The sequence below is a fragment of the Myxine glutinosa genome, chromosome 5, assembly GCF_964187855.1.
Source record: "Myxine glutinosa chromosome 5, kmMyxGlut1.1, whole genome shotgun sequence".
Lineage (NCBI taxonomy): Eukaryota > Metazoa > Chordata > Myxini > Myxiniformes > Myxinidae > Myxine > Myxine glutinosa.
Genome location: NC_136265.1, coordinates 19,844,001 through 19,915,909, shown reverse-complemented (window position 1 = coordinate 19,915,909; position 71,909 = coordinate 19,844,001). Strand labels below are relative to the sequence as shown.

Here is a 71,909-nt window from a genome sequence, read left to right as displayed (position 1 = left end):
TCAGCCCTCGACATTGAGTTGGAGCACTGACAGGCCTTGGTTTTCGACGGTCGGAATGGCCGCCCGTCCTGAAAAGGACGTTCTATGCCTTGGTCTTGGTCTTGACCTTGGCTTGTACCTTGGCCTGCCAGCTCGATGATTGTGTGGCGACATTAGTTTCACAATTCTTGTTACTTGTAGGGAAGGCCCTGGAGAGGCTGTCGTCTTCTTCCCCAAAACCACCTGCCCCCTATACAAACCACCTTCAGAAGCCGGCCTCTTCGACGTAGGACCAGAGACGAGGGCATGGCTGCACGACACTGAGCTGGCCATCTGATGATGCACGAAAGAAGAAGAAGGGATCTCAGCAGTCAAAAGGATTGCAAGGTATATGCTAACAATAGGTAATTAATATCGAGTATTCTGCGGCCTAGTACTCGTAGGGTTAGACTACCGTACCATCTCCGACCTTGTGGTTTCGTTTTTCTCAGCGATTCGTCGAATGCGCTGAAATTATTTTTCGTTCTCTGTTTCGTACCAGTCGTTCACCCCGTACCTCCTTGTTTAATATCTGTACTCACAAAAAAAAAAACCCCCCCCCCAAAAAATATTTCTTTCCCAGGTCTTATTCGTTTATTTGTTGTTCTTTTTGTTCGTTCGTTCTTCGTTCGCGATCACGCGGTTAGAAATGTATAATCTCTCCCCTGAACAACTATTTTCTCTCATATATTATAACACCCTTTTCTTCTTTTCCTACAAAAGGATGCTTTCGTCTTGCTCACCAAATCTATTCATTCCAAAAAATATATATAATACCATCTCTTACAGTTCCTCCTTTCTACATTCCCTAAAATATCCAGAACTCCACCCCTCCTCCAGTGTCCTCAAACGTATTTTTGACTCGAAGGTCTCAAACTCATTTTGCAAAAAATGTTCGTTTCCCATGAATCGTACACTTTTCAAAATCCAATCTCACCCCTCCCCTCCAAATCCTCCCCATCACCCATCCCTTTCAAATCTCCCCCCTTGCCCCTTCCCTCCCCTCCCTCCTAAACTCCCCCCACACCCATCCCCTCCGAGACTCTCCCTCGCTCCTCCCCTCCTAGACTCCCCTCTCACCCCTCCTCCTCAAAGCATCCTCGCCGCTTCTTCCCCCTTCCAACTTTCACCTTCATCTCCCCAAACCTTCTGCCTCGCTCTTCCCCCTCCTCAAATAACACCAGTGCCTCACCCAATCTCCATCAAACCTTTTGTCCGCCCCATTCTTCCCTTTCTCCAAGCTATTCTGAAATCTCTGAAATCTGACGCACCTTCAACAGCTCTCCCTACCTCTTCCTCCTCTTCCACATCTTACCCTACCCCTCCCCCCCCCCTCCCCGTTCTGGACCCGATGATCCCCTTTCCTCTTCATTAACGGTATGGACCTCAAACATCCGGGGCCTTCGCTCAAACTTGACTGACCTCTCCATACAGGTTGCTTCTGACAAACCAGATGTGATCTGCTTAACAGAAACTTTCCTCCTTCATGATGTCTCTGATGCCTTGGTATCTCTCCCAGGTTACTCCCTCCTCCGGTATGATAGACCTGAGCCTCGTCCTGGAGGTGGGGTTGCTATCTTTAAAAAAACTCTTCCTCACTCGCCCTCCACTGCCCTCTCTCCACCTCACCCCCAGGAATACCTTTGGCTACGGCTTCCCCTTCGCTCCCACCTTTTGTTCATATGTGTGTTGTACCGTCCACCAAACAGCGATGACTCCATCTACATCTCACCGTCTGATAATATGGACCAACTTCTATCTACCCATCCCAACTCTCTCTTCCTCATATGTGGTGATTTCAATTGTCACCATGCCAGTTGGCTGGGTGTGGGTACCTCTCTCACCAGCCATGGCTCTTCAGCAAAGGACTTCTGCGACTCACTGGGACTGACACAATCTGTCAATTTCCCGACCCGGATCTCAGTCAACGGAGCATCTTCTCTTCTGGATTTGGTTATGACAAACTTCCCTGAAAATGTCTGCTGCTCTTCTTCTGCTCCAATCGGCTCATCTGATCATGTGCTTGTCAAAGTGGACATCTCTCTGACCATTCTCAGAGAGCCTCCTCAGCGTCGACGAGTCTGGCATTTCACTCAGGCCAACTGGCACGGTCTTCAAGCAGCCATCAATCATCTGGACTGGTCTCCCATCTCTACCGCCTCTGACATCAACTCATCCTGGGAATTCTTTCAAAGTAAATTGCTCTCTCTCATGCACAGATTTATACCATCTCGTCTTCAGTTGTCATACCATTCCTCCCGTCCATGGTACACGGAATCTTGTGGTGAGGCTGTTGCCCTGAAACAACTTGCTTTCGTCTCCTGGAAAGCAAATCCAACGGAAGGAAATCTCATTTCCTTTCACAAAGCCCGAAACAAGTGTGTGTCCACCCTCAGGAGAGCCAGGAAACAATATCTCACCATTCTCAAGACCGAACTCTTATCTGTCTCCCTCTTCCAAATCCTGGTGGCGTCTGGTCAAATCTGTTTCTGGTGTTTGTTCCCCCTCCATCCCCTCCCTCACCTCAAACGGCTTAACGGCTGACTCCGCACGTGAAAAAGCTGAATGCCTCAACTCTGTGTTTGCCTCTAAATCTTGTGTCCCAAACCCATCCCTCTCTGTACCCACCGTACCCAGTCGTACCCAGCTGCTCCTGGACTCTGCGTCCTTTCCTCCTGACAAGGTGGAAAAGTTTCTGTCAACCCTCGACTCTGATTCTGCAACTGGTCCTGACGGCATCAGCCCACGGGTCCTAAAATCATGTTCTTCTGCTCTTTCACTCCCTCTTTCTGTTCTCTTCACCCTCTTTTGCTCAAGGTCATCTGCCATCTGCTTGGAAATCAGCCAACATCACTGGTTTGCACAAAAAAGGTGCAAAAACACATCCCAGCAACTACAGACCAATCAGCCTTCTCCCAATTATCAGCAAAGTCATGGAATCCATCATTGCTTCAGATATTAAATCTTTCCTCTTCTCCAATGGCTTGATCTCTGATCATCAATTTGGTTTCAGACCTGGTCACTCTACTCTGGACATGCTGCTTCTGCTTTCTCAACAATGGATGGAGGTCCTCAACACCAAACAGGAAATTAGAGCTGTCTCCCTTGACATTTCACGTGCCTTCGATACGGTCTGGCACCCTGCTCTGCTCACCAAACTCTCCTCCTTTGGTATCCATGGAAATCTCCACGCATGGCTGGCGGACTTCCTCTCTGGTCGTAGTCAACGTGTGGCCCTGAATGGGTTTCTCTCATCTCCTCTTCCTGTTCAGGCTGGAGTTCCCCAAGGTAGTGTTCTGGGCCCTGTGCTTTTTCTGGTCTTCATCAATGATCTCTCTGACTCTCTTGAAAATCCTCTCTATCTCTTTGCTGACGACTCTACTCTGTCGCTCCATTCCTCATCCCTCAGATCGGCAGTCTGCAGCCTCCTCACTCTCTGCAGACCTGGACAAAATCACAGACTGGTCAAACAAATGGAACATGTCTTTCAATCCTGACAAATCTCACACTCTTACAATGTCTCTCCGAAAGGACCGACTGGACAACCCTCCCATCTACTTTCTCAACAATCCTCTCCAAGAAGTTCTGTCGCTCAAGCTTTTGGGTCTCACTATCTGCCATGATCTTTCTTGGGAAAACCACATTTCCAAGCTGGCCTCCAAAGCCAGTCGCCGACTGGGCATCCTCTGTCGTGTGAAGTCCTTCCTTGGCACACCTGAGCTCCTCACCACATACAAGGTTTTCATCCGCAGCTCAATGGAATACTGTTCCCCCCTCTGGGCTGTTGCTCCTGCCTCACACCTTGCTCGGCTTCACGCTGTTGAGGCCAAAGCTTTCAGAATCATTGGAATCTCCTGCGATGTAGTCAACACCGAGGGCCTTTCACTCACTCACCGCAGGCAGGTTGGTGGTCTTTGTCTTCTACCGACGCCTCTCCAGCCTTGCTCCCCCAGCTCTCTGTGCTCTGTCCCCCCAATATTCCTTCAGGTCGCACAAGATCTGCCTGCAACCCTCTTATGGTTAAACTGCCAAAGTCTAGGCTCTCTGCTCACCTTCACTCTTTCATTCCCCTTTTCTCCCGCCTCTGGAACAAACTCCCCCACTCCCTTCAATCCCACTCCTCCCTCCAGGTCTTTAAAACAGCTGTTCACCACCATCTCTTATCTTCCCCCATCAAAAACCTTGATCTTTTCTACCCCCGGTAATTCACCCCAGAGTCCTTGCAGTGTTCATATGTTTTATTCCTCTCCCACCTCCCCCCAAGTCCTCCCGATGTCCCTGCTCTCAAATGTTGTGTTTGTGTCCTTCCCCCTCTTCCCCCTCTCTTTTGTGTCCTTCCCCCTCTCTCCCCATCTTGTCTGCCGCTCCCCTTGTTTTTTGTGCGTCGGTTTGTCTTTTTGTGTGATTAATATTAGCTCTTTCACGAGCCTCGATCTTGTGTACACAAAAAAAAAAAAAGTGTTATTTTTGTGGGAATCGGCAGCACCCCCGAGTAGAATGCCCGGCTCGGGAGGCAATATGCCATCTGTGCTCCACCAAGGGCCATTTCGCGAAGGTCTGCAAAAAGTCCGCACGACGTACGCGAGCCCGCGCGGCCTTGAATGGGCTCATCGCAGAGCCAACGGACGGCGCACCGAGCGGAGCGCCCCGCCCGGCCTCGATCAGCGTCTCCCCTCCTCGCGGGCCCCTGGCTGCACGCTCGACCTTGATGGGGGACATCGGGCCGCCTAAACAACCGGCGCGACCATGACCTGCCGCGTCGCGATCGGCCTTGGCTGGCGTCCGGACGCCCACCTCAAACAAGCAACGCCGTACTGCTTTGGAAACTCCTCTGGATTCGCAGCGAACGCTGCGCGTGACTCGAGCGCCATCTGACGGCGGCTTTTACGAATTACACGCACTCACTCCTGCATATGAAACCGCAGATGGCAGTGAGCCAACTATGCGCTTGTCACGAGGATCCTCCACGGGTTACCCGAACGACCGGCAAACTGCAGCCGGCGTGGGAACGTCCTCTGACAGTGGTTTTTACGATTTACATGCTGCCAACTATGCCCCGGGCTGCCCGAACGACCGGAAAACTGCAGCCGGAGTGGGATCCACCCGCGAGAGGCGAACTTCTCGCGCGGACGGCACAATACCTGCCGGGTCTTCCGGCCTTGCGCAGGCCATCATTCCGCTCAAGGTCGCGGGCGTTTTTGCGCAAGCCTTGATCGACACGGGGTCTACGGATAGTTTTATCGATCAACGACTAGTGCATAAACAAGGGTGGCCGGTTCTTGGGACTACACGACGGATCTTCATGGCCTCCCAAGGACTTCGGCTGAGCACAAAAGGGGCATGTCGGCTGGAACTTGTGATAAAGGGCCGCACGTTCCCAGACGTGTATCTCATGGTATTACCTGCGTTATGTGCCGACGTTCTGTTAGGACACGATTTCCTTAAGCGACATGGACGTTTGGAAATGGACTTCGGTGGGCCGGACACGCTTGCTGTGTGCGCCCTCGCTCAGATGGACGTGGAGCCTCTCTCACTGTTCCCCAACCTGACCACTGATTGTACCCCTGTAGCCGTAAAATCGCGGCGCTACTCTCGCGCAGACGCGCAATTCATTGCGGAAGAAACGGCCCAGCTCTTAAAGGACGGTATTATAGAACCCAGTCGGTCGCCGTGGTGGGCCCAAGTCTTAGTAGTGCGAAGTGAGGCCCATCGCCGAAGCATGGTAATCGACTACTCACAGACGATTAATCGTTTTACACAGCTGGATGCCTACCCCCTACCGGGGATGGATGCACTGGTACGCCAGGTGGCCCTGTACTCTGTTTACAGCACTCTCGATCTGCGTAGTGCATATCATCAGGTCCCCATCTCTAGGGCTGATCGCGTCTATACAGCCTTTGAATCGGGTCAACGGTTGTACCAGTTCACTCGACTCCCTTTTGGGGTAACTAACGGGGTCGCTTGTTTTCAGAGGGCTAGGGATGACCTCGTTATGAAGGAGAACTTGACCGATGTCTTTGTCTATCTGGACAATCTTACGGTTTGTGGGTATGACCAGGGGCATCACGACGCTAATCTGAAACGCTTCCTCGAGGTCGCGCAGAAATATCGCCTAACCATGAATGAGGCTAAGTGTCGTTACTCTCTACGCACGGTAGATCTTCTGGGGTACACCGTGACCCATGGCTCTGTCTCTCCGGATAAGGAGCGTCTGCGACCTTTGCTCGATATGGCTCCGCCCTAGCGATCGGGTTTCACTGAAACGCGCTCTCGGGCTGTTCGCCCACTATTCGAAGTGGGTGCAAAATTTCTCCGTGAAGCTCCGCCCCCTCGTGGCCTGCGACACGTTCCCCATGGGCCCAGCCGCCATCGAGGGCCTTAAAGCCGACATCGCGGGCGCCGCTGTAGCGACAATTGACGAGAGTGCATCTTTCGTCTTGGAAAGTGATGCCTCGGATCATGCGATCGCGGCGACTCTCTCCCAAGGGGGACGCCCTGTGGCTTTCTTTTCGCGGACTCTCACCTCCGCTGAGCGGAGGCATTCGTCTGTTGAAAAGGAAGCATACGCGATCGTTGAATCGATTCGGCGATGGCGGCCGTACCTGCTCGGGTGGCGTTTCCAAATCGTCACGGACCAACAAAGCGTTGCATTCATGTACGACACCTTACATGCTCAACGCATTAAGAATGAGAAAATCACTCGCTGGCGTATCGAACTCACCGACTTCTGCTACACCATCAAATACCGCCCGGGGAAGGATAACCTGGTCGCCGATGCCTTATCAAGGCCGGCCACTTGCGCGGGGGTTGTCACTTTGGAGGGGCTGCGCGCTTTACACGGCACTATGCGTCATCCCGGGGTAGCGCGTTTCGCGCATTTTGTGCGCAGTGGTAATCTGCCGTACTCGATTGAGGACATCCGCCGGATCTGCCGTGATTGCACCATCTGTGTGGAGCTCAAACCGCGTTTTTACATCCCTCCTATGGGGACGCTGGTTAGGGCTACTAGACCGTGGGAGCGTTTGGCGATGGACTTCAAGGGGCCGCTGCCGGTGTCGAGTAACTCTCGTTATCTGCTCACTATCGTTGATGAGTATTCGCGATTCCCCTTTGCTTATACGTGCGGGGATATGTCGGCTGCCACGGTTATACGGTGCCTACAGAATTTGTTTTCTATGTTTGGGTATCCGGCCTACGTGCATACCGATCGGGGTGCGGTGTTCGTCTCAGGAGGTGAGGGGCTACTTGCTCCAGAATAATGTCGCTTCGAGCTACACCACCCCGTACCGGCCCCAGGCGAATGGGCAGATCGAACGCTTTAATGGGATTATATGGAGGGCCGTCATGCTAAGCCTCAGGACCCTCGGCCGAGGCCTCGATAAATGGGCGTGGTCGCTTCCTGCGGCTCTAAACTCGATCCGGGCTCTTAGTGCAGGCATTTTACGCAAAAAAAGGGGTCAACCTCACACTAATTGCAACAGAAGCAAACTCAACTGATTTGTGTATCCTCAATATGTCCTGAATGAGGAAAAAAAAAGTGTTAAGGAATTGCATGGGTGGAAAGTTTTGAAAAATGCATAAATATGATCCTACCCAAAAACCGATTTTTAGCCCTTTCTGCTAGATTTGTCTATGCTGTATTTTTTTCCTTGAAGCAAAAAAACATCTATATAATAATAGCGTCCGCTGATTGGACAGTCGAAGGCGACAGCAAGCCGTCCGCTGATTGGACAGTCGAAGGCGACAGCAAGCCGTCCACCGAGTGGACAATCCTGAGCATGCATTTGTGCCGGTGTCATCGATCGCGGTGTACGCTATACTAACCTCATCAGGTGGGTTTTCCATAATTTCCTCCAGCTATAATAGTTAGCTAGCTATTTATTACATTATGTTACATTGTACATATTCTGCTAACTAGTTTAAACACGCCGCGCACGCCACAACTACAGTGCTCTTTTCTGAGTTATGAACCTTCTAACATCCTCTGCACATCCCCGACTAGGATCCAGTTCCAAACATGCACGTTTTCAACCGTGTGTATTTTTTTTCCACTTTCAGGAAATGGAGGCATATGAACAGTGTGTCATTTGCAAGCAGTCTGTGGACAGAGGAGGGTCGTCAGTATCAACACTTGGAGAGAAGGGAAGTTCATCTATCAACCAGGCCAGTAAAAAAAGGGGAGACAATATTCATGCTGTACCTGGTGATAAGATACACAAAGACTGTCGCTGGACATACTTTAATCCACAACAGATAGCCAAGGACACCAGGCAACAAGAGTCAAACAAGTACAAGCAGTGAGAGTCCTACACTAAGATCGACTACAGGGAGGTTCTCTTACAGTACTGATTGCCTGTTTTGTGGCACACCAGCTCAGTTTGGAAAAAAGAGAAAGAAGCCAAGTGAAGTCAGTCAGTGTTTTCCAAGTCAGGACAATTGAATTCAAGGACACGCTTTTGGCAACATGTCGTGCACGAGGTGATGACTGGTCAGACTGTGAAGGCATGGATTCTGCATATGCATGACCTACATGCAGCAGATGCAGTCTACCACCAGACTTACAGTGTGAATTTTCGCACATACAAGCAGATACCAGTAGCGTATCAGACAAACACAGAAGACTCCAAGAGGAGGAAGGCTGGTCGGCCTGTCGTTGATGAGAGGACAGCAGCATTCTTGGAGGTTGTGAAGTATATAGAAGAAAATGATGACGAGCAGATCACCATAAATGATCTAATTGACCTCATGCAGCAGAAGCTTGCACACAGTGAACATGAACCATACGGTTACACCCATATGAAGAGGAGTCTGCAAAAACACTTCGGTGAGAAGATAATATACACCGAGATCAATGGGAAACCAAACGTGGTTACCATCAGGACAACAGCCAGGGTGGTGCTGCAAGACTACTATGAGACACAGCAGAAACAAACAAACACAGAAGATCAAGAGAAGATCAAGCTTGTGCAGGCAGCTGCAAAGCTCATCAAACAAGATATCAAAGACATTGGGTTATCCTATGAGTCTTACCCAGCTCTTGATGACATAGAATCGCAAGAGGCTGGCGTCAGATTTCTTCCAGATAGTCTTCGCGTGCTCCTGGAAGAACTATTTGCCGGGACCAAAACTCAAGCCAAAGTGGCGGCAATTGGACAAGCAATGATGCAGGCAACTAGACCAAGAGTCATGTTAGCACCGCTTCAGTTTGGGGTGGGCGTGCAACTATATCACCACTTTGCATCGCGGTTCCTCATAGATACTCATCACCTTGGGTTTTGTTGCGCATACCAGGAGGTGCACCAGTTTGAACGAAATGCAGCCAAATTCCATGGAACAAACATTCCTGACCTATCGACAGAGTTTGTCCAATATGTAGCTGACAATGTCGACCATAACATCCGCACGCTTGATGGCCTTGGTACATTCCATGGTATAGGAATGATTGCAGCCATAACCCCTGGAATTAGATCAAGGCAGCCAATCCCCAGGATCAAGGCTACTTCCTTGGATGTGGCAATGGTTGGAAGGGTACAAGTACGGTACCACAAAGACGAAAGGCACAATTTGATGGCACTGAGACCTACCAGAAGCTTGTCAACCTTCAGGTCCAGAACAGCTGTGAAAATCTTGATGTCCTGTGGAAAGCATCCGTCCTCTTTGGGTCTCCCAGACCTGCATGGTCAGGAATGATGCAGTTCGTGCATTATGGTGACCACCCTGGCAAAGCAACTGTTATGCTTCTGCCGATGATCGATCTGAATCCCAGTGATAGCACATGCATATTCTCGACCCTGACATTTGTTAGTGAGCATGCACGATGCCACAATGTCACCCCAATAATCACGTTTGATCAGCCACTCTGATGGAAGGCTCTCATGATTATCAACTCTGAGCCAATGGAAAGTGATCTGAGACGAATAGTCTTGCGTTTGGGTGGCTTCCATGCAGAAATGAGCTTCCTCGGTTGCATCGGACACTTGATGGCCTCATCTGGGCTACAAGAACTGCTGGAGTTGATCTATGCCCCAAATGCAGTAATCCACATGATGTGTGGCAAAGCTGTTGCGTGAGCAGTTCGTGCACACTCAATTGTTGATGCAGCCCTCAATGCACTGATGCTATCAAACGTGTTCGATTTCCATCTACCACAGCAATCTGGAACTCCAGACAACAGTAAGGATGGAGAGTCAGAGTCAGCCGAAGCAGCTGCAGCTGCAAGGCCACCGGATCATCAGATAACAGATGGAAGCAGAGATGCGGACCTGGAGGGAGCTTATAAGATCTATGAGAAGCTGATAAATGGGGCTATATCTGCTGAAGAAGTTTGTCAGTCTGAAGTTCTAGTGAGAATCAAAGACCGCCTTCAAAAGCACATCGAGTCCACCAAGAAGTCCTCTAGAACTTCAGCTCTCTGGGTTCAGTACATGGACATGCTGGACATCCTACGAAAATACATCAGTGCAGAACGCACTGGAAACTGGGCCTTACATCTGCAGGCTATCCAGGACATGCTACCCTATCTGGCAGCACCAGGACACAATCTTTACACCAAATCTGCCAGGGTGTACCTTCAGCAGATGCACAACCTCAAGACTGAACACCCAGAAGTCCAACAACGTTTCGAGGAAGGGTTCCACGTGATTCAGCAAAGCGATCGCCTATGGGCAGGTCTCTCACCTGACCTGGTCATTGAGCAGGTTCTGATGAGAAGTTTAAAAACCAGTGGTGGGCTCACACGAGGGCGAGGGATGACGGAGCAACAGCGTCTGTTGTGGCTGCTATCGATGCCCGCCTGTGCAGAAGTAAACCAGGCAATGGAGGGACTCACGGGGGTCAACTACAACACTGGAGAGCAGAACAAAGACATGACCAAAGCAAGGCAATCCCGTGACTGGAAGGACACACTGACAGTTCTCAGTTATCTACAGGAGCACAATCCATTCAGCAATGACCCTAGTTTCCGGAATATTGCCACTGGGGAGAATGCCCTTTCCACCGTCAACGTTGATACAGCACAGTCCGTTGGCACTGCGATACTGAAGTCCATGGATGGACTAACACCTGCTGAGTTCACCTTCAAGAGGAAGGATCAAGCTGTCACTCTCGGCATGAAGTCTTCTGTAAGGATCGATGGAGATCAAATTCAAGTTGATCCACAGCTTCTCTTCCAGAGACTGGTCATAGTGGCACAGAACAGTGATGAACTTGAGTCAGCCCTCAAATATGAGCTATGTAGCTATCCCCCAGCCCTATTTGATTCCTCTCTACTGCTTCGAGAAGCAAAGAAGCCAGCCCTCGCCGACGCCATCTGGGGTCTTATCGGGCCTCATGTTCCAGCAGATAATGTAGTTGATGGCTGCCAGTATGTCTTGGATGGTGGAGCACTTCTTCAACGCATCCCATGGTCCCATGGATCTACTTATAAAGACATATGCCACCAGTATACGGAGTATGTAACGAAGAAGTATGGCAAGGCTGTAGTGGTGTTTGATGGGTATGAAAGTAACAACACAAAGGACATGACACCACAGACGGTCAAAAGGGAAGATTGGTGCCACTGTGACATTTACAGCCGACATGATTGTCACAATGCAGAAGGAACAGTTCCTGGCCAACAGGCAGAACAAGCAGCAATTTCTTTCCATGTTAAGTGAAGAACTGCAGAAGGCAAACTGTGAGACATGCCATGCCTCAGGAGATGCTGACCTGCTGATTGTGCAGAAAGCTGTGCAGTGTGCTACCACCAACAATACTGTGCTAATGGGGGATGATACAGACCTCTTAGTCCTTCTCTGCTACCATGCAAGCCTGGACTCCCATGACCTGTTCTTTTGTTCTGAGTCAAGGAAGACAACAAAGAAGCCTCGCATTTGGAACATCAAGGCTACAAAACAACTACTTGGCCCAGACATATGTAAGCACATCTTGTTCTTACATGCAGTTCTTGGATGTGACACTACATCTCGCCTCCACGGGATCGGGAAGGGAGCTTCCCTCAAGAAATTCAAAGAAAGCGACATATTCCGAGAGCAAGCCGAGGTGTTCTATGCACATTCAGCCTCTACAGATGATGTGGCAGAAGCAGGAGAGAAAGCGATGGTGATTCTCTACAATGGAACATCAACTGACACCCTGGACTCCCTCCGATATCATCGGTTCTGTGAGAAGGTGGCATCTAGCTCTACTTACGTTCAGCCACAGGTCTTACCACCAACATCAGGAGCAGCAAAGTTTCACAGCCTGCGTGTCTACTTGCAAGTACAAGAATGGAAGGGATCTACATCTGGTACATTTACATTTTACTGTGTGCCCTGATTGCTGCTATGTTTATTCTTGTATTTTAGTATATTAATTTCAGTTAATATATTAAGTTCAATTACTGTGATGTTCTGTGTATCTTGTGTATTATTTTCACTACCTTCTGTATCATTGCTGCTGTGACAAAACCAAATTCCCTGTCTTATCTTACAGATGGACCTCGTCCTACAGAGTGGGGATGGCAGAAGTGTGTCGAGGGGTTTGTGCCAGTTCAGACAACCCTACCCCCTGCTCCTGAAAAGCTTCTGCGGGTCATCAAGTGCAACTGCCAGGCTGACTGCAGCACCCCGAGATACACATGCAAAAAGAACAATATCGAGTGCACTCCGGCATGTGGAAACTGCAGGGGATCCAGCTGCACTAACTCAATACAGATGCCCTGTGACGACGATGATGACATTGTGTAGTGTTATATGTATTCTGTACACATATTTAATTGGTTCAATCGTTTGATCAACAGTTGATCAGTTATGTGATGATGTGATCACAATAAATTCTCATCACTGATACTCTATGTGTTTTTTTTGCTTCAAGGAAAAAAAATACAGCATAGTCAAATTTAGCAGAAAGGGCGAAAAATCGGTTTTTGGGTAGGATCATATTTATGCATTTTTCAAAACTTTCCACCCATGCAATTCCTTAACACTTTTTTTTCCTCATTCAGGACATATTGAGGATACACAAATCAGTTGTTTGCTTCTGTTGCAATTAGTGTGAGGTCAAGTCACATTATTACTGGACTATCTCCTATGGACCGCCACCAACCAGACTCCTCGTGAAAGACTGTTCCACCACCCTAGAAGCTCGGGTAGTATCCAATCTTTACCCAGCTGGCTCGCTGAGCCGGGGCCGGCCTATCTCAAACGAGCGGTTCGCGCTAGCAAGTACGACCCCCTTGTTGATAAGGTGCGGGTACTCCAGGCTAATCCCGAGCATGCTCGTGTGATAACGGCTGACGGACACGAGTCTACTGTCTCCGTACGCCATCTCGCCCCTTGCGGGGACGACAGGGATATTGACGAACCAATCTACGAGTCTAAGGACTCTACCGAAGCTTCCTCTATGGAACTACTGCTGTCGCTTCCGTCGTCGCCTACTCCCTTGCCTGATGGCCCTGGGGTGCCCCCTCCGACACCCACCTCCGGCAGCTATTCCGACGCGGGGGACTCCGGGCTTGGGGACGCCGTACCCGGTAGTCTCCGAACACGAACTGGCAGGGTAGTTCGCCGCCCCGACCGCTACGGGTGGACCGACTGACGTGGATTGACGTACCCCATTCGATTATTGCTGACGCTTGCTTGCGACCTGCCTAGCAGCAGTATAGTTTTAATGGCGGGGAGAATGTAGTGAAATTATACTGAAGGTGAACCCGGGAGTGCTCGCTTATCCCTCTAAAAGGGGCGTCTATAAGACCCGGGACAACCGCGGCGCAAGGACACTCCAGCGACACTTACTGCGACATATAGTCCTGTAGTTTGAATGGTATGTACGCCCCTATATGCTGCGCTTGTTTTGTTTTGCCTATTGATACTGTAATACTTCGATTGCCCATGTAATACTCCGATTCTGATGTCTCTTGCATGAATGTATTTTACAGGATGTGACCACAGATCTAAATGATATTAAACCTACCCAAGTGTCGTGGAAGTGGTTTGGGACTCAAGACTCCAATGATCGGAAACAGGTTTTACAAAAGGTCATGACTTTATTAACTAGTTGTTCACTTCATTCAAATACTAATAACTACCGTTAACTCAATGGACCAGATAACTCTATCCGCATAGTCCCTCTTTCTCAGCCGATGTTCCTCCGCAGCGCCGTACTCGTTCATTCCATCGGGCAGGGCTTCTGAGGACAAGTGTGTTGACTCAAAGTTTGCTCTGGTTTATATGGATAAATTGGAGTTAATCCCCTGTGCGCTAAAAGTTAATCCTCCGTGTGCTGAAGCTCCTTGGTCATCCACAATCGCCCTGCTGGCACCAACTCGCTCCCCTCCTGCTGTGAGTTCCATTTACACAGTAGGAGGGTGCTCTAGCCCAGGGCTGTACAGGAGGTGGACAATGGACTCCCAGCTTTAACAGAGCGAGATACATTCCTAACATTCTTACGACCACCTATTGGTTCACTCACCAATCTCATAACTAGTTACATAGTATAAAGATTTATTCTACCACACCAAGGTACAAGTCGTGTCTGAGTTTGATTTTCACGACAGCGGGCATTTTGTTTTTTACAATTTGAAGGTTAAGACTCCAAAATTGAACCGGTTAAACAGCATTTTTGAATTCAGCACCCTCGAATTATCCTAAAAAACTTGTTTAACCACTTTTAACACGAAATGCTTCCAACATTTTATATAAGCACAAATTCTCAAATTTTTACTTGTATATGAGAGCATGTTTAAGAGTACGTTTAAGGCCTTGAAGCGAGCATTAGGCAAAAATGGCGTAATTAGAAATGCAGATTTACTCTCATATACTTCCTGGCAATTTAAGTTAACTTGAGAATCACCATGAGGGTATGGAAGGAGTGGCAAAACGCACCAGATCTACATACATAATAAATAGAAACCCACTAATTAATTTTGTACTGTGGTATACAACCCAAACATAAAACATGATGGATGGTTCAATATAATCATCATCGATCAATTAAATCCACATTACCCAGAGTGGAATACATGTGGGAACCATAGCTCAGATACACATATTGCACACATTCACAGACTGTCTTTTCCATGATCAATGGTTGGAGGGATGGATGGATGAGGAGGGATGGATAATCTCGAAGGAAGGATGGATGAGTGGGAGGAGGGATGGAGAAAGAGGGATGGAGAAGGAGAAAGAGGGATGGAGGAGGAGAAAGAGGGATGGAGGAGGAGAAAGAGGGATGGAGGAGGAGAAAGAGGGATGGAGGAGGAGAAAGAGGGATGGAGGAGGAGAAAGAGGGATGGAGGAGGAGAAAGAGGGATGGAGGAGGAGAAAGAGGGATGGAGGAGGAGAAAGAGGGATGGAGGAGGAGAAAGAGGGATGGAGGAGGAGAAAGAGGGATGGAGGAGGAGAAAGAGGGATGGAGGAGGAGAAAGAGGGATGGAGGAGGAGAAAGAGGGATGGAGGAGGAGAAAGAGGGATGGAGGAGGAGAAAGAGGGATGGAGGAGGAGAAAGAGGGATGGAGGAGGAGAAAGAGGGATGGAGGAGGAGAAAGAGGGATGGAGGAGGAGAAAGAGGGATGGAGGAGGAGAAAGAGGGATGGAGGAGGAGAAAGAGGGATGGAGGAGGAGAAAGAGGGATGGAGGAGGAGAAAGAGGGGTGGAGGAGGAGAAAGAGGGGTGGAGGAGGAGAAAGAGGGGTGGAGGAGGAGAAAGAGGGGTGGAGGAAGAGAAAGAGGGGTGGAGGAGGAGAAAGAGGGGTGGAGGAGGAGAAAGAGGGGTGGAGGAGGAGAAAGAGGGGTGGAGGAGGAGAAAGAGGGGTGGAGGAGGAGAAAGAGGGGTGGAGGAGGAGAAAGAGGGGTGGAGGAGGAGAAAGAGGGGTGGAGGAGGAGAAAGAGGGGTGGAGGAGGAGAAAGAGGGGTGGAGGAGGAGAAAGAGGGGTGGAGGAGGAGAAAGAGGGGTGGAGGAGGAGAAAGAGGGGTGGAGGAGGAGAAAGAGGGGTGGAGGAGGAGAAAGAGGGGTGGAGGAGGAGAAAGAGGGATGGAGGAGGAGAAAGAGGGATGGAGGTGGAGAAAGAGGGATGGAGGAGGAGAAAGAGGGATGGAGGAGGAGAAAGAGGGATGGAGGAGGAGAAAGAGGGATGGAGGAGGAGAAAGAGGGATGGAGGAGGAGAAAGAGGGATGGAGGAGGAGAAAGAGGGATGGAGGAGGAGAAAGAGGGATGGAGGAGGAGAAAGAGGGATGGAGGAGGAGAAAGAGGGATGGAGGAGGAGAAAGAGGGATGGAGGAGGAGAAAGAGGGATGGAGGAGGAGAAAGAGGGATGGAGGAGGAGAAAGAGGGATGGAGGAGGAGAAAGAGGGATGGAGGAGGAGAAAGAGGGATGGAGGAGGAGAAAGAGGGATGGAGGAGGAGAAAGAGGGATGGAGGAGGAGAAAGAGGGATGGAGGAGGAGAAAGAGGGATGGAGGAGGAGAAAGAGGGATGGAGGAGGAGAAAGAGGATGGAGGAGGAGAAAGAGGGATGGAGGAGGAGAAAGAGGGATGGAGGAGGAGAAAGAGGGATGGAGGAGGAGAAAGAGGGATGGAGGAGGAGAAAGAGGGATGGAGGAGGTGAAAGAGGGATGGAGGAGGTGAAAGAGGGATGGAGGAGGAGAAAGAGGGATGGAGGAGGAGAAAGAGGGATGGAGGAGGAGAAAGAGGGATGGAGGAGGAGAAAGAGGGATGGAGGAGGAGAAAGAGGGATGGAGGAGGAGAAAGAGGGATGGAGGAGGAGAAAGAGGGATGGAGGAGGAGAAAGAGGGATGGAGGAGGAGAAAGAGGGATGGAGGAGGAGAAAGAGGGATGGAGGAGGAGAAAGAGGGATGGAGGAGGAGAAAGAGGGATGGAGGAGGAGAAAGAGGGATGGAGGAGGAGAAAGAGGGATGGAGGAGGAGAAAGAGGGATGGAGGAGGAGAAAGAGGGATGGAGGAGGAGAAAGAGGGATGGAGGAGGAGAAAGAGGGATGGAGGAGGAGAAAGAGGGATGGAGGAGGAGAAAGAGGGATGGAGGAGGAGAAAGAGGGATGGAGGAGGAGAAAGAGGGATGGAGGAGGAGAAAGAGGGATGGAGGAGGAGAAAGAGGGATGGAGGAGGAGAAAGAGGGATGGAGGAGGAGAAAGAGGGATGGAGGAGGAGAAAGAGGGATGGAAGAGGAGAAAGAGGGATGGAGGAGGAGAAAGAGGGATGGAGGAGGAGAAAGAGGGATGGAGGAGGAGAAAGAGGGATGGAGGAGGAGAAAGAGAGATGGAGGAGGAGAAAGAGGGATGGAGGAGGTGAAAGAGGGATGGAGGAGGTGAAAGAGGGATGGAGGAGGAGAAAGAGGGATGGAGGAGGAGAAAGAGGGATGGAGGAGGAGAAAGAGGGATGGAGGAGGAGAAAGAGGGATGGAGGAGGAGAAAGAGGGATGGAGGAGGAGAAAGAGGGATGGAGGAGGAGAAAGAGGGATGGAGGAGGAGAAAGAGGGATGGAGGAGGAGAAAGAGGGATGGAGGAGGAGAAAGAGGGATGGAGGAGGAGAAAGAGGGATGGAGGAGGAGAAAGAGGGATGGAGGAGGAGAAAGAGGGATGGAGGAGGTGAAAGAGGGATGGAGGAGGAGAAAGAGGGATGGAGGAGGTGAAAGAGGGATGGAGGAGGTGAAAGGGATGTAGGAGGAGAAAGAGGGATGGAGGAGGAGAAAGAGGGATGGAGGAGGAGAAAGAGGGATGGAGGAGGAGAAAGAGGGATGGAGGAGGAGAAAGAGGGATGGAGGAGGAGAAAGAGGGATGGAGGAGGAGAAAGAGGGATGGAGGAGGAGAAAGAAGGATGGAGGAGGAGAAAGAAGGATGGAGGAGGAGAAAGAAGGATGGAGGAGGAGAAAGAAGGATGGAGGAGGAGAAAGAAGGATGGAGGAGGAGAAAGAAGGATGGAGGAGGAGAAAAGGATGGAGGAGAAGAGGGATGGAGGAGAAGAGGGATGGAGGAGAAGAGGGATGGAGGAGAAGAGGGATGGAGGAGGAGAAAGAAGGATGGAGGAGGAGAAAGAGGAATGGAGGAGGAGAAAGAGGAATGGAGGAGGAGAAAGAAGGAATGGAGGAGGAGAAAGAGGGGTGGAGGAGGAGAAAGAGGGGTGGAGGAGGAGAAAGAGGGGTGGAGGAGGAGAAAGAGGGGTGGAGGAGGAGAAAGAGGGGTGGAGGAGGAGAAAGAGGGGTGGAGGAGGAGAAAGAGGGGTGGAGGAGGAGAAAGAGGGGTGGAGGAGGCGAAAGAGGGGTGGAGGAGGAGAAAGAGGGGTGGAGGAGGAGAAAGAGGGGTGGAGGAGGAGAAAGAGGGGTGGAGGAGGAGAAAGAGGGGTGGAGGAGGAGAAAGAGGGATGGAGGAGGAGAAAGAGGGATGGAGGAGGAGAAAGAGGGATGGAGGAGGAGAAAGAGGGATGGAGGAGGAGAAAGAGGGATGGAGGAGGAGAAAGAGGGATGGAGGAGGAGAAAGAGGGATGGAGGAGGAGAAAGAGGGATGGAGGAGGAGAAAGAGGGATGGAGGAGGAGAAAGAGGGATGGAGGAGGAGAAAGAGGGATGGAGGAGGAAAAAGAGGGATGGAGGAGGAGAAAGAGGGATGGAGGAGGAGAAAGAGGGATGGAGGAGGAGAAAGAGGGATGGAGGAGGAGAAAGAGGGAAGGAGGAGGAGAAAGAGGGATGGAGGAGGAGAAAGAGGGATGGAGGAGGCGAAAGAGGGATGGAGGAGGAGAAAGAGGGATGGAGGAGGAGAAAGAGGGATGGAGGAGGAGAAAGAGGGATGGAGGAGAAGAAAGAGGGATGGAGGAGAAGAAAGAGGGATGGAGGAGGAGAAAGAAGGATGGAGGAGGAGAAAGAGGGATGGAGGAGGAGAAAGAAGGATGGAGGAGGAGAAAGAGGGATGGAGGAGGAGAAAGAAGGATGGAGGAGGAGAAAGAAGGATGGAGGAGGAGAAAGAAGGATGGAGGAGGAGAAAGAAGGATGGAGGAGGAGAAAGAAGGATGGAGGAGGAGAAAGAGGGATGGAGGAGGAGAAAGAAGGATGGAGGAGGAGAAAGAAGGGTGGAGGAGGAGAAAGAGGGGTGGAGGAGGAGAAAGAGGGGTGGAGGAGGAGAAAGAGGGGTGGAGGAGGAGAAAGAGGGGTGGAGGAGGAGAAAGAAGGATGGAGGAGGAGAAAGAGGGATGGAGGAGGAGAAAGAGGGATGGAGGAGGAGAAAGAGGGATGGAGGAGGAGAAAGAAGGATGGAGGAGGAGAAAGAGGGATGGAGGAGGAGAAAGAGGGATGGAGGAGGAGAAAGAGGGATGGAGGAGGAGAAAGAGGGATGGAGGAGGAGAAAGAGGGATGGAGGAGGAGAAAGAGGGATGGAGGAGGAGAAAGAGGGATGGAGGAGAAAGAGGGATGGAGGAGGAGAAAGAGGGATGGAGGAGAAGAAAGAGGGATGGAGGAGGAGAAAGAGGGATGGAGGAGGAGAAAGAGGGATGGAGGAGGAGAAAGAGGGATGGAGGAGGAGAAAGAGGGATGGAGGAGGAGAAAGAGGGATGGAGGAGGAGAAAGAGGGATGGAGGAGGAGAAAGAGGGGTGGAGGAGGAGAAAGAGGGGTGGAGGAGGAGAAAGAGGGGTGGAGGAGGAGAAAGAGGGGTGGAGGAGGAGAAAGAGGGGTGGAGGAGGAGAAAGAGGGGTGGAGGAGGAGAAAGAGGGATGGAGGAGGAGAAAGAGGGGTGGAGGAGGAGAAAGAGGGGTGGAGGAGGAGAAAGAGGGGTGGAGGAGGAGAAAGAGGGGTGGAGGAGAAAGAGGGGTGGAGGAGGAGAAAGAGGGATGGAGGAGGAGAAAGAGGGATGGAGGAGGAGAAAGAGGGGTGGAGGAGGAGAAAGAGGGGTGGAGGAGGAGAAAGAGGGGTGGAGGAGGAGAAAGAGGGGTGGAGGAGGAGAAAGAGGGGTGGAGGAGGAGAAAGAGGGGTGGAGGAGGAGAAAGAGGGGTGGAGGAGGAGAAAGAGGGGTGGAGGAGGAGAAAGAGGGGTGGAGGAGGAGAAAGAGGGGTGGAGGAGGAGAAAGAGGGGTGGAGGAGGAGAAAGAGGGGTGGAGGAGGAGAAAGAGGGGTGGAGGAGGAGAAAGAGGGATGGAGGAGGAGAAAGAGGGATGGAGGAGGAGAAAGAGGGATGGAGGAGGAGAAAGAGGGATGGAGGAGGAGAAAGAGGGATGGAGGAGGAGAAAGAGGGATGGAGGAGGAGAAAGAGGGATGGAGGAGGAGAAATAAGGATGGATGAGGAGAAAGAGGGATGGAGGAGGAGAAAGAGGGATGGAGGAGGAGAAAGAGGGATGGAGGAGGAGAAAGAGGGATGGAGGAGGAGAAAGAGGGATGGAGGAGGAGAAAGAGGGATGGAGGAGGAGAAAGAGGGATGAAGGAGGAGAAAGAGGGATGAAGGAGGTGAAAGAGGGATGAAGGAGGTGAAAGAGGGATGGAGGAGGCGAAAGAGGGATGGAGGAGGAGAAAGAGGGATGGAGGAGGAGAAAGAGGGATGGAGGAGGAGAAAGAGGGATGGAGGAGGAGAAAGAGGGATGGAGGAGGAGAAAGAGGGATGGAGGAGGAGAAAGAGGGATGGAGGAGGAGAAAGAGGGATGGAGGAGGAGAAAGTAGGATGGAGGAGGAGAAAGAGGGATGGAGGAGGAGAAAGAGGGATGGAGGAGGAGAAAGAGGGATGGAGGAGGAGAAAGAGGGATGGAGGAGGAGAAAGAGGGATGGAGGAGGAGAAAGAGGGATGGAGGAGGAGAAAGAGGGATGGAGGAGGAGAAAGAGGGATGGAGGAGGAGAAAGAGGGATGGATAATCGAGAAGGAATCATTTCGTTGGTTGCTGAACCTAATACAAGATGACCTGGATCAAGCTCCGACGATTAGCAATGCGCTGAATGTCCTCTAACAATAATAATTGTCCGTGACCCATTGATTCTATCCAAGTGCATCATTTCAATTGGATGTTGTAGATATGGGCGGAGTTTCACAGGCCAATCAGCTGTTTAGACGCACACAACGAAACGGCTGTTTGGACATGCGTTTTGCTGTGTGTGTGCATACAAAGATGTTTTTGTCAGCGTTTAAGGGTTAATATCGCTGATCTCCATACTAACCACTGATACTACACTAACTGGGTAAGGTGACTAACGTTAATTGGTCTGGTGGGCCCGAAGGCACCAGAAGTGCTCCATCCGCCATATTGCTACACCCACAACACAGAAAATCCCATTTGTGTAAATTCGAATACCTGCTTAAAGGTGCATATTTCCTCCAAAAATTCAACATTCCCACTTGATTTAATCCATTCCCGGGTTGAAAAAGGCATAAGCATTGTTATATTGTTTCTGAAATCAAAGGAGAAGAGGAATCACATTTCATCGATAAGTGGCACTCACCTGAGTAACTAACTCTTTGTGGGGACTCATGGGACACCAAAGATGGCGGACACGTAACTTCAAAAAAATCTGCTTCCCCTCCTCTCCAGAAGGATAGAAATGAGGGATCAATACTCTTCAAAAGAAAAACGACTCCCGGAAATTGAAAGTAGTTTAGGAGTCGCGGAAAGCGAGAGAACGAGGCCATTTCGTAGGGTTCGAAGCTCGTTTATTCGTACAGAAATCTCCAGCACTCTGAACACGAACGGAAGTGGGAAAGCTTTTATAAAGCCAAAACCCTCTTCGGAGGGCGTGGCTCCGACAACCGCGCGTGCGTCACGGCCAACAAACCAAAAGCCCCACAGGCTCCGTGGTTTTTCAACACTAACACAAGTGCGAAAAGTGGTTTTTCAACACTAACACAAGTGCGAAAAGTGGTTTTTCCACACTAATACAAGTTCCTTGCACGTGGATTATGACCAAACATAAGGTAACCGCGACATGCAAATAAGTTAACCGCGACATGCGAATAATGTAACCGCTACAGTAGCAAATTTTATTTTTTATTTATTTACATCAGCACTAAATGTTTATTTTCTGTAAATATATTAACCATTACTCATTGTTCACGTCTTTTCCCCCCTTAAATGTTTCTTCATTTCATTTCCATCCTTTTTTTCGTCTCCTACGATGACGACGCTCACATTTCCATCCAATAGCTATTGCTCATCCACTTTACGTCAGCAGTGAGGTAATTGGTGACGTCACCAACCGGTAAACCTATATATATTTTTTGACTTATTTTCACTTCTCCTCATTCTCCTCATTACCCCCATGCATTATCTTCGCTCTCCTTCTCACCTTCGGCTTCTTCCTTCTCCTCCTCGTCTTTCTCCTCCTCGTCGTCTTTTTCTACCAATAACTAGATGGTATTCATTGAAGACTTACCCTGCGCAGTCAACTTGGTGCGAGCCAACTCTTCTGTTTTTGAAGTTTTTTTTTCTTTGATCCAATATGGCTGCCATACCACGTGAGCGATGACATCATAAATTTATATTCTCTCATATAATTGTTGCATAGATCACGCTCAATAAATTTCAAACTGATCAGTTTCCTAAATTCCAACCCTGAAATTCCTTCGCTGAATCCTGCACCCTGGTGAGAAGTCTACACACTTGTTGTCCCTGTCGAATTATGACGTCATAATTATGGCACCAATGACGTCATCGTTAACAACATATATTCCCCATATGGAGTTCTTTGCAATGAGCCATGCTTCAATTTTTTCCATAGGGCGGTTTTGGAGATATAGAGGTGCAACGTTTTTCGGCTTTTCCAAGATGGTGCCTGTACCACATGACATATGACGTCATGATTATCATTAAAATATTCCACAGGAGGAGGCGCCCCTATGGTGAAAATTTTGTGTCAATCGGACCAGGAATTGCAGGGAAAAAAATTCATACTGATCGAATCAAGCGTTGTACTTGTTGAATTATAACGTCATAATTAAGGTGCCGATGACATCATCATTAACATATCTTATTCCCCAAGCGGAGTACTTGACAATGAGGCATGTTTCAATTTTTTCCATGAGCGGTTTCGGAGATATAGAGGTGCAACTTTTTTCGATTTTTCCAAGATGGCGCCTGTACCACGTCATCTATGACGTCATAATTATCATTAGAAAAATTTAACAGGAGGAGCCGCTCATATTCTGAAAATTTCGTGTCCATCGGACTAACAGTTGCAGAGGAATCTTTTTTTAATACTGATCAGATCAAGCTTTGTACTTGTCGAATTATGACGTCATAAGGAAGGCACCGATGACATCATCATCAACATATATTATTCCCCATGGTGAGTACTTGACAAATAGCCATGTTTCAATTTTTTCCATTGAAGCAGTTTGGGAGATATAGAGGTGCAACATTTTTTCCAAGATGGCATCCGTACCACGTGACCTATGACGTCATAATTATGAATAAATAAATTCTACAGGCGCAGGCGCTCCTATGGTAAAATTGAAAAGTCCTATATTATGTGTCAAAGAACAACCATTCGCATTTGGCTGTTAATGCTTTCTCTCCCTAGGCTTGAATAAAATGAGGTGCGGAAAATATATAAATAAATATACAAAACAACTCTGCTTCAGATTCTGTAAATGGCTGATTAGAAATCCTTTTTTATTTTGATTTGAATATCACAACATTTCCCATCACACAATCTGAAATCTTACCATAAATTTGTTTATACAATTTAAATGACAAAGGAATGGCAGGTATTTTGTTTTCCACATCAATATGTCGATTTATTCCAAGCCACAAGATAGATCTATATTATAGATGTCCAGTTGATGCACATTGTCCAGGTGTCATATTTGCGGACTCCAGGTACAATGGTTTCATTCTGAAAAAGAAGAACAGAAAACGAGAGAATAATTGACAGGTTTTAAAATCGGTTCTCATACTCGGTTTAACCGATTTTGTTTCCACCTTCAAACCGTGACGTCATTTCCTCAATGTCGATTATTTGACATATTTGTTTGCATCTCATTCTCTCAACATATTTGTTTGATGCCTGAAGATGAACCACAAATGGAGTTTGACATTTTGAAATATTACTGTGACAAGTTGACAACTGACATGACGACTCGGAAGTCTTCCTACCATGTGTGCTGCTGGAATGTCTCCTGTGAGTTTGATTATCAAGGATCCAGGACAGGCAGAGGATGGCCTAGACTCCTAGAGGTACGCCCACTCACACCTGATCCGTCTCACCTGGGTTTGAATGTCGGCCCAGCTAAGAATTGTCACCTTTGTGTTTCCCAGGCACGGTGAGGAAATGAACGTATTGTCGTGTGACTACCCTGTAGTGAACACCGCAGGGCGACACAGATGACCAAATGAGCTTTTCTCCAAGGCGTTCAATCCAAAAATGAAGGTATTATTTACACGCGAGGGAAGGAGTATGATGAACTTACCTAGACGGCTTCCACCCGACGTCTTCGCACCTGGATAAATTAACTCAAATGACACAGGATTAAAATGTACAAAAATACTGGCTTTATTAAAGAAAATGCCGATCACAAAGAATGCACGATAAAAAAAACTATGATTCCTAAACGGGACGTCCCCACTCAGACTCAATTACAACACAAGGGAAAAAATAACTGGAAAATAAATGTGTTTGTGGGGCACTTAGCTCTAATCGGCTCTTGAACCTTGTCAGGAATCGTCTTGGGCCACACGTCCTTGCACGCGAAACCGCAGGCTGCACTCCCCGTGGGCGCGAACTAGGCCTCATGCGCGGTCTGTTTACTCCTCGCTCCGTGCGCGAAATGAACAGGCCGCGTCCGCTCGGTCACTCCACCCACGCTTGTCCTCACGATCTCGTTCACCAACACCAAAGCCAGAGGATGCGAGCCAGCCTCGAGAAGACGAAGAAGAGCGATGTCAGGACACGACCATTTGTCGTCAAAGCCAGGGCTCGAGAGACAAAGAATAAGCACGGAAATCAAGCACAAGGAAAAGCCAAGAGAGAAGAGAACTCGTGAACTTCGCCGGTCATTGTTGAATCCCGAAAATCAGAGCCAGCCACGAGAAAATGTCGGGGAGACGACCGCTCGCCACCAAACCCAGAACATGCGAGGAAATCAAGAAGCAAGAAGAGAAAATCGTGGCGTCTCAAGGAATGTCCTTCGCTAAAGAGGAAGAAAATGTCGGCCAGAATGCTCCTTTATAGTCAAGGCTCTGATGTCATCCTACGACATTTCCACAATCCCATAGTTCCTTCTTACCAGTCTTGTGCGCCAATCAATCCCGGACCAATCACTGCTCTTCGGGGCGTGGCCCCACGGACCTTTTGTGCCTTGTGTGCTCACCAGGTCGATGTTATCCGCGTTAATACTCAATGTCCTGTTTCCGGTTGGTTTTAATTTAGTGTCATAAATGGGTAATTTCTTACAATGTGTGTGTGTTGCTGGTGTCATAAGGAACAGAGGGAAAAAAACAGAGGCCATTACATACAGGGGATTAATTACCTATAATCCCCCACTAATTAACATACCCCACGCCTCGTGATGGGAACGAAGACACGCTCTTCCAGGACATACAGTCTACACAAATTTCCTACTTATTACATGGGGTTTCTTCTTCTTCACGACAGTCAGAGCACACCACCTATGCAATTCCACCTGGACTAAAGTATTGCCTACCCCCTACAAACATAACATTATGCACTGTCCATCGGTTGGATGTAAAGCCAGATGTCCAATATGTACGCATTACTTGGTGGACATTAACGATCCCTTGGTGTCTTTTGTGAAGAGTAAGTGAGTTATCTCCTGCACCCTGAATAACTCACAAATTTCTGCTCTAATCTACAGGGGGCACTGCACCAGCGATATGTCCATGCTCCGATTAGTTAATGCGAAACAGGTACCCACGTGATGCTCACAAAATAACGGAGGAATAGAGGATCTGAGGCCAACCTATCAAACTGGTGCACTGGAGGGAAGAGGTTGCATCATGGAGAATACCACCGTTGTAGATGAGATGACGTCAAAGTTACTGACACGTGATATCTCACAAACAAAACAGGACATGATGTGTCGGGTCCCCTGGCTCAAAACTCACATCATCCCAGTTTCTCTGATCTATCTTAACAAGGTTGATTGCTCTCATTTGGGAAAGGTGTTCAATTATTATTGATCCTATTGATGGATTATCCTCATCATCAAAACGATGAAATAAATATTTTACTGAAATAATTAATGAGGAAGATGCACGACTTTACTCACCAAGATGATGATGGTGATCCCTCTTGGGCTTCCGAGTTGGATGCTGCACAGACCAATGACAATCCTTTGTCATTAAATGGATGACCTCAAGAACAAGTCATCAAATTAAAATCTGATCAACACGGGCAAAAGTTCTCAAAGCAAAACAAGAAAGCAATCAGGGATTGCAGACGCTCGCCAGGACGTGTTTTTAGAGGTTTTTTAAAAAGCCTTTGTGTTAAAACAAATATGACGGCCGAACCACGTGACCGATGACGTCATCTTTTTTTTTCTCCACCAATGTGTCACTAGATGACGAGCAAGAAATTTCATCTTGATCGATGAAGTTTTGTACTTGTCGAATTATGACGTCATAATGGAGGCACATATGACATCATCATTTACATATTTTATTTCCCATGGAGAGTTCTTTACAATGAGCCATGTCTCAATCATTTCGATGCAGCTCTTATGGAGATAGAGGTGCATATTTTCCGCTTTTTCCAAGATGGCGCCTCTACCACGTGACTTATGAAGTCATCATTATCATTAAAAAAATTCTAGAGGTGGAGTTGCACCTATGGTGAAAAATTCCTGTCAATCAGACCAACGGTTGCAGAGAAAATCATATTTATTCTGTGCGGACAAACAGACAGACAAACGGACTCCAATGCAATAACCTCTCCGCGGATGAGGGTAACTAGTTTCGCTAATTTCGTTTAAAGTTATTAATATCAAGGGAGGTCTTGCTATTTACCAAATTTGGGGTTAAAGTAATGTCGGCGAAGATGAATGAAGATAATTCTCAGCTTAAATTTCCTGATCTCATCAACAATAGAGAGTTCATAGAACACATCACTCCATGCTGTCTTTAAAAAATAAGGTTGGGGGCGGAGCCTACTAGCAGCAAATCTGATTGGTCGTGATGATGTAAATGGCCGTAACATTTTGAATCGGGTTTCTGAAAATACAAAAAGGCGATTTCTGGTCTGGAGTGTTCAAATATAGAATTTGGAAGTAAGGTAATCTTCATGCTGATGAAGCTTCACTTCATGTAAGGAAGGAAAACTTCAATTCAAATAAAACAAAGATGTTTATGGTCGGAGAAAAAAGAAATTCCGGAAGGATACCGCTGTTGACGTCTTATACACCGCCTTATTTAACACAGGTACATTATTTACTCGTGCCTGTTGTTTGTATCCTTTAGAATGTCCTTAAAAACAGGAACGTTGTTTGGAATGACTTTCAATTTTGTCTGACTGCCGGGCAGACAGACAGTAAAAAATTTGATCTTACTACTCTCTGTGCGTACAGAATCGGGATGAATTCAAAGACCAAGTACTGTAAAACGGCAAACGTGTCTTCCGATTCGTGTTCAAAATATAACATTTCCATATAACGTGTTCAAATAAGTAGTTCCTCCATGAAAATCAAAAATTTACGATCATTCTTCGATCATAAACTGACAAGAGGGACAGACAAACGGACAGTTGGACAAACTGACATGACCCAATTGCTTACCCCCACTTTTTGCTTTGCATTCGTGGGATAATTTAAAAATTATAGCATCTGAATCTTCACCAAAATCTAGTCAATTCGTCCTTGTCAAACACCCAAACTGTCCGCCAAATTTCGTCTGAATCCGTCTAACTTTTTGAGATGTCATACTCACAGACAAACAGACAGGGGTGAAAACATAACCTCCGTGTCCACCTTCGGTGGTGGAGGGGACAAAACCCCGTTCTTGATTGCGTTCCCCAGCTTATATATTACAGGCTCAGACTTGTACCAACCCCGCAGAGCAGGGGTTGACCTTTATCGGGCACCGTGGTCCCCTTTTTGAAGCAATGTTTTATGGACTGATGCCCTTCCTGCCGCCAACCCTGTTAGTCGCCTCTTGAGACACACAGAGAATCACCAGTGAACTGGTACTCAATTTGCGGACCTCGGAAGGATGACAGGCTGAGTCAACTCCCCTGGCGTTAATTCAACGATCGATACGAACCCAGGATCCGAGGATCCCAAGCCGGCACCCTAACCGCGAAGCCAACACCAGGCTAAAGGCTCAGACTTGTACGATGTTGTTTTTATTTATTTTTTTGTATACAGGATCGAGGCTCGTGAAAGAGCTAACACTTATCACACAAAAAATCAAACAGACACATAAAACATATAATAAGGGGAGCGGTAGACAAGATGGGGAGAGAAGGGGAAGCACAAACACAACGTTTGAGAGCAGGGACATTGGGAGCTCTGTGAGAGGGAGAGGGCTTGGGGGGAGGAGGCGTGGGAAGGGGTGGTTTTGAAGTATAAAACACAAGGACATCAAGGACTTCCAGGAAAGAAGTTGGTATTTCAAAAAAGTGTATCTGGGGTGAAATTAGCTGGGGTAGAAAATATCAAGGTTTTGGATGGGGAGAAGATAAGAGATGGTGGTGAACAGCTGTTTTAAAGACCTGGAGGGAGGAGTGGGATTGAAGAGAGTGAGGGAGTTTGTTCCAGAGGCGGGAGAAAAGAGGATTGAAGGTGAGCAGAGAGTCTTGATTTTGGCAGTTTAACCATAAGAGGGTTGCTGGCAGATCTTGTGCGACCTGTAGGAATATTTGGGGTACAGAGCCCAGAGAGAGCTGGGGGAGCAAGGCTGGAGAGGAGTCGGTAGAAGACAGAAAGACCACCAACCTGCCTGCGGTGAGTGAGTGAAAGGCCCTCGGAGTTAGCTTCATCGCGGGAGATTCCAATGATTCTGAAAGCTTTGGTTTCAACAGCGTGAAGACGAGCTAGGTGTGAGGTAGGAGCAAAAATGTTGCAAAAAGAAATCCTCCAGATCCGAGCAGCACAAACATTGGTTACGAAGATTGATAAGGACAAAGTCCTCGTGTGAAGCTCTTCATGAAAGCAAATACGTCATCGGGCAAAACAGAAATTGTTAGGGGCCATCTAAATATTACCTCTCCAGGATGGAAAAAGGAAAATGAAATGGAAAAATGAAAAGCAGGTAGATATGCTTGAGAAGGTTATTTAGCCAACTATGAGAGGAAATGGAGAAAAGGGAAAGGGGATCTGGAGTGGAAGTGAAGAAGAGAGGATTGTGTGGGACATATTGCACAGGTGTGGCAGTGAAGGGTTTCGGGTGAAAAACTACCTACGGCCACAAAATACAAATTTAATCAGTTAATCCCACGGGACAAATAAAACAGCATTTAGACAAGGATGGAGCAAGGTCTACATCTGAAATAGAACAACCGATTAACCTCTTGTTTTCCCCACTTAAAAACAACTATGGAGTTATCCTGTAGGTGAGAGTTATCCTGTAGGTGAGAGTTAACCTGTAGGTGAGAGTTAACCTGTAGGTGAGAGTTATCCTGTAGGTGAGAGTTAACCTGTAGGTGAGAGTCAACCTGTAGGTGAGAGTTATCCTGTAGGTGAGAGTTATCCTGTAGGTGAGAGTTATCCTGTAGGTGAGAGTTATCCTGTAGGTGAGAGTTAACCTGTAGGTGAGAGTTATCCTGTAGGTGAGAGTTATCCTGTAGGTGAGAGTTATCCTGTAGGTAAGGGTTATCCTGCAGGTTAGAGTTATCCTGTAGGTTAGAGTTATCCTGTAGGTGAGAGTTACCCTGTAGGTGAGAGTTATCTTTGGCATTGATTGTATTTGCAGCTCACGCTGCGTTTGAACCTGATGTCGAACTTGGTCATACGTACATCTACAGGTATTCGCATCATTTGGTTTCACATAAGAAAGGAAGACGAAAATAAAGGGAAAAAAGTTCAATTTGGGGGAAAAGGGTTTTGCAGCAATTGCATCGCCAAGTTCTTCCCAGGTCCCATGTCCAGAAAATGAAATAGTTCGATTTCTTTAAAAAAATAAAAAACATAAAATGTAATCCAATCATTCCTTACTTGTTCCATCACTTGGAATTGACCTTTAATCCTCAGTGCACCAGTACTACCTGAACATGCCCATGTTCCCGGGAATCCACCGTTTTTTTTCCCCAAGCGGCATCGCTGTTAGACAAAGAAAGAGAGAGAGAGGGAGAGAAGTGTATGCATATATCTATCTATATATACTGTGCAGTGTCTGTGTTGTGTTGTCGCTGAACTACTCCCTCAAAGTTTTGTGAAATCGTACCAAACTTCTGAGGTGCACATATCTCTTCCGTCCGCATGTCCTAAGGGTATTTGTTTTGAAAATTTTTCCAATTTTTATTTTGAATTTTTAAGGGAAAACATTTTTTTCAACATAACTTTTCAACTTCAATTGTTTATAAAAGGTAATATCACGTATATTACAAATACATTTGTGCATTATGATTGTTTGAATTATGATTGGTTTAAACCATGACAAAACGGCAACTCGGGTACAGTCATTTATCTATATATCTACACATCTGGGCAGTGTCTGTGTTGTCACTTAATGACTCCCTCAAACTTTTGTTTCCGTGGTTGTGAGGTGTTTTTAATAAAGTGGCGGTGGTTTTGAATCACGTGGTGGTGAGGTATTTTGAATTATGTGGTGGTGAGGTGTTTTTAAATGACATGGTGGTGAGGTGTTTTTTAATCACGTGGTGGTGAGGTGTTTTTAATTAATTGGGGGTGAGGTGTTTTGAATTATGTGATGGTGAGGTGTTTTGAATTACTTGGTGGTGAGGTGTTTTGAATTACGTGGTGGTGAGGTGTTTTTAATTTCGTGGTGGTGAGGTGTTTTTAATTTCGTGGCTGTGAGGTGTTTTTATTTTCGTGGTGGTGAGGTGTTTTTATTTTCGTGGTGGTGAGGTGTTTTTAAATGACGTGGTGGTGAGGTGTTTTTATTTTCGTGGCTGTGAGGTGTTTTTAAATGACGTGGTGGTGAGGTGTTTTTATTTTCGTGGCTGTGAGGTGTTTTTATTTTCGTGGTGGTGAGGTGTTTTTAAATGACGTGGCTGTGAGGTGTTTTTATTTTCGTGGCTGTGAGGTGTTTTTATTTTCGTGGCTGTGAGGTGTTTTTAAATGACGTGGCTGTGAGGTGTTTTTATTTTCGTGGCTGTGAGGTGTTTTTATTTTCGTGGTGGTGAGGTGTTTTTATTTTCGTGGCTGTGAGGTGTTTTTAAATGACGTTGTGGTGAGGTGTTTTTATTTTCGTGGCTGTGAGGTGTTTTTAAATGACGTGGCTGTGAGGTGTTTTTATTTTCGTGGCTGTGAGGTGTTTTTATTTTCGTGGTGGTGAGGTGTTTTTATTTTCGTGGTGGTGAGGTGTTTTTAAATGACGTGGTGGTGAGGTGTTTTTATTTTCGTGGCTGTGAGGTGTTTTTATTTTCGTGGCTGTGAGGTGTTTTTAAATGACGTGGCTGTGAGGTGTTTTTATTTTCGTGGCTGTGAGGTGTTTTTATTTTCGTGGTGGTGAGGTGTTTTTATTTTCGTGGCTGTGAGGTGTTTTTAAATGACGTTGTGGTGAGGTGTTTTTATTTTCGTGGCTGTGAGGTGTTTTTAAATGACGTGGCTGTGAGGTGTTTTTATTTTCGTGGTGGTGAGGTGTTTTTAAATGACGTGGTGGTGAGGTGTTTTTATTTTCGTGGTGGTGAGGTGTTTTTAAATGACGTGGTGGTGAGGTGTTTTTAATTTCGTGGCTGTGAGGTGTTTTTATTTTCGTGGCTGTGAGGTGTTTTTAAATGACGTGGTGGTGAGGTGTTTTTATTTTCGTGGATGTGAGGTGTCTTTAAATGACGCGGTGGTGAGGTGTTTTTATTTTCGTGGCTGTGAGGTGTTTTTAAATGACGTGGCGGTGAGGTGTTTTTATTTTCGTGGCTGTGAGGTGTTTTTATTTTCGTGGTGGTGAGGTGTTTTTATTTTCGTGGCTGTGAGGTGTTTTTAAATGACGTGGTGGTGAGGTGTTTTTATTTTCGTGGCTGTGAGGTGTTTTTAAATGACGTGGCTGTGAGGTGTTTTTATTTTCGTGGTGGTGAGGTGTTTTTAAATGACGTGGTGGTGAGGTGTTTTTATTTTCGTGGTGGTGAGGTGTTTTTAAATGACGTGGTGGTGAGGTGTTTTTAATTTCGTGGCTGTGAGGTGTTTTTATTTTCGTGGATGTGAGGTGTTTTTAAATGACGTGGTGGTGAGGTGTTTTTATTTTCGTGGCTGTGAGGTGTTTTTAAATGACGTAGTGGTGAGGTGTTTTTATTTTCGTGGCTGTGAGGTGTTTTTAAATGACGTAGTGGTGAGGTGTTTTTATTTTCGTGGTGGTGAGGTGTTTTTAAATGACGTGGTGGTGAGGTGTTTTTATTTTCGTGGCTGTGAGGTGTTTTTAAATGACGTAGTGGTGAGGTGTTTTGAATTACGTGGTGGTGAGGTGTTTTTATTTTCGTGGCTGTGAGGTGTTTTTAAATGACGTGGTGGTGAGGTGTTTTTATTTTCGTGGCTGTGAGGTGTTTTTAAATGACGTGGCTGTGAGGTGTTTTTATTTTCGTGGATGTGAGGTGTTTTTAAATGACGTGGTGGTGAGGTGTTTTTATTTTCGTGGCTGTGAGGTGTTTTTAAATGACGTAGTGGTGAGGTGTTTTTATTTTCGTGGCTGTGAGGTGTTTTTAAATGACGTAGTGGTGAGGTGTTTTTATTTTCGTGGTGGTGAGGTGTTTTTAAATGACGTGGTGGTGAGGTGTTTTTATTTTCGTGGCTGTGAGGTGTTTTTAAATGACGTAGTGGTGAGGTGTTTTTATTTTCGTGGCTGTGAGGTGTTTTTAAATGACGTAGTGGTGAGGTGTTTTTATTTTCGTGGTGGTGAGGTGTTTTTAAATGACGTGGTGGTGAGGTGTTTTTATTTTCGTGGTGGTGAGGTGTTTTTAAATGACGTGGTGGTGAGGTGTTTTGAATTACGTGGTGGTGAGGTGTTTTGAATTACTTGGTGGTGAGGTGTTTTGAATTACGTGGTGGTGAGGTGTTTTGAATTACTTGGTGGTGAGGTGTTTTGAATTACGTGGTGGTGAGGTGTAATCGTCCCAGACTTCCAGTCTGCACCTACCCCTCCCCTAAGTATGTGCTGAGGGGTTCTTTATTGAAAAAAAAAACATTCCACCTAAATCTTCAACCTAAATTGCCTATAAAAATGTAATATCACAAACACAACAAATACATTTGTGCAAAGTAATTGTTTGTATTATGATTGGTGTAAATCATGACAACACAGCAACTCAGGTACAGTCATTAGCCTCAGCTAAAATGAGCCCGTTCCTCTGTAACGCGCGAGCCGAGCCGAGCCGAGCTAGTATATATATATATTTGGGGGCCGCTGAGAGCTGGGATCTTTGACGTGCACCAAGTAATGCCGGTGTAGGAGGATAGAATCACTCCACAGGATCAAATCACTCCCCCTAGGATTTTAACACTCCCCCTTGCAGGATCAAATGACTCCCCAGGATTATAACACCCCCCCCCCCCTATATATTTTGTGATTTAAACAATATTTATTGCATGGTAATGACATGCAACCATGACAAAGTTAATGAATATGAACATAAAATGATAAATGAATTGATAAACAGGGCAGAATGATGTCCTTTGTAAACGTCTCTCCCTAAAAATAAAAATACAATGTTTTTCGCATCCCCGCATTAAACTGGGTAAATGAAATAAAGAAAAGTATAAATTTAACATTCAAATAACTATATATTTTGATATTAGAGCATTCGCAGTAATCATTACGATACATTTACGATGTTTTATACAAAAAGGATATTTTCATTTCAACATATAATATGTCATTTTAAGTTACGTTCTATAAATTTACTTTGGTATAACTTTACAAACCCTAACCCGAACCCTATACATATAGATATGAAATGAAGTACACTGCATGATATATTTTTAAACCATAACAAAGTATAATAACTCATGTGAATATAAATGAACGGGAGTATTGATTAAATATACGGGGAAAACGGGACTCATGTCTTCTTTTGTTGTATTGAAATAATGATAGGCTCAAATATAGTACATGTATTCAACATGGGCTCAAATATAGTACATGTATTCAACATGGGCTCAAATATAGTACATGTATTCAACATGGGCTCAAATATAGCACATGTATTCAACATGGGCTCAAATATAGTACATGTATTCAACATGGGCTCAAATATAGTACATGTATTCAACATGGGCTCAAATATAGTACATGTATTCAACATGGGCTCAAATATAGTACATGTATTCAACATGGGCTCAAATATAGTACATGTATTCAACATGGGCTCAAATATAGTATATGTATTCAACATGGGCTCAAATATAGTACATGTATTCAACATGGGCTCAAATATAGTACATGCATTCAACATGGGCTCAAATATAGTACATGTATTCAACATGGGCTCAAATATAGTATATGTATTCAACATGGGCTCAAATATAGTACATGTATTCAACATGGGCTCAAATATAGTACATGCATTCAACATGGGCTCAAATATAGTACATGTATTCAACATGGGCTCAAATATAGTACATGTATTCAACATGGGCTCAAATATAGTACATGTATTCAACATGGGCTCAAATATAGTACATGTATTCAACATGGGCTCAAATATAGTACATGTATTCAACATGGGCTCAAATATAGTACATGTATTCAACATGGGCTCAAATATAGTACATGTATTCAACATGGGCTCAAATATAGTACATGTATTCAACATGGGCTCAAATATAGTACATGTATTCAACATGGGCTCAAATATAGTACATGTATTCAACATGGGCTCAAATATAGTACATGTATTCAACATGGGCTCAAATATAGTACATGTATTCAACATGGGCTCAAATATAGTACATGTATTCAACATGGGCTCAAATATAGTACATGTATTCAACATGGGCTCAAATATAGTACATGTATTCAACATGGGCTCAAATATAGTACATGTATTCAACAATTAAATATTAAGATCCGACAATATGATGCACATGCTTACACCGTATACACTAAAATACATAGTAAAAGCTCTGTTGATCATTGCAACGATATCTAACATCCTGTGAGTTATATTTCCAAAGTAACTAAATATATCTTTCCATTCTTTCTGGGGGGTTGACTTTATCCTAATGGGGAGTGCTTTGATCCTGGAGGGAGTGTGTCGATCCTGACAGGGGGAGTGATTCTGTCCGAGGATAATTACACTCTCGAGTGCCAGTCCTAGGATTAGTTCACTCTAGAGTGATTTTATCCTCGGACAGAATCACTCCAGAGTGAGATTTTAGGGGAGTGAGAGAATCCAGCTACACCGGCAGGGGATTTCTATTCGGTGCGTAAAAGTGTAACCTGCAATATAACTCCCACTCGTACCTCTCCCCGCACCTCCCAAATAGGTGAAGTGAATCGGTTGTTGTTACAACACAAGACCAATGGACAGAAGACGTTCTCTTATATTCTTCTACAGGGAAAGCAGGATATATTGCTACGTACCCTGGGTTTCTCATTGGTGAAAACAACCAGGCAGATAAGCAGCAGCAGTGGCAGGTAAACCCAAGATTTCATGGTGTCGTGGACCGTTGAGGTGAACAGCAGGGGCTTTAGACGTGAACAGACTCTCCTCGATTACTCTGCACTGACCAGTTGTCTGATCAAAGGTTGTTTAAAAAGACCACCGAGGCTCACAAACAACCAAAAGCAAACAAAAATATAAAAGGGACCAGACCGTCTATAACTCGATACGGTTACGCCCATGAAACGGCAGCATTTTCCATCCCGCTTGTCACATTCTCCTTCAAACACCGACCTTTTATTCTACTTTCCACTTTGTGTGTGGAAAGTTTTTATTGTCAGGCCAAGTCATGCCGGTGACTTGCTACAGGTACTATGTAAACCTGTGCTAACCTGTTTCATTGTACAACCTGGTTATTTACCCAAACACTTAATTTTCATTCATGCCCCCCCCACCCCCCCTTGGAGTTCCCTTCGGATGCATGCAAAGTTTTGGGATGATACATTTTATGGCTTTGGAGTTATGGGACACACACACACACACATCTCGTTTTTTCATTTCTGTTCCTCACAATTCTATCCCTCTCTTTCATTCACAGACATGCACACACACACACTCACGCACACACACACACACACCCACACACAGACACACTTAATTAATTGTACAGTATCGGTTGTTCCTAAACTTAAATAATTTAAAGGATTGTTGTAAATGATGTTAATTTCACAACATCCCATATTCAACTTTATTTAAATTGTAAACCTCAAACATAGTGTTGTGGATATGAGAATGTTTTTTTTGTTGTGGTAAAATGTTGTTGTAAAAGGTTGTTGTAAGATATCACCCCTCCTCCCTCCGTTTGTGGTTGTATAAAGGTCAAAGGGCGTTCCCGTAGTTAGTCCATAAAACATACATGCAGGACACGATATATCTTTTTTTTGATAGTTATATCTTATTCTGTGTTTTAGGATAAGGCTGTGTCTCCCATTAATAGAAATACTCCATTGCACCAGTGAAAGAGATAGATTCCCTTCCATTCCCATCACCAATTGGGTTTCCCAAATTCCCAAATTCCAATTCCCATCACCATCACCATCACCATGATCCAATTGCCGCCATTGGCCACGAGGCAGGGTTGGGGAGGAAAGGCGTGTCTCCACCTCGTCATAGAGGGGAGGAGTGAGCCAGCCCCACTCGACCAATCATGAGCCAGGGGTTTGGCTAGAGAGGGCGGAGGAAGAGCGATCGGGGAGGTTCGTAAAGGTTGAGGGGAGGGGGCCTATATAACCCCAGGCAGGGCGTGTCCAAAAAGAGATCCAGTCGAGCTTTGAAGAAGACAGGAGATGAGCTTTGGAGAGTGGCAAAAAGGTCCAAGGCTGAGTTGAGATACGTTGAGAGATACTCTGGGAGGAGTCAGGGAGATCCAGTCGAGCTTTGAAGGCAGAAGGGAGTTGAGCTTTTACAGAGGAGAGAGAACCCGTCCCACCAAGGCTCCACCAAGCTCCGCGTTGGCTCCACCAAGCGTTCACCTCCACCAAGCTCCGCGTTGGCTCCACCAAGCGTTCACCTCCACCAAGCTCCGTGTTGGCTCCACCAAGCGTTCACCTCCACCAAGCTCCGCGTTGGCTCCACCAAGCGTTCACCTCCACCAAGCTCCGCGTTGGCTCCACCAAGCGTTCACCTCCACCAAGCTCCGCGTTGGCTCCACCAAGCGTTCACCTCCACCAAGCTCCGCGTTGGCTCCACCAAGCGTTCACCTCCACCAAGCTCCGCGTTGGCTCCACCAAGCGTTCACCTCCAGCCATCCACCTCCTGCCATTCCTGGCATTCCCCGAGTGAGTTTGTTCTGTTTGTTCTGTCCTGGGGTTAATTAAGTCTGTATAAGCTAAGGAATTCACTGTGTCACCTGCGTCTCATGTGCCTGTAAATAAACGCGACTGTTTTCTTTTTGCTTGTGTGATAATAATAAATCCAATTACTCTTCTGTCCGTCTTCTCGTTTTATTCCTTTTCCTCTCTACATTCGGTCGTTTTAGTCTTTTCCAGATTGGGCGGCTACGGCGCGATACGGCCAAAGTTCGGGTGGAATCGGGTGAGTTTTGTTAGGTCGCGGTCTTACACCACCGCTCGGTCTATAACATCTAACCGCGATCTGTAACAATTGGTTGTCAGGAGTTGGATTCGAACCTGGGACTAAATTTATTTAGCCCAAATTTTGGACACCAATTGTACTATTGGCTGTAACAATTGGTGTCGAGGAGTGAGATTGGACCCGAAGTGCGCTTAACGCGCTCAAAATTACGAGCTGCTAAAAAAAAATAAAAAAAATTGTGTTTTAAAAGAAGAACCCGAATTTTGAAATCGCGCCATGGCTGGTCAAGGCGATCGGATGCCGGTGGGTGAGCTAGAGATAGACGGGGTGGAATCGACCCAGGACCTCGGGGAAATGTATGTGGAGGAAGGAGATGAGGAGAACATTGGCAATGTGGTTGAGGGAGTATCAGACGCGCAAAATGGCGCGCTCGCGCACGTGGTTGAAGAGTCCCAAAATAGCTGCGCCGTGGAGGGCGAGCCCGCGGTGGCGGCTGGGGACGCTGGGCAAACCGGGTTTGACCTCAGATTATTCTTGACCCAACTGAATGCAAAAATGGATAGGATGGGGGGCCAAATGGGAGACCAAATTGGAGGTTTGAAAAACAGTATAGAGGCTCAGGGTGAGCGATTGGAGGGCCAAATGGGGGTAATGAGGGACAAAGCGAGGGGTACCAGTGCCCAAATAGGGAAGATAGACAGTAAATTTGAGGGGTTAGACAATGGGATAAAAGAGGTGAAAAATGGGTTAATGGGGTTAGAAAATAGGATGGAAGACAAATTGCGGGAAATAGGGGAGCAATCCGCCCGGGACATCGAACAGATGGGGAACCAGATGGAGGAGATACGACGAGGTGTAAGTGAGGAGGTTTCGGGGGTACGCGAGGAGGTAAAGCGAGGCGAGAAGCGTATGGAGAAAGAGGTGAGAAATGGGACGGCAAAGTTACAAGGGGGAATAGAAGATCTGACGGAGGAGGTGGAACAGCTGACGGAGGGACAGACTGAGTTAGTGGAGCAGGTTCAAAAGAACACTGCGGTACTAGGAGGGTTAAAAGCGACACAAAAAGACATTAAGAACGAATTAATAGCGACACAGAAGCAATGTCAGATGGTACGTGAGGGACTGACAATGAGGGTGGACGAGGTGACAGAGATAATGGAGACGAAGGACCGAGAGGTGAGGATGCACATAGAGACGGTCACGGTAGCCTTAGAGGACGAACTTGAGGAGACGCAGCGGGAAATAAAAGAGGTGAAGCAAAAATTAGAGGAAGTGGAAGAAGAGGTGAGTGAAATTAAGAAGAGACGGACAGAAACTAAAAGAGAAATCCAGGAGGAGGTGATGGAATATGCGCAAGGTCGGTGCTCAACTCATAATGTGATGCTCACTAACCAAATAAAGAGTTTGCAGGTGGCAAAAGAGGTGCGGAGACGAGGTGCCAAGGTGAGTGGCGAAATATTCGGCAATGTATATGATGTGAGGAAAGCTTCAGTCGGCTTGGGGATTGGTTTGGATCCGGGTGTTCGTGAAAGGCCGTTGGTGAAGTGTGCGACAGGTCTGGTGTGCGAAAAAAGAGGTGTGCGAGAATGTCCGACCATGGGGTGTGTGAGGAAAAAGTGCGCGCCGACCAGTGAGTGTGCTGTCGAGAGTGAGTCGGTCGTAGCGCGTGTGCGAGGGGGTACATGGAAGCGCGGTGTGGTAAGTGTTACAGAGGAAGTAACGAAAGAGTGTGCGCAAGATGATGCGCGAGAAAGGTGTGTAACGGACAGGTGCATGGGGAAAGAGTGCGCTGTCAAGAGTGAAGGAGAATGCACGCCTGTGGTGAGTGTTACAGAGGATGTAACGAGAAAGTGTATGCCTGTGGTGAGTGTTACAGAGGATGTAACGGAAGAGTGTGCGCGAGAGGATGCGCGAGAAAGGTGTGTAACGGACAGGTGCATGAGGAAAGAGTGTGCTGTCGAGAGTAAGGGTGAGTGCGCTGTCAAGAATGGAGGTGAGAGTAGTGAGAGTGACACGGCGCGTGAGTTGGTTGTGACAGGTGAGCGAGGATGTACACCTGGAATGGAAGGATGCACACCTGGAATGGTAGAGCGTGAGTGGGAATGCACACTTGAGTTGGTCGTGAGGCACGTGGTTGGGTGTGCGAGTGAGAGCACCCCTGTGATGGTCACAGAGGAGGTGACCGAGGGAGGGGCGCGAAGAGGTGTGTTGGTGAGGTGTGCGAGCGACGAATGTGTGCCAAGGTGTTCGGTGGTCAGGTGTGTGACCAAGTCGGTGAGCGGAATGAGTGTACCGAGGTGTGTAAGGAAAGGTACGAGGAGCATGGGAACAGCTGGAGGTGGTAGCAAGAAAGGGGTAGCGTATGCGTGGAAGCATGCAGGTGAGGCATCGACGGTAACCGGGTTAGCGGTTCGAGCGACTTATAGCCGAGTCGGGCCCTCGGTGCGTGTCGGGCTTCGCGTGCCGCGAGAACCAGCGGGGATCCGAGCTACGGCGGGTTCGAAAGGACCGCCGTACACAATCCACGCTGGGCCTCGCTTGGAACGGCCGCGTCCGGGCTCCACTAGGCGGAGCGGGCAGCCCGATAGGAAGGGTCGTCATGGCGACCACTTTTTATTGAGACGTTCCGGCAGGTCGAGATCGGGACATTGGATGGCTCCACGCCGAGGTGGTGCGTGGGATCTCGGCCAGGGTAAGCCCCCGTCCCTGCCCCAAATGCGGGACGTATCCAGCCGCTGGCACAAAAGAACCCGCGTTCATTGCTCGGCTGTACGAAGCCGGGCTGTAGATGTGAATTGGCGCACCGAGAGGATCTAATAAGTAGACGGGTGATGAGGATAGTGTTTTGGCCCCGAAATTAGAAAAAAAAAGGCAAAATTTGATGATTGGTACGGTGATTGGCAGATGATTGGCAAAATTTTTGATTGGTTGAAATTTGATGTGCAAAATTGATAGTGGGACCTCCCCGATGTGGAGGGATGGCAAATCCACCATCCCTCACAGTAAGGAGGGGGCAAAAGAGCACTAGCTTATGGGGTGTATGGCAGTGAAAACTAGCCCGGGAGGGTTAGGATATATCGTGTGTAGGGATCTAGCGAAGATGACATTAGGTGACGTTAAGGTTAGTTAGTGACAAGGATACCTGTAGTGGGGACGCAGGTAGATTAGCGTGGATGATAATGACGTGGGAGCGCAATAGTTTAAAGGGACGACTGGGAAGCGCAAGTTTCAGAGGGGAGTAGTTAGCTGAGATGATGCCGTGTGTTTGAGGATTGAACAGGTGTGATTGAACAGGTGTGATTGCACAGGTGTGCAACTGAACAGGTGTGTGGAGCAGTGTATGAGTAGGAGTGATAGTGATGTGTATCGTGTTGACCAACTGGTCCAGGAAGAGGAGGAGGGTGCAGGTGGCACCAGGTGTGAGTGCACAGGTGTGCACCAACAGGTGTATGGAATAAATGGTTGTGTGGAAGACATGGAGTGTGGATTAACTGGAGTATTGGAATGGATGGTCGTGGAGTGAGTATGGTGGAAACGATGGAGTGGAGTGGGTGGTGCGAAGGTGTGAATGGGGGAAGAGTGGACCCCCATCACGGATACCCGGGGCGGGTAGTGTAAGTGTTAGGTAAGAGGGTATAGGTAAATTGTGGTTGGATATTGGCATCTGTGGTGCGAGGTGAAAGAATGGTATTTGGATGGGTGCATTAGTGTTGTGGAAATGGCTGGGCGTGTAGCCTGTTAGTGTGTGTAGTTGGTTTGGGCACTCCACCACTGTGAGGATGTCGGCCAGGTGAGGCCGCAGGTGGGCTCTGGGAGCCGGTAGTAGTTGTTGTGGATGGGGCCCGAGGATCCGGAGGACGGACCCGGGTAGCCCAGTGCCAGAGGGCACCAAGTGGGGTGATAGAGCCAGGAGGGGTCTTCCCCAGTTAGTTAGGTTAGGGTGAGGAGCTAGGTAAGCTCGGGTGGCAACTACAGTGGTGGAGGTGTGCAGGTGGGTAGACCTGCTGGGAGAGCTACACGTCGCAGCCCAGAAATTGTGCGAGGGCACCGGGAGATGAATCGGGGGAGTGAGACCCCAAATTGAGAAGCACCACAGTTTGGTCAATGGGAATTGGTTTTTAGAACCCATAGTGTAAGTGGCCAATGCATTGGCAGGGGAGACCCCGGGTAGTGTAAAGTGTGTTAAAATCATTTAGAGGATAGTTAGGATGAAGGACCTCCTCGCACCATCTGCATCCACTCACCTGAGGTGACAGGAACTCCACACCATGCCATGTTTTGATTATTTTTTATGATGCAAATGTTTGGATTGTGAGACGCATCATGACGTGGGTGTGACATTGTGCGTAATTCCATCTCTTCCTCCTTATGGGGATTGATGATGAATTGGGTGATGGCAAATTTTGGTTAGAGGGATTGTGGAGACGAATTTGGTATAAGGGAAATATGGGGAAGACGTGACGGTAGTGACGAATTTGTAAATGTGTAGATTTTGTACATATGGGGTAAGGGCAAGGGGAGTGTAGGTGACAGGGGGGTGACGTACGGTAGGGACGAGCTTTCTCATTTCGCTCTCCGTACGCATTTCGCCTTGCATTGCCTTGTTTGACGAGTACCCTTGTGACCTTACCCCTCGCTCAATTGTCTTTCCCCTTTTGTCTCCCACATGACCTGTGCGCTATGGGGCGCCGAGGGGAGCGTGCGTGAGTCGGCCATTGCGCGCCCGGAACTCTCAGAACCAGCTGTCTGCATCGATGCACCACATTATGGACCACATGTCTGTGGCTGAGCACCACTGATGGACCCCAAGGGTTGGGGCATGGCCCCTCTGCTGGAACCGGCCATGAGGGCCCGAAATCTTGCTGGCGGACCTTAGCCACAGGGCACCGATGCCCCACAGGTGAACCACACGTAGTCGGCCCTGTGGGCCATAAATAAAATAAAATAAAAAGGACACGTTGGGCACACTTTATTGCAAATAGGCCGCCAGTAAGAAAATGAAAGAAAGACAACAACTGGAAGAAATGATAATAGCCAGCAGAGGGAGCCGAAGAGCAAGAGATCACCTGCAGGGTTAGGGGTTGTTGATTTATTTTATATTCTTGAACAGTGATGACTGCACCGATTGGTGCTTGGGTGTGTATTGGTGCGTTTCTGGATGTTTTAATGGTGCATTGATGCAGAGCAGACTGTCTCCCCCCCAGAAAGAACGATCACAGGTCCTGGGTTAGTTTTGTAAATAAAAGTAGTGTCAACTGTAAATAATGCTCCCCACCGTCTGTGTGTAGTTTGAAGACAATTCCGCAATTCGGTTAACTGTGGGCGTAAGTCTGTTAGGCAGGGTGCAATGGAGCAGCGGGACACATTTATTTATGTTTTAAAACTGTCGCACTCAGGGTCAGGTTAAAAGTAGAGGGAACTACACCTACGTGTCACACTAAGTAAAAGTTATAGGCCCGGGACGTGCCTAAGGGGAGGAGGGTGCAGTGTTGTGGATATGAGAATGTTTTTTTTGTTGTGGTAAAATGTTGTTGTAAAAGGTTGTTGTAAGATATCACCCCTCCTCCCTCCGTTTGTGGTTGTATAAAGGTCAAAGGGCGTTCCCGTAGTTAGTCCATAAAACATACATGCAAGACACGATATATCTTTTTTTTGACAGTTATATCCTTATTATGTGTATTAGGATAAGGCTGTGTCTCCCATTAATAGAAATACTCCATTGCACCAGTGAAAGAGATAGATTCCCTTCCATTCCCATCACCAATTACCTCCGATCCAATTGCCGCCATTGGCCACGAGGCAGGGTTGGGGAGGAAAGGCGTGTCTCCACCTCGTCATAGAGGGGAGGAGTGAGCCAGCCCCACTCGACCAATCATGAGCCAGGGGTTTGGCTAGAGAGGGCAGAGGAAGAGCGATCGGGGAGGTTCGTAAAGGTTGAGGGGAGGGGGCCTATATAACCCCAGGCAGGGCGTGTCCAAAAAGAGATCCAGTCGAGCTTTGAAGAAGACAGGAGATGAGCTTTGGAGAGTGGCAAAAAGGTCCAAGGCTGAGTTGAGATACGTTGAGAGATACTCTGGGAGGAGTCAGGGAGATCCAGTCGAGCTTTGAAGGCAGAAGGGAGTTGAGCTTTTACAGAGGAGAGAGAACCCGTCCCACCAAGGCTCCACCAAGCTCCGTGTTGGCTCCACCAAGCGTTCACCTCCACCAAGCTCCGCGTTGGCTCCACCAAGCGTTCACCTCCACCAAGCTCCACGTTGGCTCCACCAAGCGTTCACCTCCACCAAGCTCCACGTTGGCTCCACCAAGCGTTCACCTCCACCAAGCTCCGCGTTGGCTCCACCAAGCGTTCACCTCCACCAAGCTCCGCGTTGGCTCCACCAAGCGTTCACCTCCACCAAGCTCCGCGTTGGCTCCACCAAGCGTTCACCTCCACCAAGCTCCGCGTTGGCTCCACCAAGCGTTCACCTCCAGCCATCCACCTCCTGCCATTCCTGGCATTCCCCGAGTGAGTTTGTTCTGTTTGTTCTGTCCTGGGGTTAATTAAGTCTGTATAAGCTAAGGAATTCACTGTGTCACCTGCGTCTCATGTGCCTGTAAATAAACGCGACTGTTTTCTTTTTGCTTGTGTGATAATAATAAATCCAATTACTCTGCTGTCCGTCTTCTCGTTTTATTCCTTTTCCTCTCTACATTCGGTCGTTTTAGTCTTTTCCAGATTGGGCGGCTGCGGCGCGATACGGCCAAAGTTCGGGTGGAATCGGATGAGTTTTGTTAGGTCGCGGTCTTACACCACCGCTCGGTCTATAACATCTAACCGCGATCTGTAACAATAGTTTCTCCACCTAAAGCAAGAACGTTAACCCGGAAGCAATATTGACTAGTTTCCCGACTGCATGGATCATCAGCTGGGCACCGTTCCTCCTCGAGGTTTCGATCCTTTCAGCCCAGGACCTCTCCAACCGGCGGATCCACAACCTCGATCATGGATCCACATCAATAGATGGTACATCAGTAGATCCACAAACTCAGTTGCGTCCAGGCAGTCAGTCAACCCATCAATGCAACATCACTTATTCAAACTTTACTTGCAATAGGATAATGTTTTATCATATATTTATAACTTTCCTTACACACTCTATAATATAACACACACACACACACACACACACACACACACACACACACACACACACACACACACACACACACACACACACACACACACATTATCTTTTGTTGTTGTAGATTCACTTTTGTTGTCTCGATATCCATCAGCAGTTTCGTCGTTTAAGAAATCACATCATTTTTTTTCTTGTTTGGGATGCCCGCAGGTATAATGAAGCCTCGTCAAGCAGGATGGCGCGGACCGTGGAACAGCGAATAAAAAAATTTAAAAACCACCTTTAGAGGCCATTTTTCCCCGCAAGCGGGGGTTGGCCTTTTTCGGGAACCGTGGTTGTTGTTGTTTTTCGGTCCCCTTTTTGAAGCAATGTTTTACGGCCGGATGCCCTTCCTGACGCCAACCCTTTTTGCCGCCTTTAACGACAGGCAGGGAATTACCAGTGAACTGGTACTCAATTAGCCGACCTCGGAAGGTATGACAGGCTGAGTCAACCCCCCTGGCGTTAATTCAGCGATCGACCGGGATTCGAACCCAGGATCCTAGGTTTGAATCCTAAGCCGGCACCCTAGCCGCTAGCCCAACACCAGGGAACAGCGAATGAGGTCATCAAATCCACTAAACTCTCGCTTCGGGGGGGAAGGAGACAAAGAAGATCTGGAGGAAATGCTCATCAAATTTCAGGACGATGTGCCGCCCAGAAAGCGAAGAGAGTTGCCAGACACCGCCCGAAACAAAGGCACCAGCGGAGTGGGGATTCTTTTGATCATTTAATAACAATTCTGAGGATAATTTTCATGGATTCCGAATACCGATGCAAAGAGGATCTCGGAAAAAGCTCCTCGATATGGGAGATTAGCTCTCACTGGCCAAAGCCATAGAAATAGATCAACATCTTCAGCTCTCGCATAAGCAAACAAGAAAGAGCAGAGATTGCATACCCTCGCCAGGATGTGATTGTTTGGTGTATTTTGTGTTTTATTGCTGATGTAGATTTATGTTCAATCCAATATAGTGTTGTGGATATTTTGGACAGTATGTGATTGATGAATCAAGAATTCAATGTCCAAAACCTTTTGTCAGAAGAAGGATCACAAATTTTAATTCCCGAGGAGGATATCACTTTTCGTTTACAAGGAAATACACAGCAAGAAACATGAAACCCTCATCAAACCAAGAACGTACTGTAAACCACGAAAAGCACACTGCCAGGTACACAACAAAATCCTAAATCAAAGTCCTCAGTGAAAATCCTGGTACAGTAGAGATGTACAAAGAAAATGTCACATCAAAACACCATCATGCATAGTATACAATATCAACATACAGCAGGGGCGGATCCGGGAATTTCAAGATGGGGGGAGGGGGGGGTGGATGAGACAAAAGCGCTTGGGGGGGGGGGAGGGGGGTTAAGAGGGGTCTGGGATCCTCCCCCGGGAAATTTAAAAACTGATCGTCAGAAACGGCATTTCGTGCGTTCTCGGAAGTTTCTGCAGCTCCTTGCGTTCTTCCCTGGTCCAACAGTTCAGCAGATTCGCGATGACTCATGGTCAAAATAGAGGAACTGGTGAAACGACTTGCCCAGCTGTTCCTTCTGCTATAAATTAATGAATTTTGTAGGTGTGTGTGTGTGTCTGTTGGTGTGTGTTTGTGTGTGTCTGTTGGTGTGTGTTTGTGTGTGTGTGATGTGCGCGCGTGCGGCATGTTTTTTGTCCTGCACACGAGTCCTGTTCCACTGGAGCTTTCTGATATGGAATTTCTGATTTGTGTAGTTCTCGCGAAATGATTGTTATGATCTCCTGAGTTAATTAGGCAAATTAACTACAAAGAATCCAGAAGAATTCCCATGTTTCTAAACGCACGCCATGTTAAGGTGTATAGAGCAGCTTAATAGGTGTTGGTCAAAGCCCGGCACCGCCATGCGCCGAGGTTGTGAAGCTCAAGGCAGGGGGTTCTCCCCACAAAGCCCGGCACCGCCATGCGCCGAGGTTGTGAAGCTCAAGGCAGGGGGTTCTCCCCATAAAGCCCGGCACCGCCATGCGCCGAGGTTGTGAAGCTCAAGGCAGGGGGTTCTCCCCACAAAAGAGATCAGATAGGACAGCGGAATGTGAATGATTTTATTAATGGTAAATTATGCTATTGTGGAATAGACGGCGCTTGTGTTTCTGAATGAAAATGTCACACACATCATGTGGGGATATGGTGACGTCATGGTGTATGTTCATGAGGGCCAGAGATGCCATCCGACATTCTCCCATGGAATTTCTCAGGTAGGTCTTCAGACGACGCAGGCAAGAAAATGAGCGTTCGGCCTCACAGGAGCCTCCAGGGAGGGTGCATCCAATATGGAGTAGGACTTCGATGGATGGAAATTCGTCTCCATCTACTGCGCAGAAACAATCCATGAGTGTGCTTGGAAGCGTGTTGTTGGCCTTCCTTCTCCAAAACATCTGCCAGTCTCTAAGCTCATGTATCAGTCCTGCGGGATGTTCTATGTCGTTTTTCCAACGCAACAGCTTCTGATGTCGGGCTGGAATGTCGCAGGTATCGGCGATTATTGCAGATGGCATCAGCAGAAATAGATCACTACCTTCCCGATTTTCAGCACAGAATCGGGGGTCCATTTCCTGGCTGAGGTGGTCGAGAAATGGAATGCACATGTTTCTGAGGTGGAAGAGCAAGGGAGTATTGGCGGCAGTGTTTGGACGAAGGATTTGTCGTTTTACAACTCTCGGCATTGTGACATCACCTCCTACATTGGCCTTGGCACGATCGAACCAATGAAATAATTCAGTTTCAGGATTTTTTTTTTTTTTTTTTTTTTTTTTTTTTGTTGTATACAATATCGAGGCTCGTGAAAGAGCGAACATTAATCACACAGAAAGACAAACCGACACATAAAACATATAACATCGGGAGCGGTAGACAAGATGGGGAGAGAGGGGGAAGGACACAAACACAACATTTGAGAGCAGGGACCGAGAGACATGGAGACATCGAGAGATCTGAGAGAGGGTGAGGGCTTTGGGGGGGGGGCATGGGAAGGGGGCGGTGGGAGAGGTATAAAACATATGGACACTGCCAGGACTTCCAGGAAAGAAGTTGGAATTTCAAACAAGGTGGATCTGGGGTGAATTAGCGGGGGTAGAAAAGATCAAGGTTTTGGATGGGGGAAGATAAGAGATGGTGGTGAACAGCTGTTTTAAAGACCTGGAGGGAGGAGTGGGATTGAAGGGAGTGAGGGAGCTTGTTCCAGAGGCGGGAGAAAAGAGGAATGAAAGAGTGAAGGTGAGCAGAGAGCCGAGATTTCGGCAGCTTAACCATCAGAGGGTTGCTGGCAGATCTTGTGCGACCTGTAGGAATATTTGGGGGACAGAGCACAGAGAGAGCTGGGGGTGCAAGGCCGGAGAGGAGTCGGTAGAAGACAGAAAGACCACCTACCTGCCTGCGGTGAGTGAGTGAAAGGCCCTCAGAGATAGCTTCATCGCGGGAGATTCCAATAATTCTGAAAGCTTTGGTTTCAACAGCGTGAAGCCGAGCTAGGTGTGAGGCAGGAGCACCGGCCCATAGCGGAGAACAGTATTCCATTGAGCTGCGGATGAAAGCCTTGTATGTGGTGAGGAGCTCAGGTGTGCCGAGGAAGGACTTCGCACGACGGAGGATGCCCAGTCGGCGACTGGCTTTGGAGGCCAGCTTGGAAATGTGGTTTTCCCAAGAAAGATCATGGCAGATAGTGAGACCCAATATCTTGAGCGACAGAACTTCTTGGAGAGGATTGTTGAGGAAGTAGATGGGAGGGTTGTCCAGTCGATCTTTTCGGAGAGACATAGTAAGAGTGTGAGATTTGTCAGGATTGAAAGACATGTTCCACTTGTTTGACCAGTCTGTGATTTTGTCCAGGTCTTCAGAGAGTGAGGAGGCAGCAGACTGCCGATCTGAGGGAAGAGGAATGGAGCGGCAGAGAGTGGAGTCATCAGCAAAGAGATAGAGAGGATTTTCGAGAGAGTCAGAGAGATCATTGATGAAGACCAGAAAAAGCACGGGGCCCAGAACACTGCCTTGGGGAACTCCAGCCTGAACAGGAAGAGGAGATGAGAGAAACCCATTCAGGGCCACACGTTGACGACGACTAGAGAGGAAGTCCGCCAGCCATATGTGGAGATTTCCATGGATACCAAAGGAGGAGAGTTTGGTGAGCAGAGCGGGGTGCCAGACCGTGTCGAAGGCACGTGATATGTCGAGGGAGACAGCTCTAATTTCCTGTTTGGCATTGAGGACCTCCATCCATTGTTGAGACAGCAGAAGCAGCATGTCCAGAGTAGAGTGACCTGGTCTGAAACCAAATTGATGATCAGAGATCAAGCCATTGGAGAAGAGGAAAGATTTCATATCCGAAGCAATGATGGATTCCATGACTTTGCTGATAATTGGGAGAAGGCTGATTGGTCTGTAGTTGCTAGGATCTGGTTTGACCGGAGTTGAGTGAGCGCATCCTTCTTGTCGTCAATCATAGAGTATTCCTCCAGCACATCCATGCCGTTGCGTTGCAGAGGGGGCGGGGGGGGGGGGAAATTGGGGGAGGGGGGGAAATTGGGGGGGGGGGGTGGTGCACATGACTTTTATACTGGCTGGAATTGGGAGGAGCAAGTCAAAAAGGAGGAGCGAAGATGGGATTGGTCGCATGAAGAAAAGGGGAGGAGAATAGTAGGATTGGATGAGCAAAGTGTAGGTGGGAGGGATGAGGGCAGTGGGGATTGGTCAAATGAAATATTGGGGTGGGAGGCAGCTAAGATCGAGGGATACAATGTGATTGGTCGAATGAAATATTGGAGTGGGAGGGATATCCCGCTGAGTGGGGAGATTGAAGAATGCATATTAAAATATCCTTAATGAGGAAGATATGTTCTTTTGTTTGCATCAGACTTCGAGGAGCCAAGACTCTCCCAATTCTGCTTGGAGACTTCAAGGACAATGTGAAAGTCATTCACTTTATACGACGTGAATGTGAATGAATGAATGGCGTCAGGAAGGGTATCCGGCAATAAAAAAACATTGCCTCAAAAAGGGAACCATGATTGTCATGGGGCCTGCAAGGCTAAACCCTGCTCTCGCAGGGAAAAATGGCCTTACAACGATCATTCATTCATTCACAAAGGATATTCCTGTCACTCTGCCCTCTTATCAGTATATACAGCACGCGTCAGAAGTAACCTAGCTTCCACGGTCCGCGGATAACCCGATCAGGATAACCCCATCAGGATAACCCGGTCAGGATAACCCGGTCAGGATAACCCGGTCTCACCTCACATCATCCGCGTCCACATTCAACCGTGCATAAATTTGCATATTTAATGAAGTTCGTCTGTCACACTTTGGTTTCCGTGCGATAACCACGAAATATTGGCTGATTTCCACAAAATTTTGTACACACGTGTCTCAGCATAACTCGATCAAGTTTGAAAACCAGCATGAACCGCACATAAATTTGCATATTTTTGGAGATCCATCTGTTCAGTGTGCCCCAACAGTTTTCCGGACGACAGACTGCCGGTAGGGGACATGTATTGCAGCGCAATAGTAATACTCAGAATGCTTGTTTACCAAGAAAGCCTCATTTTTCTACAATTTGCTTATAGAACTTAGTATTATAAAAACATTTTATTTCTATATTTGAGTGTATTAAAACATAACGCAATAATGATTTTCTGAATCATTATTCGATATTGCACAGAATCATTTATCATCTGGGAAGACCCGATCCAACATTACATAAAAAATGATTTTACCATTCTGTGGTTCTCCACAGAATTATGACAAGATGTGGTCTAAGGTTGCCTCTTAAGAGTTTACGAACTCGAGCAAACAATTTTGATCAGGGTGCCAGAGATAATTCACCTACTTGAGAAAATCTCAACTTCTGTATGGAAGTCACAAAAAAAATTGCACAACAGGTGAGCAGGTTATAAACACACGCGTTTGACAGGTTGTGGCTCATATAAATCACTCGATAAATTTTACACTTCCACAATAGCTACCCACCCACGTGACTGATGACGTCAACAATTTATTCTCCCATGCAATTTTTGTGCAGGCCATGCTCAAGAAATTTCGAACTCCTCGGATCAAGCTTTATACTTGTGTAATTATGACGTCATAATGAAGGCACCGATGACATCATCATGAATATATGTTGTTCGCCGTGGGAGTGCTTGACAATGAGCCATGTTTCAATTTTTTTCCATGCAGTGGTTTTGGAGGTATCGAGGTGCAAAGTTTTTTTTCCTCAAGATGGCACCTGTACCACATGACATATGACGTCATAACTATCATTAAAAATTCTACAGGAGGAGCTGCTGCTCTGGTGAAAATTTCTTGGCAATCGGACCAACAATTGCAGAGAAAAATCATACTCATGTTCTGTGCAGACAGACAGACAGACAGACAGACACAATTCAACATGTCAGGTTTTTTTTTTCCAAGTAACTCGTGAGCCTCAATGCAATACCCTCTCCTCTGGCAAGGTAAGTAGAATAGGTAAGGCAAGGTAAGTATCTGGAATATATATATTGTTGCGGATCTCTGCGCCAGCCTTCTCCCCTGGGGGGATTAGTCCCCTTGTCTTTGACTGGCCGACGGGACCCGGGACCTATGAGGTCCTTCCCGGACAGCGCGAAATAGGGTCGTAGGACTAGAATCACTATTACCTAATTACTCGCGCTGCCCTGAAACGAGGAAATAAGCCCCGCACGAATCACGCGTGCTGAGACGCCAAGCGGTGCGTACACGCGATTCGTGCTGTTTATATGGTGACCCCGGTTCTAGCGATCTCGTTCGTACCATGCTTAGCCAATGGAGAAATCACAGAAGCGGTCGAATTGGGAAGGAAGGAAGAACAGACTTTATTCACACTATTTACAATGATTCCGAGAAAAGAAGGACACAGTGCAGCCTTAAAAACAGTCTTACTTAATCCCCAGGACAAACGGGCCCATCTCACACACAGACACACTCACACGGGGCTTGCAGCTGCAGGATGACGTTCACCACGTCCAGGGATGGCTCTCGTGCAGCTCCCTCCGGCCTCCGGTTCGTCCCAGGCAGATGGTAAGTGGAGGGGCAGGAGCTCTCCGCATGTCGTTCGGCACACACGGGATAATACGGGGCGAACGGTAGGGTCTGGGCTATGGCGGTTGGCGGTTAACACTGGCGGCTATTGCCGCGTTCACTCGCGTGGCTGAATAGGCGATATTCGCCACCGGCGCATCTGGCTGCCTTTCCTTCGGCGCGTATGTAATACTGAGATATCGTGTAAATGCCTCCCAAAGCGAGCGCTGCTTCAGTCGAGTCCTGTTCACCACTCACTCGTGCTCTCTCTCGTGCTCTGGCAAGTCTTCTCATAAGTCCTTTCCCAACGAGTCCTCCTGGTAGCAAGTCCTCCTTATGGGCTTTGTGCAAAGGCTTTTATAGGCACGCCTCGCGAACCTTTTAGCACTTACCAGACGCGCCTTCCCACACCCTATCACGCCAGGCCCTTAGAGCCCTGGTTGGCTGGTGGCCCTTACCGTCATCGCCTCTGACGCGCTCCTTGACGCCGCCCCACCCCGACCCCACGCTCCTCCCTCTTCTCAGGCCTACCTCGTGTTACTCGACTAGCGAGCGAACAAAGGGCAGCGAATGCTGCTGGCAACCAAAGCGTAACAAAATGCTGCAGGCAGCCAAAGCGTAACAAATTGAGGGATCAGCCAAATGGGGCACGGGATCAATTATGCCCATGGAGGTGGGATTGGAGGGTGGACGCAAAATGAAAGGACCTAATCTCATGGCTTTACACAACGCAGATATTACTAGGGGAAATGGCCTATTCTTACACATACTATGACATAACTAATACTCTAAGGTGGCCTACGTGTAGCTCATGGACTAACTATGGGGGGCAACCCTTTAACCTTTAATGATCAATATGTGCCAATCTCAAAACCGTAGCAATATATTCCAACAATACGTATGTGTATTGTAACGGATTTGGGAAACCGTGCACTGTGTGTGTAATTCATTACCTGTTCACCGCTGTTCAGCTCCATACCCAAATAAGGTAACAAGACCATGGCATTGCCATATAAGGCCACAAAACAGAGCACGGGGGCGGTACCCAAACGGCCGAGGGTGTGTCACACCCCCGCTTGAGAGATGCGTGCAACAATCGCGCAAAGAGAGTACATGCTACTGGGCTGGTACGAGAGGCTGATACGAGAAGCTGGTACGTGCTGCTGAACTGTTACGAGAGCGGGGTGCGTGCTGCTGAGCTGGGTTCGAGGCTGGAGCTGGGATCGAGGTACTGGAGAGGAGAATCCCAGTGTTACCAACAGAGAGAGAGAGAGAGAGAGAGAGAGAGAGAGAGAGAGAGAGAGAGAGAGAGAGAGAGAGAGAGAGAGAGTCGTGGGTCGGAACGGAACCTCGCCAGATGAACGAACCTCCTGCCATTCCTGTCATCATCCCCGTGTAAGTCTGACTGTCGTCTGTCTGTTTGTTCTGTCTGGGGAATAAGTTAAGCCTGAATAGATAAGCTAGAATTGCACTGTGTCTTCTTCTTCTGTAAATTATTTTCGTTTTCTTTCCTTCTCCCTTGGTTTCTTTGATTGTGTAAATAGTAGTTAATAAATCCCTGTTATTTCCTACCTTTGCCTTCTTCTTCTTCCTCGTCCGATCGTCCTTGTCTTTTCCATCATTCAACACCTGTGGCACGATTTGGCCAACCGCATATGAATCGGGTTTAGTCAATTGATAAACGGCTCGCGCCGCAGTCCGCTTCGCTCGGCGTAATCCATTAACGCTGCGGCTCGGGCAGAAGTTATTCCCTCGTTCCCGGCTGGCGGCAGTAATTAGGTAAGTAGCGAACCCCTAGGCCTACGGACCCTACCTGCCGTCGGTCCGGTAAGGACGTTGTAACTTCGAGGACCACGTCGGTCAGTCACAGACAAGGGGCTTAATCCCCCCTTGATAAGGGGAAGAGGGGCCGACGTTGAGATCCGTAAGAATTGGTGTCAGGAGTGGGATTCGGACCCGAAGTGCGCTTAACGCACTCAAAATTACGAGCGGCCGAAATTATTATTAATATTCCAAATTAAAAATCGTGCCATGGATGATCAAGGCGACCGGATGCCGGTGGGGGAGTTACAGAAGGGTTAGAAGCAGCCCAGGACCCCAGGGAAGAGGTGGGAGTAATGGAGGAGGAGCGCAATGCGCATTGGTTGCAGAGGGTTCAGGCGCACAAGATGGCGCCCTCGCGCACAAGGTGGCAGCAGCACAAAATGGCGGCTCGCACGTGGTTGCGGCAGCCGAGCCCACAGTGCCAATGGACTTTGGCCTATCTATGACGCATTTCATTGCATCAATGAAGGGTGACAGTAGGGGATTGGATGCAATGATGGCTCCCCAGGGAATCGACATGGAAAGAAGGAGGAAGGAAGCAAGGGACAACCCGGAGGGATATCGGGAGCAAATAAACGCCAACATAAAAAAATGGGGGAGATCGTAGACCGCATGGGAGGCGGGAGAGGCACATCGGTGCACGACGAGGTAAAGCAGGTCGAGAAGCGCTGGTTGAGCGAGGCAGAGCAAAGCGCGGGTAAAATGACGGGTGTAGAGATCGCGACCCGGGGTATGGGAAAGCCGGCGACCGCCGAGGTAGGAGAGAAAATTTTATTCGGACCAGCGGTCGTCGAGGGAAAGAAAAAAGAAATTAAGTCTGAATCATTCAAAGCCGTAGTGGAAATTGGAATTGGAGAGACCACAGATGTAGAAAAGCACTCGCGGCAGGGAGGAATGGAAATTGCCCAAAGTCTGTGCTCACATCACGATGCTGTGCTTATTAACCCCAATAAAGATTTTCAGGTGTTGGAGCGAGGAGGAAGAAGAATTCCCCAGGTGAGTCGGCCTGTATATTGTGCGGGGAGATTTTGTAGAAGGATGTTTGGCGACAAAAGAATTTTCACGCGCTTGGGATCGAGAAAGCATCCGGGCGTTGGTGAAGGGTCCCTTGTGAGTGGGGTGAGTGGAAATGGCACGCTTGTGGAAAAAAAAGTGTGCATCGGGGAATGAGCGTGTTACAAAGTGTGAGGGTGAAACCAAGTGCAAGCGAGAATGCACGTCGGAGTGTACGGAGTGTGACACGGAGAGTGAGTTGGTGGTGGCGCAAGTGCAAGAGGGCACATCGGAGCGCGAGTGTGAAACCGAGTGCGGGCAAGAATGCACGTCAGAGTGTACAGAGTGTGACACGGAGAGTGAGTTGGTGGTGGCGCAAGTGCGAGAGGGCACATCGGAGCGCGAGTGTGAAACCGAGTGCGAGCGAGAATGCACGTTGGAGTGTACGGAGTGTGACACGGAGAGTGAGTTGGTGGTGGCGCGAGTGCGAGAGGGCACATCGGAGCGCGAGTGTGAAACCGAGTGCGAGCGAGAATGCACATCGGAGTGTACGGAGTGTGACATGGAGAGTGAGTTGGTGGTGGCGCGGGTGCGAGAGGGCACATCGGAGTGCGAGTGTGAAACCGAGTGCGAGCGAAAATGCACGTCGGAGTGTACGGAGTGTGACACGGAGAGTGAGTTGGTGGTGGCGCGGGTGCGGGAGGGTACATCGGAGCGCGTGATGGTGAGTGTTACAGAGGATGTATCCGGAGAGTGTGCGCAAGAGTTGGCGCAAGAGTGTGCGGTGATGATTGGGTGTGCGGAAGAGTGCACGCCCGTGGTGGTTACGGAGTACGTAATGGGGGAGGGTGCACGTGAGAAGTGTGCGGACAGCGAGTGGTGTGTAACAGAGGAGTGCATGATAACAGAGTGTGCTGTCGGAAGTGAGAATGAATGCGACACAAAGAGTGAGAGCGATACGGAGTGTACATGCGAGGGTGAGAGTGACCCAGAGAGTAAGGTGGTGGTGGAACGTGTGCGAGAGTGTACACCTGAGTTAGTGGTGGCGCGTGTGCAGGAGGGCGCACCGAAGCGCATGATCGGGTGTGCAGAAGAGTGCACACCCATGGTTGTCACAGAGGATGTGACCGAGGAGTGGGCGCGAAGAGGTGTGTTGATGAGGTGTGCGAACGACGAGTGTGTGCCAAGGTGTGCGGTGGTCAGGTGTGTGACGAAGTCTGTGAGCGTAATGAGTGTACCTGGGTGGTGTGTAAGAGAAGGTACAATGACGGAGTGTATGGAGACACCTGGATGTGTGAATAAGGTGCGAGCAATCGGTGCGCGGTGCGCTTTGTTGGATGCGAGGCTCGGCGCAGATTGGTGCTGTGTCGCTTCTCTTCGAAGCGTGGTTGCCGATTCGGGCATGGCCCCGCCCCGCACGGTCGAGTCCGGGCTTTGCCGGGCAAAGCGACCGGTCCGGTTCAAGGGCAGGTAGGAGGGACCGGAGCGGCCGCTCCCTTGTGGTTGCGGCGTTCCGGCCGGGCGAGATCGAGCCATCGGGCCGGAGACCGAAAGGTTCCGCGCCATGATGGTGCGTGGAATCTCGGTCCGAGCAAACCGCCTCCCTTGAACCGAAAGCCGGACGGACTCAACCTGCAGGTGACCAAACCACCCAAATTCATAGCTCGGCTTTGTGAAGCCGAGTTTTAATAATGTAACGACGCACCGAGGCTCAGATATAGTGGACTGTGATGGTAATAGTGTTTTGGATCCGAAATTTGGAATAGTGAATAGGATTGGCAGAAATGATTGGCAAATTGATGGGCAAAAATGATTGGCAGTGATTGGCAAATTTTGATTTGCAGGAATTTGATGGCAAAATTGATACTGGAAGATGCCCGATGTGGTGGGATGGCAACTCTGCCATCCCTCACAACACGGGGCACATGAGCACTAGTTATGGGGTTTGGCAGTGTAAGCTCGCCGAGGGAAGGTTTGGATAATTGTATAGGGATCTAGAGAAGATTGACCATAGGTAACTGGAGATTTAAGTAGCGACATTATACCTGTAGTGGGGATGTAGAGAGTAGGGTAGTTGGATTATAACGACGAGGGAGCGCAATAGTATAAGGGGCGACTGGGAAGCGCGAGTTTCAGAGGGGAGTAGGTAGATCAGATGATGCCGTGTGTGTGAGAATCTTGATATCGAGCAAATGAGGAATTGCTAGGCAATGCTCGGGAAGGATGTGTGTGTGAGCGTGGGAAAATTTGGGTGCCTGAGGCAATGGTTTGGAGAGTTAGAAGTGTATGGTGAAAAGTGCGATTGTGGGTTGTATTGAGCATGGAAGTGTATGGAGCAGTGTATGAGGAATAATTGTGATTGTGCGTTGTATTGTATTGAATGAAGAAGCCTGGGAGGAAGGAGGGTGCAGGAGGCACCAGGTGTGCAAGTGAACAGGTGTATGGAGCAGTGTGTGACTGAGTAATGGTGATTGTGTGTTGTGTTGAGCAAATGGTCCTGGAGGAAGGAGGGTGCAGGAAGCACCAGGTGTAGGAGTGATGGCACAGGTGTGCAAATACAGGTGAGCATGGTGGTATGGAATAAATGGTCTGGAATATATGGAGTATGGAATGGATGGTGTGGAGTGAGTATGGTGGAAACTGTGGAGTGGAGTGGTTGGTGCGAAGGGAGTGTATGGGGAGGATGGACCCCATCACGAATACCCGGGGAGGGTAGTTTAAGAGTTAGGTAGAGGGTACAGGTAAATTGTGGTTGGATATTGGCATCTGTGGTGCGTGTGGAAGAATGGAGTTTGGATGGGTGCATTAGTGACGTGGAAAAGACTGGGCGTGTGGCCTGTTAGAGGGATGGTTGGTTGAGCGCTCCGCCACTGGTAGTCTGTCGGCCAGGTGAGGCCGCAGGTGGGCTCTGGGAGCCGTTAGAGTTCAATGGGGCCCGAGGATCCAGAGGAAGGACCCGGGTAGCCCAGTGCCAGAGAGGGCACTGAGGGGGTAAGCGCCAAGGAGGGCCTTCCCCAGGTAGATAGGTAGGGTGAGGAGCGAGGTAAGCTCGGGTGGCAACTTCAGTGGCGGAGGCGCACAGGTAAGTAGACCTGTTAGGGGAGCCACACGACTCAGTCCCGAAATTGTGCAAAGGCACAGGGAGTTGAACCGGGGGAGTGAGACCCCAAATTGATGAAGCACCACAGTTTGGTCATTGGGAATTTGGTTCTTAAAACCGCATAGAGTGTAAGATGGCCAATGGATTGGCAGGGAAAGACCCCGGGTAGTGTAAAGTGTATTAAAATCATTTAGAGGATAGTTAGGATTAAGAATCTCTTTGTACCATCTACATCCACTCACCTGGGGTGACAGAACTCCACACCGTGCCATGGTTTGTTGTTTTTATTTTTCTGTGCAAATGTTTGGATTATGAGACGCATCATGACGTGGGTGTGACATTGTGCTTGATGTTCCACCTCTTCCTCCTTATGAGAAATTGATGAGGAATTTGGATGATGGCAAATTTGGTTAGAGGGATTGTGACGAATTTGGTATTAGGGGAGATATGGGGAAAACGTGACGCTAGAGACGAATTGTAAATTGTTGTAAATATGGGTAAGGGCAAGGGTGGAGTAGGTGACAGGGGGGGGGGGGGGTGGCGTACGGTAGGGACGAGCTTTCTCACTTCGCTCTCCGTGCGCACCTCACCTTGCATTGCCTTTGTTGATGTGTACCCTTGTGACCTTACCCCTCGCTAACCTGTCTTCTCTGTCTTCCTTCTCCCAACCGAGGATCGTGCTCTCTGGGCACTGAGGGGAGTGTGCGGGGGGGCCGTGTCGGTGTGCCCGAAATTTCCGCAACCAGCTGCCTGCATCCACGCACCACTTATGGACCCCAGTCTGTGGCCAAGCACCACTTATGGACCACAAGTTTTGTGGCATGGCCCCTCTGCTGGGACCGGCCAGGTTGGCCAGAGGAAGATCTTGCTGGCGGACCTCGGTGAGGTGGCACCAAGCCATACAGGTGAACCACCCATAGTCGGCCCCTAAAAACCACCTTTAGAGGCCATTTTTCCCCGCAAAGCGGGGGTTGGCCTTTTTCGGGAACCGTGGTTGTTGTTGTTTTTCGGTCCCCTTTTTGAAGCAATGTTTTACGGCCGGATGCCCTTCCTGACGCCAACCCTTTTTGCCGCCTTTAACGACAAACAGGGAATTACCAGTGAACTGGCCCCTGTTGGCCATAAATAAAAAATGGACGCGTTGTGTGCCTTTTTATTATTGCAAATAGGCCGCAAGCAAGAAGAACAAGAAAGACAACATCAGGAAGAACAACGGCCAGCAGAGGGAGGAGAGAAGAACAAGATCATCAGAGTGTTGTTTTTTTTTAATTGTGATGAAATGTGGGCAATGAGCACTGGATGGTGCTTTGGTGCTTTTCTGGTGCTGATTGGTGCTTTTTGGTGCTCTTTATTGGTGTTTATTGGCGCTGGTGCGTCGACGCAGTGCATGCTGTCTCCTCCCCTCCCACAGGATTTTGTTTTTGTTTCCCCCAAAGGAAATTATAGGTCCTCGGTTGCAGTGTAAATACAATTAGCGTCACTTGTAAATAATGCTCCCCACCGTTCATGTATAGTTTGAAAACCATTCCGCAATTCGGTTATCCTGTGGGCGTGAATCTGCTAGGTAGGGTGCAATGCAACAGCGGGACATACTTATTTGTGTTTTAAAACTGTCACACTCAGGGTCAGATTAATTGTAGAGGGAATTACACCTGCGTGTCACATTAAGTAAAGTTTTATAGGCCCGGGACGTGCCTGGAGGATGAGGGTGCAGTGTAACGGATTTGGGAAACCGTGCACTGTGTGTGTAATTCATTGTAAAAATACCCCCATTGTAAATAATGTAATGATTCTTTGTAAATACCTCCATTTGTGTAAAGGTCAAAGGTCGTCCCCTTAGCTAGTCCATGTACAAGCACGTAGCCAATCATAGAACCTCTCTATAGTTATTTCTTTATTCTATGTTAGTTTAAGGCTCTGTTTCCCATTAATTAACTCTGCATTTGCACCAAATGAAATAAGATAGGTCCCCTTCAAGGATTGCATTTCCCAGCCAAACTCTCCCTCTCTGTGCAAAACCGCTTGACAAGCGTGGGGTGCGCGCCCTCTCAACTGGCCCTGGTTTGGAAGCGGCGTTCGCCGCCATAGTGAATATGTGCTCCGTGCTCTGTTTGGACAAGAAGGGCGGGGTCGCCGAGAAGAGACAAGCCCATGGCGCGCCACGGGGGCGGGGCTGTTCAGCTCCATGCCCAAGTAAGGCTACAAGCCCGTGGCATTGCCATATAAGGCCACAAAACAGAGCACGGGGGCGGTACCCAAACGGCCGAGGGCGTGTCATGCCCCCGCTTGAGAGATGCGTGCGACAATCGCGCAAAGAGAGTACATGCTACTGGGCTGGTACGAGAGGCCGGTACGAGAAGCTGGCACGTGCTACTGAACTGGTACGAGAGCGGGGTGCGTGCTGCTGAGCTGGGTTCCAGGCTGGAGCTGGGTTTGAGATACTGGAGAGGAGAATCCCAGTGTTACCGACAGAGAGAGAGAGAGAGAGTCGTGGGTCGGAACGGAACCTCGCCAGATGAACGAACCTCCTGCCACTCCTGTCATCATCCCCGTGTAAGTCTGACTGTCGTCTGTCTGTTTGTTCTGTCTGGGGAATAAGTTAAGCCTGAATAGATAAGCTAGAATTGCACTGTGTCTTCTTCTTCTGTAAATTATTTTCGTTTTCTTTCCTTCTCCCTTGGTTTCTTTGATTGTGTAAATAGTAGTTAATAAATCCCTGTTATTTCCTACCTTTGCCTTCTTCTTATTCCTTGTCCGATCGTCCTTGTCTTTTCCATCATTGAACACCTGTGGCACGATTTGGCCAACCGCATATGAATCGGGTTTAGTCAATTGATAAACGGCTCGCGCCGCAGTCCGCTTCGCTTGGCGTTATCCATTAACGCTGCGGCTCGGGCAGAAGTTATTCCCTCGTTCCCGGCTGGCGGCAGTAATTATGTAAGTAGCGAACCCCTAGGCCTACGGACCCTTCCTGCCGTCGGTCCGGTAAGGACGTTGTAACTTCGAGGACCACGTCGGTCAGTCACAGACAAGGGGATTAATCCCCCCTTGATAAGGGGAAGAGGGGCCGACGTTGAGATCTGTAACAGTATATATACCTACATACATACAGTCATGGCCAAAAATATTGGCACCTTTGCACTTTTTTTCAAATAACTCACAATTTTCCCCAAAAATATGTTGAAATTGACAAAAGTATTTGGTCTCCACAATTATTTATTTCACTGTTAATATTACAGAACCTTTGTTTTTGATTCACAACTTAATATTTCCTTTTAAATCAGAAAATAAAAAGAAATGGCATTGACAAAATTATTGACACCCTAGACTTAATATTTGGTAGCACAGACTTTGGACAAAATAACTGCAGTCAAGCACTTCCGATAGCCACGAATGAGCTTCCTCCACCTCTCCACCGGCAGTTTGTCCCACTCTTCTTGTGCAAACTGCTCCAGTTCTCCCATATTTGAAGGGTGCCTTCTCCCAACTGCTGTTTTCAGATCTCCCCACAGGTGTTCAATGGGATTTAGATCTGGACTCATTGCTGGCCATTTCAAAACAGTCCAGTGTTTTGTCTTGAACCATTCCTGGGTGCTTTTTGAAGTGTGTTTGGGGTCATTGTCCTGTTGCAAGACCCATGACCTTCGACAGAGACCCAGCTTTCAGACACTGGGTTGAACATTGCGCTCCAAAATGCTTTGATAATCTCCTGATTTCATGATGCCATGCACACATTCAAGGTACCCAGTGCCAGAGGCAGCACAGCACCCCCAAAACATCACTGAACCTCCTCCATGTTTGACTGTAGGGAAGGTGTTCTTTTCTTTGAAGGCTTCATTCTGTTTTCTGCAAACATGGAGATGATGTGCTTTACCAAAAAGCTCTAATTTGGTCTCATCTGTCCACAAGACATTCTCCCAGAAGGAATTTGGCTTGTTCAGGTGTGTTTTAGAAAACTCGAGTTGGGCTTTTTCAGCAGTGGGGTCCTCTTGGGTCTCCTACCATAGAACCCCCTTTCATTAAGTTGGCGACGGATGGTGTGAGTTGAAACTGTCATATCTTGTGTCTGAAGGTCAGCTCAGCTTGAATCTGTTTGGCAATTGATTGAGGTACTTTCTCCACCATTCAAACAATCCTCAGCTGCAATCTTCGATGAAATTTTATCTTGCGGCCACGTCCAGGGAGGTTGGCTACAGTGCCATGGGCCTTAAGCTTCCTGATAACATTGCGTATGGTGGACACAGGAACATCAAGGTCTCTGGAAATGGACTTGTAGGCTTGACATTGTCCATGCTTGGCTACAATCTTGTGTCTGACCTTCTCAGACAATTCTCTGGTTTTCTTTATTTTCTCCATGCTCATTGTGGTGCACAGAGTGACACAAAACAGCAGAATGACTCCTTTTCTCTATTCAAACTCGGTGAATGAGTGATTTTTATATAAAAGGCACCTGCAACTCACCACAGGAGTTCAATTCCAAAGTAAAGGATAATCACCTGCTTGAAATCTAGTTCTTTCGAACAACTTCCTAAAGGTGCCAATAATATTGTCCGGGCCATTTTAGGATTTCTGTGTGGAATAAGCTAAGATTTAGTAATTTTTTCAGCTTTTTTGTTTTCTCCCACTGCAAACCAAAGAAATACATTTGTGGATACCAAAAGATTTTTTATTTCAACAATTTTCTGGAAGAAATGGTGCATTATTTGAAAAAAGTGCAAAGGTACCAATATTTTTGGCCACAAATGTGCATACCCCCCTCCCCCCCCCCCCCCCCCCCCCCACCCTTCTCACTTGGGTACTCCTGTTAGTAGGTTATAACAATCAAAATGTATTCCCATGCATAAAGAAAGAGGAAACAAAGAAAGAAGAAGAGAGGGAAAAACCAGATTAGGCCGGCACGAGAGGGAAGGAGTAGTCAGCCAGGGCTGGAGGGTGCTGCTCGTGTAAAGGACCGGGCGACCTGAGGGAACCCCTCGGAATCTGGTCATTCCCAAGGGAGGATCTACAGTCCGGTGGTCCTGAAGATGTCAGAAGAGGAGAGACCCAGATGATGAGGATGTGAGCGGTATTGTAATTGTATCCTCCCGTATCAACTCAAGGCCCGGTCGGGGATCCAAACTGGAGGAGGTGCAGCGAGAGTTCTAATCAGCACGGCATTCAAGGCAGGCCCCACAATAGGGCCCCAGGCAGCCCCAGCGGTAGGCCCCAATGCAGGCCCAGCTGTAGGCCACAATGCAGCCCAGTGGAAGGCCCCAATGCAAGCCCAGTGGTAGGCCCAATGCAGAGGTACGGCAGCAAGAGTTCGATCCAAATTCAAGCTTCAGGTAGAGGTGGACGCAGAGGTTTAATCAGGCACAACCTTCAGGTGGAGAGATTGCAGATGGAAACTCTACAATACACGAAAAGGCACTCCGCAATGAGCCCACCTCCAAATGGCCACTGTTCGAAAGTCTCTGATGTTATGCGTACGATATACGTGAACGTTTCCTGCTTTGCTTATGAATGTTTTCTTGCAATATGTTGATGCCATGTTGGTGTAGTGCGAGCCTGTAATTCTTACTTTTTTCCTCTTAATTTGCACCGGAAAGGGAGGAGACTTCCGGCTTCTTGCTGATGGCTCGTGTGAGCGAGTTGATTGCCGCCATCTTTGCCTTGTTTTATTAAATGTTGTGCCGAAAGGGAGTTTAGTGTCTCGTCCTGTCCGAACCGTTTGATCACGGCCCTTTTCCTGGATCCACTGTTCTCTATTATCCTCCGTATTAGCTAGCCTTTACCGGAGGATTCCCGAGCCTACTTTTCAGCAACTCTCCTCTGAATCAACGTCCTGGTACCGTCCCCTGCCCCACAGCCAATCATCGGCTGTATACCCGTGGGCCGAACCACTTGTCGAACTCAGAGGGGGGTGGAGGGGGGCGGAGGAAGAGGAAGAAGAAAAGAAAGGTCACGGACCGCAACAGCTCTGTGCTTCAGATTCTGGAGATGGCTCATTATTATAAAGTTCTTTTTTTATTATTATTCTGGTTTGAATATCACAACATTTCCACAATCTGAAATCTTACCATAAATTTGTAGAGCAGAATGCATATACACTACTCACAATAAGTTAGGGATATTGTGGGAGTGAGTTTATTTTTTTCATCGGGGTTAGGGTTGAGGTATTGAAATCAAGAATGCTGTGTTTTTTTCACACATTAATAACCATAGAATTAGGACCAACAACTTTTTTCAACATAATTAATACGCAAAACCAACCACACCGAAAAACCTGCCAATATCCCTAACTTATTGTGAGTAGTGTAAATTAAATGACAATAGGTATGTCGGGCATTTTATTTTCCCCATCAATACGTCGATTTAATACACAAGAAGAAGAACGAACCACTTCCAGCCATTTTTCCCCACAGAGCAGGGGTTGGTCCTTTTTGGGCACCGTGGTCCCCTTTTTGAAGCAATGTTTTATGGACCGGATGCCCTTCCTGCCACCAACCCTGTTATTCACCTCTTGCAACACACAGAGAATTACCATTGAACTTGTTAAATTACCATTGAACTAAATTTGCCAACCTCGGAGGGATGATCAGGCTGAGTCAACCCCCCTGGGGTTAATTCAGCGATCGACCAGGATTCGAGCCCAGGATCCTAGGTATCCCAAGCCGGCACCCTAACCGCTAAGCCAACACCAGCCCGGCAAACACATAACTTAATCACAACGTTGCTGGAACGTCGTAATTAGGTAACGAAAAAAAAAAACGTTTTATAAATGTTTTAAGGACGTTTTACTTTTACCTTCAAACATGTTAAACTTTAAACAACGTTGTGGAAACGTTTTACAAAAACGTTATTTGAATGTTGCAGAAAAACGTTCCCGAAACGTTTTAGTTAGGTTCTAGACCGACGTTATACCAATCAATGTGTTGTGATCTACAAACATTCCGCTCAACTTTGCAAACATTCCAGGTGTGGGAGATGTTGGTGGAGGTGGAAAAAACACATTTTCTGCCATTTTGTTAAGTAACGAGAAAAACGTTGAAACAACGTTGTGGAAACGTTTCACAACAACATTATTTCAATGTTGCAGGAAAGTAACGCGAAAACGTTGAAACAACGTTGTGGAAACGTTTTACAACAACGTTACTTGAATGTTGCAGAAAAACGTTTCCTAAACGTTTTAGTTAGGTTCCAGACCGACGTTATACCAATCAATGTGTTGTGATCTACAAACATTCCGCTCAACTTTGCGAACATTCCAGGTGTGGGAGATGTTGGTGGAGGTGGAAAAAACGCATTTTCTGCCATTTTTTTAAGTAACGAGAAAAACGTTGAAACAACGTTGTGGAAACGTTTCACAACAACATTATTTCAATGTTGCAGGAAAGTAACGTGAAAATGTTGAAATAACGTTGTAGAAACGTTTTACAACAACGTTACTTGAATGTTGCAGAAAAACGTTCCCGAAACGTTTTAGTTGATCTACAAACATTTCGCGCAACTTTGCGAACATTCCAGGTGTGGGAGATGCTGGTGGAGGTGGAAAAAACGCATTTTCTGCCATTTTGTTTAGTAACGAGGAAAACGTTGAAACAACATTGTGGAAACGTTTTACAACAACGTTACTTGAATGTTGCAGAAAAACGTTCCCTAAACGTTTTAGTTAGGTATTGGACCGACGTTATACCAATCAATATGTTGTGAACTATAAACATTCTGCTCAACTTTGCGAACATTCCAGGGGTGGGAGATGTTGGTGGAGGTGGAAAAAACGTATTTCCTGCCATTTTGTTAAGTAACGTGAAAAACGTTGAAACAACGTTGTGGAAACGTTTCACAACAACATTATTTCAATGTTGCAGGAAAGTAACGTGAAAACGTTGAAACAACGTTGTGGAAACGTTTCACAACAACATTGTTTCAATGTTGCAGGAAAGTAACGCGAAAACGTTGAAACAACGTTGTGGAAACGTTTTACAACAACGTTACTAGAATATTGCAGAAAAACGTTCCCTAAACGTTTTAGTTAGGTTCCAGACCGACGTTATACCAATCAATGTGTTGTGATCTACAAACATTACGCTCAACTTTGCGAACATTCCAGATGTGGGAGATGTTGGGGGAGGTGGAAAAAACGCATTTTCTGCCATTTTGTTAAGTAACGAGTCTTTCTGTCTTCTACCGACTCCTCTCCGGCCTTGCACCCCCAGCTCTCTCTGTGCTCTGTCCCCCAAATATTCCTACAGGTCGCACAAGATCTGCCAGCAACCCTCTGATGGTTAAACTGCCGAAATCTCGGCTCTCTGCTCACCTTCACTCTTTCATTCCTCTTTTCTCCCGCCTCTGGAACAAACTCCCTCACTCCCTTCAATCCCACTCCTCCCTCCAGGTCTTTAAAACAGCTGTTCACCACCATCTCTTATCTTCCCCCATCCAAAACCTTGATCTTTTCTACCCCCGTTAATTCACCCCAGATCCACCTTGTTTGAAATTCCAACTTCTTTCCTGGAAGTCCTGGCAGTGTCCATATGTTTTATACCTCTCCCACCACCCCCTTCCCATGCCCCCCCCCCCCCAAAGCCCTCACCCTCTCTCAGATCTCTCGATGTCTCCATGTCTCTCGGTCCCTGCTCTCAAATGTTGTGTTTGTGTCCTTCCCCCTCTCTCCCCATCTTGTCTACCGCTCCCGATGTTATATGTTTTATGTGTCGGTTTGTCTTTCTGTGTGATTAATGTTCGCTCTTTCACGAGCCTCGATATTGTATACAAAAAAAAAACAAAAAAAAAAAAAAACGAGAAAAACGTTGAAACAACATTGTGGAAACGTTTTACAACAACGTTACTTGAATGTTGCAGAAAAACGTTCCCTAAACGTTTTAGTTAGGTATTGGACCGACGTTATACCAATCAATATGTTGTGAACTATAAACATTCTGCTCAACTTTGCGAACATTCCAGTGGAGGGAGATGTTGGTGGAGGTGGAAAAAACGTATTTCCTGCCATTTTGTTAAGTAACGTGAAAAACGTTGAAACAACGTTGTGGAAACGTTTTACAACAACATTATTTCAATGTTGCAGGAAAGTAACGTGAAAAACGTTGAAACAACGTTGTGGAAACGTTTAACAACAACATTATTTCATTGTTGCAGGAAAACGTTCCCTAAACGTTTTATTTAGGTACTGGACCCACTTTAGGTTAGGTTTAGGGGTTTCTATTAAACGTCCGATGAACATTGAGTTTTATCAAAGTGTTAAATGGATTATTTTAATTACACTTTGCCCTCTTGTGATCCTGCACCACCTAAAATGAATGAACTGGAACATAAATGAATATCGTTTTAACCGATTTTTAAACACGATTTACCGATTAAATAAGTTACCGAATCATTTAAAAATGGTAACAATGGTTTTCCTCGACAAAAAGTGACATGAAAAGTTCAAACATTATTTCGCAAATTTGCAAATTTTTCGTGCATATTTTTTTGTTATTATTGTAACACAATAGTTAGTTAGTTATAATATGTAAACATAATAATTAGTTAGTTATAATATGTAGACATAATAATTAGTTATAATATGTAAACACAATAATTAGTTAGCTCGTTATTTGAACTAGCAGAGTGCCCGTCCTACAGGCGCCTATGGGCCCTATGGGCGTTCTTGTTCCAAGCATATATCACATTTTCTGCCATCTCTTATTGGAGGATATTTTCTGCTGATACAACTGATTTGACTTGGATTTCTTGATTATTTCCTTTGGTAATATTGCTGGATCTCTGTTTAACTGAGGTGGCCTTGGTTTTTGAAGTATCTCAATTTTCCAGAAAAAAAAACAAATATCAACTGTCACCCGAGCTAACAACACCCACGACCAAACCACACTCACCTCCTCCCCCTTCCACCATTTCCTCAAAATCCCTCTTCAACTATCACCCGAGCTAACAATACCCATGACCACCCCTCACCACCACTACACAATCCCCCATCAACTATCTGCGTAACTAACGATACTCACGACCACCCCATACCATCCCCCAACAATCATCACCCTCGCTAACAATACCCGCGACTAACTCACACACCCCACCTCCTCCAACATCCCCAATCATTATCGGAATCCGAGAAGCTCGGAATGCACTGTCTCTGTGTACTGTCGCCAGCAGGATCACAGTGAGTTCACAATGTGATGTCACTGGCAATCTCGAAAATCGAAATTAGGGCTTTTTTCGGCACTTTGTGATTCACAAATAAAATTAAATCCCCTTCAAATTAGACTGTAATTGATTGTCAATAGTTTTCAGAAGAAATAAAAATTTGGTTCCCCTTTAAGGGTCTGTTGGGTCTTCGGTGGCTTTTCAGTCTTTTTGGTCTTTTGGGTCTTTTTGGTCTTCAGGGTGTTTGTGGTATTTTTGTTCTTTGGTGTCTTTTCAGTCTTCGGAGTCTTGTTGGTCTTTTGGGTGTTTTGGTCTTCAGGGTGTTTAAGAGTATTTGGGGTATTTTGGTCTTCAGGGTGTTTAAGGGTATTTGGGGTATTTTGGGTCTCTGCGGTCTTTTTGGTGTTCAGGGTCCTCTGGAGTCCTTTGGGGGTTTTTGGGGTCTTCAGGAAATTTTGGATCTTCAGGGTCTTTTCATTATTTTAGGTCTTTTGGGTATTTTCTGCGTTAGGAGTTTTTGAGGTCTTTTGGGTCTTCAGCACCTTTTTGGTGTTTGGGGACCTTTAGGTCTTCAGGGTCTTTTCAGTCTTTGTGGTATTTTAAGTCTTCATGGTCTTTTGGGTCTTCAGGACTTTTGGGTATTTTCAGTTTTTGGGGTCTTCTGGGTCTTTGGGGTCTTTTCAGTAGTTGGGGTATTTTGGGTGTTTGGTCCTCCAAAGATGCTGGTGGAGGTGGAAAAAACGCATTTTCTGCCATTTTGTTTAGTAACGAGGAAAACGTTGAAACAACATTGTGGAAACGTTTTACAACAACGTTACTTGAATGTTGCAGAAAAACGTTCCCTAAACGTTTTAGTTAGGTATTGGACCGACGTTATACCAATCAATATGTTGTGAACTATAAACATTCTGCTCAACTTTGCGAACATTCCAGGGGTGGGAGATGTTGGTGGAGGTGGAAAAAACGTATTTCCTGCCATTTTGTTAAGTAACGTGAAAAACGTTGAAACAACGTTGTGGAAACGTTTCACAACAACATTATTTCAATGTTGCAGGAAAGTAACGTGAAAACGTTGAAATAACGTTGTAGAAACGTTTTACAACAACGTTACTTGAATGTTGCAGAAAAACGTTCCCGAAACGTTTTAGTTGATCTACAAACATTTCGCGCAACTTTGCGAACATTCCAGGTGTGGGAGATGCTGGTGGAGGTGGAAAAAACGCATTTTCTGCCATTTTGTTTAGTAACGAGGAAAACGTTGAAACAACATTGTGGAAACGTTTTACAACAACGTTACTTGAATGATGCAGAAAAACGTTCCCTAAACGTTTTAGTTAGGTATTGGACCGACGTTATACCAATCAATATGTTGTGAACTATAAACATTCTGCTCAACTTTGCGAACATTCCAGGGGTGGGAGATGTTGGTGGAGGTGGAAAAAACGTATTTCCTGCCATTTTGTTAAGTAACGTGAAAAACGTTGAAACAACGTTGTGGAAACGTTTCACAACAACATTATTTCAATGTTGCAGGAAAGTAACGTGAAAACGTTGAAACAACGTTGTGGAAACGTTTCACAACAACATTGTTTCAATGTTGCAGGAAAGTAACGCGAAAACGTTGAAACAACGTTGTGGAAACGTTTTACAACAACGTTACTAGAATGTTGCAGAAAAACGTTCCCTAAACGTTTTAGTTAGGTTCCAGACCGACGTTATACCAATCAATGTGTTGTGATCTACAAACATTACGCTCAACTTTGCGAACATTCCAGATGTGGGAGATGTTGGGGGAGGTGGAAAAAACGCATTTTCTGCCATTTTGTTAAGTAACGAGAAAAACGTTGAAACAACATTGTGGAAACGTTTTACAACAACGTTACTTGAATGTTGCAGAAAAACGTTCCCTAAACGTTTTAGTTAGGTATTGGACCGACGTTATACCAATCAATATGTTGTGAACTATAAACATTCTGCTCAACTTTGCGAACATTCCAGGGGTGGGAGATGTTGGTGGAGGTGGAAAAAACGTATTTCCTGCCATTTTGTTAAGTAACGTGAAAAACGTTGAAACAACGTTGTGGAAACGTTTCACAACAACATTATTTCAATGTTGCAGGAAAGTAACGTGAAAACGTTGAAACAACGTTGTGGAAACGTTTCACAACAACATTGTTTCAATGTTGCAGGAAAGTAACGCGAAAACGTTGAAACAACGTTGTGGAAACGTTTTACAACAACGTTACTAGAATGTTGCAGAAAAACGTTCCCTAAACGTTTTAGTTAGGTTCCAGACCGACGTTATACCAATCAATGTGTTGTGATCGACAAACATTACGCTCAACTTTGCGAACATTCCAGATGTGGGAGATGTTGGGGGAGGTGGAAAAAACGCATTTTCTGCCATTTTGTTAAGTAACGAGTCTTTCTGTCTTCTACCGACTCCTCTCCGGCCTTGCACCCCCAGCTCTCTCTGTGCTCTGTCCCCCAAATATTCCTACAGGTCGCACAAGATCTGCCAGCAACCCTCTGATGGTTAAACTGCCGAAATCTCGGCTCTCTGCTCACCTTCACTCTTTCATTCCTCTTTTCTCCCGCCTCTGGAACAAACTCCCTCACTCCCTTCAATCCCACTCCTCCCTCCAGGTCTTTAAAACAGCTGTTCACCACCATCTCTTATCTTCCCCCATCCAAAACTTTGATCTTTTCTACCCCCGTTAATTCACCCCAGATCCACCTTGTTTGAAATTCCAACTTCTTTCCTGGAAGTCCTGGCAGTGTCCATATGTTTTATACCTCTCCCACCACCCCCTTCCCATGCCCCCCCCCCCAAAGCCCTCACCCTCTCTCAGATCTCTCGATGTCTCCACGTCTCTCGGTCCCTGCTCTCAAATGTTGTGTTTGTGTCCTTCCCCCTCTCTCCCCATCTTGTCTACCGCTCCCGATGTTATATGTTTTATGTGTCGGTTTGTCTTTCTGTGTGATTAATGTTCGCTCTTTCACGAGCCTCGATATTGTATACAAAAAAAAAACAAAAAAAAAAAAAAACGAGAAAAACGTTGAAACAACATTGTGGAAACGTTTTACAACAACGTTACTTGAATGTTGCAGAAAAACGTTCCCTAAACGTTTTAGTTAGGTATTGGACCGACGTTATACCAATCAATATGTTGTGAACTATAAACATTCTGCTCAACTTTGCGAACATTCCAGTGGAGGGAGATGTTGGTGGAGGTGGAAAAAACGCATTTTCTGCCATTTTGTTAAGTAACGTGAAAAACGTTGAAACAACGTTGTGGAAACGTTTTACAACAACATTATTTAAATGTTGCAGGAAAGTAACGTGAAAAACGTTGAAACAACGTTGTGGAAACGTTTAACAACAACATTATTTCATTGTTGCAGGAAAACGTTCCCTAAACGTTTTATTTAGGTACTGGACCCACTTTAGGTTAGGTTTAGGGGTTTCTATTAAACGTCCGATGAACATTGAGTTTTATCAAAGTGTTAAATGGATTATTTTAATTACACTTTGCCCTCTTGTGATCCTGCACCACCTAAAATGAATGAACTGGAACATAAATGAATATCGTTTTAACCGATTTTTAAACACGATTTACCGATTAAATAAGTTACCGAATCATTTAAAAATGGTAACAATGGTTTTCCTCGACAAAAAGTGACATGAAAAGTTCAAACATTATTTCGCAAATTTGCAAATTTTTCGTGCATATTTTTTTGTTATTATTGTAACACAATAGTTAGTTAGTTATAATATGTAAACATAATAATTAGTTAGTTATAATATGTAGACATAATAATTAGTTATAATATGTAAACACAATAATTAGTTAGCTCGTTATTTGAACTAGCAGAGTGCCCGTCCTACAGGCGCCTATGGGCCCTATGGG

General features: G+C 47.1%; 1 protein-coding gene and 2 long non-coding RNA genes across 3 annotated transcripts; 2 read left to right on the top strand and 1 right to left on the bottom strand.

Annotated features, from left to right (window-relative positions):
* Positions 1–23,538: 23,538 nt before the first annotated feature.
* On the bottom strand, positions 23,539–35,796 carry LOC144892208 (uncharacterized). The gene is made up of 4 exons (XR_013623410.1): positions 35,602–35,796; positions 30,066–30,170; positions 26,190–26,232; positions 23,539–23,797 (listed from the first exon to the last, which is right to left on the bottom strand). It is a non-coding gene; the product is annotated as an uncharacterized LOC144892208 (long non-coding RNA).
* LOC144892207 (uncharacterized) lies at positions 32,972–35,745 on the top strand. Its single transcript, XM_078777658.1, has 2 exons — positions 32,972–35,290; positions 35,384–35,745. The coding sequence occupies exon 1, from the start codon at positions 34,107–34,109 to the stop codon at positions 35,073–35,075; it is 969 nt and encodes a 322-aa protein (XP_078633784.1). The 5' UTR covers positions 32,972–34,106; the 3' UTR covers positions 35,076–35,290; positions 35,384–35,745.
* Positions 35,797–35,915: 119 nt separating the features above from the next.
* On the top strand, positions 35,916–45,111 carry LOC144892209 (uncharacterized). Its single transcript, XR_013623411.1, has 2 exons — positions 35,916–35,989; positions 45,046–45,111. It is a non-coding gene; the product is annotated as an uncharacterized LOC144892209 (long non-coding RNA).
* Positions 45,112–71,909: the final 26,798 nt, after the last annotated feature.

Excerpts from the sequence above, each read along its gene's own strand:
- LOC144892207 (XM_078777658.1), top strand. The coding sequence starts at position 34,107 with ATGATAGGCTCAAATATAGTACATGTATTCAACATGGGCTCAAATATA.